Genomic DNA, 72,089 nt, shown 5'->3' on the forward strand with positions numbered 1-72,089 from the left:
ATCCTAAGCCTAACACAAACCCTAACCCTAACCCTAACCACAGCAAGAGCAAGCCTAACCCTAAGCCTCAGCACAGCAAAAGCAAGCCTAAGCCTAACACAAACCCTAACCCTAACCCTAACCACAGCAAGAGCAAGCCTAACCCTAAGCCTCAGCACAGCAAAAGCAAGCCTAAGCCTAACACAAACCCTAACCCTAACCCTAACCCTAACCACAGCAAGAGCAAGCCTAACCCTAAGCCTCAGCACAGCAAAAGCAAACCTAAGCCTAACACAAACCCTAACCCTAACCCTAACCACAGCAAGAGCATGCCTAACCCTAAGCCTCAGCACAGCAAAAGCAAGCCTAAGCCTAACACAAACCCTAACCCTAACCCTAACCCTAACCACAGCAAGAGCAAGCCTAACCCTAAGCCTCAGCACAGCAAAAGCAAGCCTAAGCCTAACACAAACCCTAACCCTAACCCTAACCACAGCAAGAGCAAGCCTAACCCTAAGCCTCAGCACAGCAAAAGCAAGCCTAAGCCTAACACAAACCCTAACCCTAACCCTAACCCTAACCACAGCAAGAGCAAGCCTAACCCTAAGCCTCAGCACAGCAAAAGCAAACCTAAGCCTAACACAAACCCTAACCCTAACCCTAACCACAGCAAGAGCATGCCTAACCCTAAGCCTCAGCACAGCAAAAGCAAGCCTAAGCCTAACACAAACCCTAACCCTAACCCTAACCCTAACCACAGCAAGAGCGAGCCTAACCCTAAGCCTCAGCACAGCAAAAGCAAGCCTAAGCCTAACACAAACCCTAACCCTAACCCTAACCACAGCAAGAGCAAGCCTAACCCTAAGCCTCAGCACAGCAAAAGCAAGCCTAAGCCTAACACAAACCCTAACCCTAACCCTAACCCTAACCACAGCAAGAGCATGCCTAACCCTAAGCCTCAGCACAGCAAAAGCAAGCCTAAGCCTAACACAAACCCTAACCCTAACCCTAACCACAGCAAGAGCAAGCCTAACCCCAAGCCTCAGCACAGCAAAAGCAAGCCTAAGCCTAACACAAACCCTAACCCTAACCCTAACCACAGCAAGAGCAAGCCTAACCCTAAGCCTCAGCACAGCAAAAGCAAGCCTAAGCCTAACACAAACCCTAACCCTAACCCTAACCACAGCAAGAGCATGCCTAACCCTAAGCCTCAGCACAGCAAAAGCAAGCCTAAGCCTAACACAAACCCTAACCCTAACCCTAACCACAGCAAGAGCAAGCCTAACCCTAAGCCTCAGCACAGCAAAAGCAAGCCTAAGCCTAACACAAACCCTAACCCTAACCCTAACCACAGCAAGAGCAAGCCTAACCCTAGGCCTCAGCACAGCAAAAGCAATCCTAAGCCTAACACAAACCCTAACCCTAACCCTAACCACAGCAAGAGCAAGCCTAACCCTAAGCCTCAGCACAGCAAAAGCAAGCCTAAGCCTAACACAAACCCTAACCCTAACCCTAACCACAGCAAGAGCAAGCCTAACCCTAAGCCTCAGCACAGCAAAAGCAAGCCTAAGCCTAACACAAACCCTAACCCTAACCCTAACCCTAACCACAGCAAGAGCAAGCCTAACCCTAAGCCTCAGCACAGCAAAAGCAAACCTAAGCCTAACACAAACCCTAACCCTAACCCTAACCACAGCAAGAGCATGCCTAACCCTAAGCCTCAGCACAGCAAAAGCAAGCCTAAGCCTAACACAAACCCTAACCCTAACCCTAACCCTAACCACAGCAAGAGCAAGCCTAACCCTAAGCCTCAGCACAGCAAAAGCAAGCCTAAGCCTAACACAAACCCTAACCCTAACCCTAACCACAGCAAGAGCAAGCCTAACCCTAAGCCTCAGCACAGCAAAAGCAAGCCTAAGCCTAACACAAACCCTAACCCTAACCCTAACCACAGCAAGAGCATGCCTAACCCTAAGCCTCAGCACAGCAAAAGCAAGCCTAAGCCTAACACAAACCCTAACCCTAACCCTAACCACAGCAAGAGCAAGCCTAACCCCAAGCCTCAGCACAGCAAAAGCAAGCCTAAGCCTAACACAAACCCTAACCCTAACCCTAACCACAGCAAGAGCAAGCCTAACCCTAAGCCTCAGCACAGCAAAAGCAAGCCTAAGCCTAACACAAACCCTAACCCTAACCCTAACCACAGCAAGAGCAAGCCTAACCCTAAGCCTCAGCACAGCAAAAGCAAGCCTAAGCCTAACACAAACCCTAACCCTAACCCTAACCACAGCAAGAGCAAGCCTAACCCTAGGCCTCAGCACAGCAAAAGCAATCCTAAGCCTAACACAAACCCTAACCCTAACCCTAACCACAGCAAGAGCAAGCCTAACCCTAAGCCTCAGCACAGCAAAAGCAAGCCTAAGCCTAACACAAACCCTAACCCTAACCCTAACCACAGCAAGAGCAAGCCTAACCCTAAGCCTCAGCACAGCAAAAGCAAGCCTAAGCCTAACACAAACCCTAACCCTAACCCTAACCCTAACCACAGCAAGAGCAAGCCTAACCCTAAGCCTCAGCACAGCAAAAGCAAGCCTAAGCCTAACACAAACCCTAACCCTAACCCTAACCACAGCAAGAGCAAGCCTAACCCTAAGCCTCAGCACAGCAAAAGCAAGCCTAAGCCTAACACAAACCCTAACCCTAACAAACTAACAAGTTTGCTATCAATTAGATAGCAAGCCACAGATTCAATTAGAATTATTCTCACTTATCAAAATTAAGATTTAATTTTGAGTTGATTTTATTCTTAATATAATTATTATTATTGGGAGTGCTTTTAACCCTTGTGAGCCAATTAATCGTGTGAAAAGTCAGATGTAATGACACCTTTGTAATAAGCCTTCATTTAAATCTTAATTAAAGTACTTGATCACAGTAGGGGAAGTGAAACTGCTACTTCACACAAAACTTGTTCTGTTAATTAATTGTATAACAAAGTTTCTGCTGTGCATATGACAAACTTATTCAAGCCTAATAAAAATAAATAAAACACAATTTTACAGTGTTTTATAAAAGACAAGTGAGTCCAAGTCTTCTCAGGGAACACTGAATTTCTTAAAATCATATTTTGTATATTTAATGAGTTTTTCAATGCAACCATAAGCCCAAATATGTCAAACGCTCCCAGCTTGCATGCTGAATACTGGAACAGTTTAAATGTGAGGAAAAGCCACCATCATAGAAAATTACACATATTTTATCTAAAATTATCCCGGAATCTGGGCAGGAAAACAAAACTAGGGTGACAATTTGTCAGCAGTAGGTGCGACATGTGGGACACACTCCAAAAGGTGGGCTTTTGAGACATTTGCTCCCTGTGGCATATGCCAGGATTACTGCTTCCACTGTCAACAAATGCTTTCCCTCCCTCGTTGTCTGCTTGCTTGGTGACTGAGTGGGTGGCTGAGCCGGATGTGAAGGTCGCACTATTGGCCTTCAAAAAAAAGAAGAAACTGACAGGCTAAATCATAACCCACCCATCCCAATTATTATGACTGTCAAAGCAGTATTTTTTTTTCTTTAATTAAAATCACCCCTGTAAAAGAACAGATGGGCCAAGCTCTTCATCCGCCATAATGTTCTTACTGTCACCACACATGCATCTTAATGGAGCCGTGATCTGCATTAATCACATGACTTAAAGTGGCAAACAGGTATCACTCCTTTGTTAGCCTGGCTTTGTTTGCCGTCAGACCTCTGGTGACCTTGTTGTGATGCACTGCTCGGGGAATAAACACTCTCGATGTAAGCTGCTGGTTTTAATCAGGATGCCGTTGCCCAAATGAAACTGTTAATTTAACACATAACATGTAATTGCACATTGCACAAATGAACCTTTTATATTGCACAATATAAAATATGTACTACAGGTAAACCGCTACTTGTCTTTTTTTTTTTTTGGGTGACTAGATTTAGCATTGCCATGGCACACTGCAAAAAATGACAAAACACACAAAAATGGTAACTGTGTCTCAGCTTTGGATGATGCAATATTTTCCGCCACAGTTTCCACCTGGCTGCAGAGATTCAGTATTTTCTGGCTTCCCCCACGTTTTTAAAATATGAATCACCTCTGGACACTGCAGTACTGTATTGAACTCCGCAGTCTCCATTTTGCTGCAATGGCCTGTTTTCCTTGCCGGGCTCAGTTTTGAAGCACATCAGAGGTGAGACAAAAAAAAAAAAAAGGTAAACATTGACTTACCCTCCTTGAATAAAATTTGAAACAATAAACCAAAACACACATGCTAATGTTGACTTTCCATGCTGTTTTGATTTCGCTCAGTATTTTCACCCAGGCTCCAAAGGGATGTTGTGGTCCATTTTCATGCCGCCCCCAGTATCCTATTTAATGAAATTCAAAATGCCAAAAAATAAACCCACATGCCAATGTTATCTTCAAATGTCTTAGCACTAAATACACTACACAAACTTCCGTTTATAGGATTAACAAAAATAAAGAATTACAATTCAGGGGGGGTCTTCTGATTGTTTTTAATCTACTGTACAGCTGCTGTTGTTTTGGCACCTTTGCCACATTGATTTGCACGTGAGACGTATGATCAGATTAAAATGTGAATCCTCTTACTGGCAAACAACTAATTTGGCTAATAATTCTGTATTAGCCACAGACTCATCATAGCCATCAAATCCTGGATTTTCAAGAAGCAGTCAACGTGGAGCTGTTGAACAGAAAAACTCCACGTGTCTGGTAACGAGACACAGGAGTAACTTACATGCTTTTTCTTTTACAGCTGTGGCTCCGGGTTGATACATTCATTCAGACCTCATTTAGAGAAAGAGGGAGGCTAATGTAAAATTAACTGAGATCGAAGAAAATGAGTAGGCATTAGGGATCATGTCATTTCCTGTGATGTGTACGTGCAAAGTCTTGAGTGGTGCGCTTAATAATGCCATTACCAACATAATCATGCAACTCTGCTTGATTTAAAACAACAATGTGCAGTAATATGACCTTCAGCTTTATGCTGCTTTGTAATAAGGAGAACGGCACAACCTAATTTAAGTGTAAAATATCAGTGGGTCAGCCCGGACACGTTTTGTCTTGCTGTCTTTGCCTTGTCGTCAAACACCAATTGTTGTTATTATTTTTTATTTAATACATTTATATTATGATGAATATTCATGTAGAGGCCTCAGTGCTAATGTAGAGGTGGCATTTTAGTGCTAATGAATGATAAACCAATCATCAAATTTCATTTAAATGTTCCAAAAGTATCTATATACAGTATTTATGGCTAATATCTTTATATTTTTGATACATTTTGTATGATGGGGTGCTAAATTTGGGCTGAACATTTTTCTTGAAATAAATAAATAACTAAATAAATAAAAAAATGAAGTCAAATATATTTTTTTAATTAATTAAATAAATAAATATAATGTCTTTGCTGTTGTAGTTGTTAGCAATACACATCATTCATGGTGTAATATTGTTAGCGCTAAAAAAAAAGCTTCTAAATGTTCTTTTTATGATTATAACATTGGTGGATTTTGTTATGGATGAAAAAAAAATCTAATTTGTTTCAGTGAATTCATGCCTTATCATAGTAAAAATGATTTACTTGAAGCATGCTGACTTCCATCCACCATTGATTGTTGTATTTAGTACCTTTCATTCTACCATTCAACAGCTGTTTTCCGTTGAAATGACATCGAAATAACAATAAAAGCAGTTTATAGTCAATACATCCACATCAGATCAGCGTCGTTTTTAAAAAGAGCAAGAATTGTGTCCTTTTTGCACATTATCTGAGAGAAGTAAATTAGATTTTCACAATCAGCTTGCATAGTACCCATCACCTGCATCTTCACCCTCTCTTAGCACCTCTCACCTCACTATCACAACCATCCCTGTGCCGTCTGTTTCTCCCCCTCTCTTTATTGTGTGCTTTTTAACACCTTGCTACCCCATCGGGGGCGGCTCAGACAGATTTAACGCAAACATTTGCAAAGGCGTCAAGGGCCCTTTGAAGGGCCGAGGATGCTTTTTAATCAGCGTGGGCTAATCACCCATATGCTTGACAAAAGTCTGCTTGACTCATGTTCTTTTGCACGTTCACGTGGGTATGTGTGTGTGTTGGCTTTTTATTCTCTTATCACCCTTCAAAAAAAAAACAAAAAAACACCCCAACCTGTTTTTGAGAACTATTGTTTGAATTAAATGTTGATTTATTAAATTGCAGATTAATTACAGGCCAATTAACGCGATGTGTACGGCGCAAACGACACTTTTGAGGGCTGAAGAGCTGCATTAATATTCCTCCCTTGCTATTCGAAAGAGGAAGACAAAGGCACATTCTTGCTCATCCTTTATATTACACTCACACTCTGTTTGCACAGAATGATATGAGTCGCAGAGAGGTTGAACTCTATGAATGTCAAGAAGTGGATTTCTTCTCGTGAGCATCAGCGATGATACAAAGCTGAATTTTAATGTGGAAACCTTAACTTTCCTCTTTAGTTAATCGCCTAACTAAGCTTTTTAAAGCCACTTTGCTTTTGATTCATGAGTACGCGTTGGATTATTGAAGTTTATTGATTACTTCTGAGGCTGTCGTTGGGGTTTAGTGGTGAGCACGCACTGCGTTGCTTGATGATATGCAGGAGGGCTGCTGAATTAATAGTTTTAAATAATGGAACACAGCAGAACGGTGCCAAATACTGTCAGCTTAGTAGTAAACATGAAGCCAAATCATCTTCTACTAAAATGATTACAGAAGATTCAATCAATAATTCAATGACTAATTAATATTTGCATGAGATATGATGAGAATTGCAAGAACCATACTTATTGGGTGGACTTTGAAAAGAGCTTTTAAGAGACGAGGGAAAAGATGGATGTGCTAACAGCCATCCATATACAAACAACTTGAGGTTAACTTTAAAGGTTCTACTCGATTTCTTTGGTTAGATTCTGGTTATAATGCGTCATACTGAGATGCTGGGCCCATTTGACCACCCACCCAATATGCTATCTGGCTCAACAAAGGTTTATAGCAGTCAAAAAGCTGTCATGCAGTTGTACTTTTACATCAGATAATTGTTGATTTGACCTGAAAGCTTCTTTGGCAGCCTCCGCTCCCTTTGGGTGGACCGCTGCCAGGCCATCAATGGATGGGTCAGTGCACATTTGCATAGCAGCCTATGAAAACACACACACATGCAAAACACTAACGGTGAGAGCATGTTTTCTGTTCATGTTCAACAGCATAATAGAATTTCAGTGGAATCTCTACATTTGCTGGACACCTGCAGATATAATGGAAAGCAGTAATCAATACTTTTGCATTCATGAAAGCTATTCATTTGACAACATGTTTATTGTTGTGTTGTTGTGATGTGGAATAACACTGCATTACACACAGATGTTTGTATTTCACTTCCCTTAATAAGGTAGATGAGAAGGTCAAATTATTAGAAACGGCTCTAGTGTGACTTATGGCTACAGGTTGCTGCACTAATACTTCTTTTTAAATTAGTACTTTGTACATCAGTAGAACAAAGTCTGAGGAAGAAAAATTGATGGTGGTAATAATGAAAAATAGTAAACAATTACAAGACTACTTTTGGAATGATAAGGTGGCAAAAGTTAAACATTTGCCTTTCAAATGGTAAGCAGCAGTTGGTCATAAGACAAAAGTGCCCCCTTTTGTTGGTGTGTGGTGACAGGCCATTGGTGGATGGGTCGGCTCATTTACATACGGCCCAGTTTATAGTCTGCCTGTAAGTGTGAAGCATGCACTTACACACAAAGCTGAGGTCTGCTCAGGTCATTTGTGATTTACATGAGTAGAACTTTTTTTGTTTTTTAACAAGATGGCAAGACTTGCTCACTGCTGCTTCGTGCTGGCTTTAATTATTTACAAGGTCCAGTGCACGACAACAAGATACTTCACCTACGAGGAGGACGCACCTGGGACAGAAATAGGCAACTTATCCCGAGACTTGAAAATCGACCCCGCCGAAGGCCATGACACGTCCTTTCGCTTCATGCAAGAAAACAACTTCTCGGTAGTGTACATGCGGGAGGCCGACGGGCTCTTGTGCGTGGCTGAGCTCATCGACCGCGAGCTGCTGTGTCCTCGCACCCCGCGGTGCTTTGTCACCTTTGACGTGGTGGCTCTCTCCAATGAAAAGTTTCAGCTCATCCACGTTGAGATTGAAGTGCGGGACATAAACGACCATGCTCCTGCATTTGCCCGCAATGAGAGCACTCTGGAAATCTTGGAGAATTTGCCCCTGGACTCTCGCTTCCCTTTGCCTATTGCTGTTGACCCGGATGTGGGTGAGAACTACATCCAGAGCTACAACATCTCCCCCAGCAGCCACTTTGCCGTGGAGGCGCATGAGCGGGAGGATGGTGTCAAGTTTGCCGAGCTGGTTCTGGTGAGGGAGCTGGACCGGGAGATGGAGGACTCCTACCTGGTGGAGGTAACCGCAACTGACGGAGGCGTGCCCAACAGATCAGGCTCCACGACGGTTCGCATCAAGGTGCTGGACTTCAATGACAACGGGCCCATTTTTGAGCATGGCTCACTGAAGGTGGAGCTTAATGAGGACGCTCCGGTGGGCCACCGTGTGGTGCGGGTGCACGCCTTCGACCCTGACGAGGGCGTCAACGGCGAGGTGATGTACGCCTTTGACGGGATCTCGGCAGAAGCCGCCCGCGTCTTCCACATCGACCCGCACACCGGCGACGTGACGCTGAGGGCTCGTGTGGACTTTGAGAGGCGTCGATCCTACGAGCTGCGTGTCAAGGCCTCTGATCTGGGCGCCGAGCCTGCGTCCTCCAGTTGCAAGGTGTCAATTGACGTGGTGGACGTGAACGACAACGCGCCTGAGATCAACATCAAGCCCATGACCGCCAGTGCAGACAACGTGGCGTACATCACAGAGGCTGCAGCCGCAGAGAGCTTTGTGGCCCTCATCAGCACCTCGGACCTGGACTCTGGCTCCAATGGCTACGTGCGAGTCAGCCTTCTCGGCCACGAAGACTTCACCTTGCAGCAAGCCTACGGGGAGACCTTCATGATAGTCACCACGGCCACTCTGGACCGGGAGAGGATCCCTGAGTATAACCTGACTATTGTTGCTGAAGATTTGGGCAGCCCTCCTTTTAAAACAGTGCGGCAGTACACCATCAGGGTCACCGATGAGAATGATAACGCACCTCTGTTCAGTAAGTCGGCGTATGAAGTCTCAATCATAGAAAACAACATTCCAGGCTCTTACGTCACCACCGTAGTGGCCCGTGATCTTGACCTGGGCAAAAATGCAAAAGTCTCCTACAAGCTTCTGGAGTCTGACGTGCAAGGCGGGTCGCTGGTTTCCACCTTCGTGTCTGTAGATTCCCAAACGGGCTCTTTGTACACAGCCAGGTCCTTCGACTATGAAAGCATCCATGAAGTCGAACTGGTCATCCAAGCGGAAGACAAAGGGTCCCCCTCACTTTCGAGCACGTCGACAATTAAAATCCGAGTGGTGGACCAGAATGACAACTACCCGTATTTCACCTTCCCCGTGTTGTTTAACGACTCCGCCGATATCCCGCTGCCCTTGAACGCCCCCGCTTCCTATCTGGCTCTGCGCCTCTCTGCCGAAGACACAGATGACGGCGTGAACGCCGAGCTGTCCTACCACATGTTACAAGGCGACCGCAAATTATTCAGTGTGGACAAGGACACCGGGGAGATCACCCTCAAACAATGGCTGAAGGCCCAAATCGGGGACATCCTGGAACTGGTCGTGGTTGTGAGCGACCGCGGCCGTTCGCCACTCTCCAGCAGCGCCACCGTGCGCTTCGTGGTCACTGACACGGATCCCGACGAGGACCGAGCCGTGGTGGTCTTGCGTTCAAGCGATGAAGAAGGCATCGTGGCGGGCTTGGATGGCTCGCTGGTGGTCATCATCTTGCTAAGCGGCGGGTGCGCTCTGCTGCTGGTGGCCATCGTGGCCGTGGTGGTCACGTGCAAAGTGGGCCGCGGCCGCTCAGGGCCGTCTAAAAGGGAAGGCCGCCACAATTTGTTTGACAGCAGGCCGCCCCCCGGGTCCACCCACGGTAACATATACACTGGCTCGAGAGGCTTCTTCCTGGAAAGGACCTCCTCGAGTTTGGATGACTCCTGCTCGTATGAGGAGAGAAGCAACGACTCAGAATCAAAGGTGTCTTTTTCACTTCTTTAACAAAATCTGTACTTTTCTTGTATCTAAAAGTAAAACTCAACTTTTTTTTTTTAGGTGTTTATTCCCTCGAAGCAATTCCAGCCGTCATCTATATGGCAAGCTGACAAATATTGTTTGCAAGTGAGGTAAGTGTCACCCAAAGTTGCAGGAACCACTTTGTTCTTGGTACATGGATCTCTCAAACAAACCATCCCGCTAGAAGGATTTATTTTGGCTCCGACGCACTAACCCAAAACTCCTTCTCCATGTGTGCAATTAGGTTATCGGAGGTTATATTAGGGAGGCATCAATAATCAAGCTAATGTGTTGCACTGATGGCTCATGGTGACCCTGTGCTGATTTGCAGTGGCACGACCAACACTGACCAGCTGAGCGTGAAGGACAGCGGCAAAGGGGACAGCGACTTCAATGACTCGGACTCGGACGTCAGCGGAGACGCTGGCAAGAGGAGTTTCAGCACTTTTCACCCAAGACTTAAAAGTAAGTCTTTTTTTTACCACTAAGTAATATTTGACAGAAGAGCTACGTATTTAGATATACGACAAGAAAAAATTCTCGCCTAGTGAACCACTCAATCAAGTTATTGTTATATGTATATAAGAAGTAAGTCAAAATTTGTATTACAGTGTTTTGCAGTCTGCATCAACTTTACTGCATCATACTAAGAACTGTTTCTAAAATTTCAACCCTCTTACATAGCTAAAATAGTAACAATTTAAAGCCAAGTGAGACAACTATGTAATCACACTTTAACAGCAATAACAGAGACCCAAGTCATTACAATACTACAAAGTACAATTGTAAGATGAATTAATCCTTGCAATTTTATACTGGTGTAATTAATATGGGCCAAGCATAGACACTTACTGGGAAATACAGTACAATTAATAGTCCTAAAAAGTAATCATTATTATCTCTTCAAAAGATTATTGGATCTCATTAGAGTAAGTGTCCCCAATGAACCGTTGGGTGAAACACACGCATGTAAGAGCCAAACGAATCCTTATTTCTTTCACTCGTCTTTAGGTTCATCCAGCACCGCTAACAGCTTAGCGGGGGATTGCCAAGGCACCTACTGTGCGATACCGCAGCAGTGCTTCAGGAACCCCAGAGACTTGGCGTATGCTGTCGGCTTCTCCCCGGAAATCCTCTTCAATGATCTGAATGGCTACACCCACTCCTGGAAGGAGTCTGGCTATGCGACCAATCCCAAGAAACCTCATAGTGGCGGTGTGCAGAACTACACGGGTAGAACGGGAACCCTTCCACCTTACCTGTCTCAGGTGCAGAATGACCCTAAACTCCACAAGCTAAATATTGTAACCGTGGCAACGGAGTCAGAGGTCGCGACTATGTTTTGAGTTTTAACCTCATGTGAACTGTGAATACTTGTAAAAATTTGCTCGGTGTTTATTAGCATTTGCTGATGTGTATTTGTATATATTTTTTAGTGCGGCTTTCCCAATAAATGTGTGATTGTAAAAAAAAACTCTTGGAGCTTCATTCATGTACTTGTAAATTCTCATTAGGAGTTACATCAGAATCAATATATGTTTAATGATGTGCTTTTACGATATGTCACATAGATCCAGTAGCTGTCCTTGTTTAATATGCTGAGACATGTTCCTCTGAGTCTTTCCTCCTAAAACTGCAAGCCAAAAATAAAAGTACTATTTTGAAAAAATGGCTTCTGAACATGGATACAGGGTGTTTGATGAGTTTCCAAACCATTTTAAATTCTATTATATGCTCTACAAAACCAATTTACAATTTACATGACCACCAATGTTTGGACAACACATTGCAATGCGTGTCCTCCTCCGCAGCACAGCTGGAGTTCTTTGTAAAGGTGTTGGTGATAAATTTCTTGAGATAATTTCTGCTTTCTATCATTCCTATCCTGATCCACTATCACCTTCAAAGGCCTCAAAAGATAAAAATCAAGTGGACTGAGATCACTCCACAGGACTTGCACCGACCAATCCAAAGATCTGGTAACTGCTCATCTTACCGTAAACACATATAAATACAATACATGTAAATAAAACAATAAACATATATAATATAAATATATCAAAGGCATGGTGCCCCATTTGCATTCTCATTTAGCACGGACTGCAAACAAGTCATTTCATATTGGCTTTAAAAAAATGATATAGTCCATATTCCTCCCCAAAAAAATACTATATAGTCCAATTATTCTGTCACTGCATATAATTCACTTGTTTCTTCACCTTTCTTTGTCATACTGTTCCATCATTACACAAGATCACAAACTGAAATGTGTTTGTTTTCAAAACGATGGTAGTCAAAAAATGCTTTTCATAAAACTGTGTTTATGAAAAATATCTTGATTGGAAATTCATAGGACAGCCTGTACAATATGAATAAACATTCACTCATGCCAGATTAATCTAACAATGGCAAGTTACAAATATGTAGAATAATTCAAATTAATCCTACCTCATATCAAATTCAAACTGAATCCTGAGTGATTGAAATGAATGAAAATGGCACTAATCTGTTCTAGACCACCCCCAACAAAAAACAAATGATAACGTTCATATAAAGAAAGAAGACCGTGACAATTAATTTGCTTTTATATGAGTCATTTTTCCAAGCAGATCAATAACATTTGCCTGTGATTACGGTTGTGTGCTGTCTGCTTGTGTTGCTGCACCATTTGTGTTAAATTGTTTAAAGGTTCGCAATATCTGTGGCACTTTTTGCTCCAAACCACAAACTAACTTGTGAAATTTATAATTTGGGGCAATTGGGGGTCAACGCATTTGCATCTCTGGAATTTTTCATAATTATTCTTTCCTGGTTGGCTACAAAATGTCCTTCTTATGCCTCATAATGAAGCACTCAGGGTCCAATTTAAATTCCGACTAAAGGTACCAAATATGGTTCCTTGCTTCATCAGAGATAATGATGGTTTATATTTGTCGGTCCCGCCTGCACAATGTCCTGCTCCGTTCACCAAATCATTAAGAAAAGAGTCGAATTGAATCAAGGAACCTCAATTACGTTTCACTTGTCAAACCCGAGCAAATTCCCTTTTTCAGATGAAACTCCTGCTGGAGTTTGCTAACATGCAGAACTCTTGTCCCAGTTGGATTTGACACGATCAAGACGGCAGTCAGTGATGATCAGATGGAAAATCTCATGCTGCTCCATTACCCGGGAGACGGCCTTTGAAGACTCCCAGGTTACTCGGCTGAGCGTCTTGCATGCAAACGAGGGCGGGGAAGCGCAAGAAGGAGCCATTATATGCCAGAGGTAAAAAAAAAAAAAAAGAAAAAGCTGCAGGCTGCTGTCACTCTTCCTTGCCATCTTTTATGTCATTTACATTTGTGTATACAACTAGGAGGCTGACGCCGCCATGGAGGGCAAAAGTGTAACGCAGAGCTGTGGGTGTGTTGACGTGGCTCTTTGATTTACGCAAGTGAGCAGCCAAGAATAACAACATATAACGTGCGTAAAAAGTGGCAGACTTTAATCGTAAGGAATCCTCAATCTTAATTTCCCACTTTATTTATTTTATAGATTTTATGTTGACTTTAACAAAAATCCGAACAATACGACATCGCTGTGTTAACGTTTGGACTTTTTTGCGTAAAATTCAAATTTTTCAAAACATTTTTGTAAATTATATCACAACTTGGTTCATTTAAGGTCAACTCCTATCAAAAGTGGGACTTCTCGAACATTTTTGTGTCAGTTTGAGACAGTCTTCAAATCTGCCTTTGAAAAAAAAAAATTGTGCAATAATCCGCAGAAATTTTTTTTTTCTTGTATAACTACAACTGTTACTCATGTAGGAATCGCTTTTTGTACTCATCTGTCGGCTGTCATTAGACTGCTCAGATGTACCTAATGTTACGTCTGGTGACTGCACGTATAGGCGATTTAAAGATGGCTTTGAAAACCCACAGAGTGTGTGAGCGTGTGCTGTCCTCATTATCTTTAAAGGTCACTTCCAAAAGCCGCCTGCAAGGATAACGAGCATCAGACAACCATCGTCACAAATGACATGATAGCTATCTGAGGGCCACTCCAGAGGAGATAATCATCCCCAAAAGTGCTGCCAAGGACCTAAAACTGACGACACATTCAACCATTTTGCTTCTTTGGATATGAGTAGGTGGGGGAGGATGGCGAGGAAGAGGGGAGGGGGGGGACTGAAATGGGCAGTGAGTTGCCTTTCATTGGTATAAGCATAAATAAGCAAGAAGAAGATGCTCTTCTATCTTTTGATAGCAGTGATAAAAGCTCGGATGGAGAGGATTAGTTGCCTTTTTTGGTGTGTGCATGAGGCTCTAAACAAAGCTCCCACGCATCAAGGCAATATGCTTCATGGAAATACATCTTCAGCGTATATATTTTACATCTCCTTCTGCGCTTCCAGCATGCAAAGTTGCTCAGTTATTAACTCATCCAGGCTTTGAAGGTGTATTCAGGGCACATTTATATGAAAAAAAAAAAAAGGCAGGCAATAAGAAAGGAGGTCAAATTTGTGCCCTCGGTGACGTGCGGTCATCTGACAGATAGCCGATTTAACACAGAGGGAAAAATGCATTTATCAATCAATACAACGCGCTAGCTTTCATTATACACTCCTTGTAGGTCAAATAGTAGCGCACTGACCTGTCAAAATGAGCCACGGGGTTGCGTTCATCAACACTTTTGCTATGAAATGTGTGTTTTTTTTTTTTTGTGTGTGTAACCAAGTGCACCTCGCATGAGACAGTTTGGGTACGAGTTGCCGTTTCACGTCGATAAAACTCCATTCATAACTAATTGTTGCCATTTTGTTGTCACAACAGATGCAGCCACTTAAAAACCTGGAGTCTTTATCTTTGTATGGAATGCCAAGGTTTTTATGCTCAGTGCTGTTGAAAATTAAAAAGACACCATTTGTTCCAATGCGACTTCTTTAGTGTAAGTGAATATAAAAATGATACTCTGTCTGCTTTACTCATTTTTTCTACTCGACAAAACACATTTGTCGGAATGTTGTCTCTTAGAATAAATTCCGATCAACATATGGCACAGTTGTGCGAACAAAATGGGTTAGGGTAACGCAGCTGTCTGATGGTGATTTTGCAAATATGCTCAATTTGTGCGCAAAGTACAAACGTTCCATGTATTAGTAAATGAGGCTCATTGTATGTAATGACTTTCCTCGACCCATGCACCACCTCTCGACAAAGTTTCTCAGAAACTGTTTAGTACTAATCAGCCGCTAACTGCATACATCCTACTGTTTACTGTTTTACATCAAAGACTGCAGTGGAAAAAAAGTCATTAAAACAAAAAAGTTCAAACTTTTCCACAGTACTGTATGCACGCTTGGTAGGAGTTAAGGAGCGTGCACAGCCTCCGCAGTGCTTAAACACGCACACTCTCGATCACCTGACCCGAGGCAATCATCCTTCCAAGGCAGAGCAAACGTCCTAAATGAAACAGCAAGTCATTATTTAGTGCTGTGTGGCTCAGCAGCTTTGCTAAGCCTCGTACACAGACTGCCAAGTGAGAGGGAAACAGGTATCTGGGCTCTCCACAGCGGCGTTGCCGGGCAACCGGCACACAGATACCACTGGTCAAGAGACACTCGTGTGGCATCACCTCTCTTAACGGCACACGGTGACATTTGTGCTCCTCACTTTTTATAACAAATTTGCCAAGCGGTGACTTGTGTCACAGTGACTTGATTGTTTGCCTGTATTGCGTTGTTCATTTTCACAGAGAAAAATAAATCTGAGCTAAATTTGCAGTGACAGAGCAAATATTTGCATTTCTCAAATGTCACTTGAAAAAATAATATTTTTATGCTTCTACTAAAATCCTGTTCAGTATCCATCCACCCATCCGTCCGTCCGTCCGTCCGTCCGTCCGTCCGTCCGTCCGTCCATCCATCCATCCATCCATCCATCCATCCATCCATCCATCCATCCATCCATCCGCTATTTAGTTATTGATCCAGATAGCTTGCTATTTAAGCTAACATTTCCAAATCAGCTGAATTTACAGCAGTTGCTTCACCTCACTACTATTGTTTTTTTTTTCATTAGCAGTTCAGAACTTTGATGTCACATAGCTTGGTGTCTAACACTTTGTGTCGTTTAGGTTTACAAACAATGCACTAAGCATACAGAGCATGACATCCAAAGCAGAATCCGCATCAAACATAATGCATTTAAAAAGTTAATAATACATACATAAATTACTACTAATGTGGTATTTTGGCATTTTACAATGGTGTAGAACCGGACGGCATTATAATAAACACTATATCAAAGATGTTGTCTTTATCATTTGCACACATGTATGTATCAAGTATGTAGGGAGAACATAAAATAATTACATCATGTATGGAATACTTTTATGTTTGCCATGTCCTTGCAGTCACATAATGACCAAAAGAATAAACTAGGAAGTGGAAAGAATACAAAACAAAATTACTTTTGATTATGAAACTGTCTATAATTAAAGCTTTCACAACGCACGATTGCAGCCATGGCACACAGCTATTCTTAAATAATTACTCGGAGCATTAGTGGATTTTATAAATGACTCAAACTGGGCCACAGAAGTGAAAATGTCAGCATTCATTAATTATGAATTCTCCAGGTGATTTAAAGGGAAGCTGTACGCAAAATAAATAAATAAAATACAAATTGTGCAAATATGCCCTTTGAAAAATCAATCTACATTCATGAACTTTTTAGACTTGGCTGCAGGATAGAAATGCTGTATACTGAACAAAGACTTTTATCACAGGTGAGAAAGCTTCAGCTCTTTTACCGCTAGGGGGCAACGTTTTGCTGTGAGTCCCCCTCCTCTTTCACCCACCCACCCCACACACACACTTGCACAGCAGAAAGAAAGCACCTCAACTCACACTTTCTGAATGCAATTTGAAGAATGTGATCAAAGAAACTAAATAGCAATTTATAGAGCATTTCATTATAGTTCATTAGAAAGAGGATATTTCTCTCTCTCTCCTGTAGAGAAGAGTCATTTCATGAGCTCTTGCTATTACGCAGGGTCACTTTATTTTTTTTAATGGAGTTCTGTTAAACGTCCCCCCCTGCGTTCCTACGTGCTTGCTATTTCAAACGAAGCTTGCAATTGTGCTGCAAGTTCTCCACACGACCTACCTCATCCTAAGTGCTAAAAGCGGCTGGATGGTAGAAACTAGGTTTCGATTTCGGAAAGCTTTTGGGATCTGTGGCACTCCTTGGGTGCCTTGCATTCATCTGTCCATCCTTGTTCTATAGTGCTTGTCCTCATTAGGGTTGCGGTTGAAGTAGAGCCTATCCCAGATGAATATGGGTTATAAAATGGATTGCCTTAAGGGGACATTTGTGTGCCATGAGAGATTGTCAAGCGAATCCAATTTTATTTAATTAGTCGAAAAATAATTTGTTGACTAAGAATAAATATCCTTATTTGATTATCTATGCCAGCAACCTATAATGACAGGCAAAACAATTAACGGTACACAATTAAAACTTTTTTTTTTTTATTCTGGGGAAACTTAACTTTTGGTCCACCGTAGTTTGTGTAGTTGGGTTTACCAAATGGAGCATAAATCTTTACACTACCCACAAAAAAATGAAGTACATGCTGCTTTCGCGGTTGTGCATCAAAGTTGGGCAAACCCCCAGTAGGGACCAGAACGGGGTGGCTTTGGTACATATTTACACAAGTGATTGTCAAAATCTGGGTTCACGCCTGCCGCATGAGAATGCTAAGAGCGCATGGCTCCTCTCTTTTCAATTTTCTTGGTGAGAAATTTTGTGTACACAACAGATGGTTTGTTAGTGTTGTGTGATTGTTTTTCTTATTTGTCTTTTTTTGTCCGTGCACAATGTAACAGCAATGTTGATAATTGGCATTTCTTTACGGTATTGTGCATCACTTTTGTGTTCATTTTTTTCTGCGACTGTCAAACTTGGGAGCCCACAAATCAAATATTTTGCTGTCAGACTCTACGTTTGCTTGTCTCTCAAGTGTACTTAAGTGACCAGGAGAATTCTGGTTCAGCGTAGTGGCACGGTTTCTGAAACCACATGATTGTTATTTCTTTTTCTTTCTAGGAAGCATAGCGCACAGAAATACTGTTTTGATGTCAGAAAACATCCACACTCTTCCATTTGTTGTCCACCACATGACCTTTCCCATAATGTGTTGTTGTTATTTGACGACAGATGACGCATTTGGGGTGCAACATCAACAAATTACGCAGACTTCTGCAGTGGATCTTTTTTTTTTTTTTTTAATGAAAAAATGTCTGAGAAGGAAGAAATATTACCCCAGCCCAAATTGCAAAGGCCTCATAGCTGGCCGTGACCAAAAGGGACTCCTAAACTGGTAGGGGCAAGAAGAGGGGAGCTGAGTGGAGCAGCTGCCGAACTAAAACTTAAATTTGTCACACGGACAATAATCACAGACATTTTTTTTTTTTACATTTGACCCGTTGCTGAAGAGCATGGCGTGCTGAGTGCCAAATGTGGAATCCATTGAGTGTTAATGGACAATAAGGTTTTGTCGTCTTAGTATTTGTACTCTGTGCAAAGACAATAAAGATGAGTCTAATCTAGAGTATGGGTGTATAATTTAGCGATTTTTTTTATTTCAGTTCATTTTGGAAATGTAGATAAGTACTAATACTTGCAGGCCCTTATCGCCGAGGATTATAAATATTTGGTCAAAATTTTTTTTGTCTTAATTCAAAGACAGAATGAACTGAAGTTGACTTGTTGAGTTGTTTAACTGAAGTCAACAACTGTTGCTGATGTTCAAAACAAATCAAAAGGACAACAATATTCCCCGTTTGTGAAATAGAAATGTTGATGATAAAAGTGAGACGAACATTTCGTAGACACAAAGCCTTTACAACTTGAAGAGTAAGTCCACTTGAACTGTTGAACCGTTGCACTCAAACTAGCAATGGTGTCCGCGCTTGTTATGCCTGAAGGTGATATCGTAGGCTTGAAGTGCTCGGGCGATAAGCAAAAGCCTTGTACCGCGAATTATGGGCACTCAGAGAAGTTCTTTGTCGCTTGCAGTGCACAAATAGAAAAGTGAGATTAAATGCGTTCTTTATTTTAAAACCCCTTTTCTTACGTGATTAATTAATCGACATTAACGTACGATAATTGGCCGCATGTACCCTTGCATTCCTTCCTTATCACCGACAAGCTAACCCAAGCTCACGGCCGAAGCAAATTAATATTTTCTCTTCCCATTTTTTTTTTTGTTGCTGTTGCAATTAATCATATTCATGAGGCGTGAGACACTGCCGCCGCCTAATACACATTACTATTGAGCTTATTTACAATGGTGGCCAGCAAAAGAAAAAAACAAAAAGGAAAAAAAAAAGGGGATAATTCAAGATGATCTGTTATTACGACATCAACAACAACACAGGACGTCTGCATGGGCGAGCGGGCGTGTCGCTTTTGAGCATTACATCAGCAGGAGCAAGGGAGACACGGAATAAAAAACCATAATAAATATAAATGACCCCGGCCCGTCCTCTGCTTTAAGAGTTCTTTGTTATTTGCCGTCTGCGTGAAGCAATGAATGCATCACTAATGAATTTAGTTCATCAGGGTGGTCTGCATCGTTTGACCCCTACCTCGTCTGTGACTTCACGCGGGAGCGTTTGGCTCCAGATGATGATCAATCGGGGCGAAGGGAAGAAGCCCGTTGTCTACCGATCTCCTTGGCGAAGGCGCCTGCCAAATGAAGCTGCGTCCTTATCCTATATATGGAAAGAGCAAATTAGAAAGGGAGGGCGAGACGGCGAGGCCAGCGAAAAGGCGAGCGCGGGATAATAAGTTGCATCAATCAGTCTAAATGGCTTGCTTATGTAATTAGCTAACAATGTTTTGTTTCTCCAGTTCCCCGAAGTTATTAGTGGATCACAGTTAACCTTGAAGTAATTGGAGAGGCCTGCGCCGATGTGGGCCCGCGCCGATCCGTTTGCCACTGACACGCCATTCCTCTTCTGTGGGTGACTTCCCTCCTCTTTCATGTCGCTACAGTATTTAGGAATTAGTTCCTGTCACTTTACTGTACAGCCTAATGCTAATTGCTGCTGAGATATGTGGGTTAGTCACATCCCACTAGGTGGCATCCCGTCGTCCTCGCTTCCTTCCTCCCTGGCATTAACATGACTGAGGATTGTCAAAGCTAATAACACGCTGTTGCCGTGGTAACGCGGGGAGGGAGGGTGCACAAATGACGCCCTCGATGGAAATGTCATTATCGTGGGTATCGCCGCGGCGACTGGCGTTTTGGAGTTCATGAATCATGTGCAATTACACATGCTGTGCATTTGCATTTGCTTGGTTTTTATTTAGTCCAGCTTTCACTCTGACGCACTTCTATTCATAGATGCGCAGGGGAGTCTCAAAAAGCTTTGCAAGTCAAAATTAGGGCAATTTTCCACGATTAAACCACACTTTGTCTGACTTACCAGAAAATTTGATTTTAGTGACATTTTATTTTTTTTTATTCTGTCAATCGTTTGCACCACTTTGTATTGTGAAATTCAAATAATGAATACATAGGGAGCAAAGTAGCTCATATTTTTTGTGTGTTGGGGCGGTGGAGTAATCGAAGCAGAATTTTTGGGGTTTAACTATTACTTCCTCAGAGGTCACTGATACATCAAATCTGCAATTTAGTCAAATAGTGGTGTACAAACTATGGCTCGAGGGACATTTGCGCCCCAATGTCCGATTTTTGTGGCCCGCAACATTTACTGAAATTAACTTTTGACAATTAAGGCATGCAAACATCAGTTATGTTGCAGTCATCACAGTGCATGCAGGATTGAAAAGAGTTTAGGTGACAAATGCTCTCTGTTAAAAGAAGGCTGTCTATTCATTGACTTAATGAGCAGAAAAGTTAAATAAAAAAATTAAATAAAGAAATAAAAATAAAAGCCCAATCTGTTCGGGGAACATCTTGAAGTGTTTGCTTTTCCGCAACGCTTCGCACCGTTTTGTCCCATTTTAATTTCACACGCCTCCCTAAAAACTGTTACGTGCTCTTTAATTTTCTGATAGTCCGTCGTCTGTTTGCCACTTTGCTGGATAAATATCTCGCTGAGAAGTTCATTTAAATGAATTTTCAGACGGATGATTGGAGCGTTGCCTACTGAATCACGTTTTCAGGCAGAGATAAGAAAGGATAAGGAAAGAAGTGAAAAATGTTCTGAGCTTTAATGTCACTTTTGCCATCTCAGTATCTAACCTTTGAGTAATTCAACACACATGAATGGACTACAGGGGTGTATTGAGGCAAGCTAAAGAAAACATTTACGCTTTTGTCTTTTAAAATAAAACGTTTTTATGATTTTTGTGATTTTTTTTTGTCTGGTAAAATTGTGTCATTTTTAAAAAGGATATTTCTTGTAAAATGACTATTATTTTATTGTCATTTGATCTCATATTGTATTTTGTAAGATTTTTTGTGAAACTGACTTTTTAAAAGATCTAAATATACAAAATAGTCTGATGTTCTTGTTATTAAAATCTTAATTTTAAAACTTCTTATAAATTTTCCTTATGATAATTGGACATTTTAATTACAAATTAAAACTTTAAGTTTGAATCAAAAGTTTAAGATGGACTTTCCAATATTACAATTTTGTCCCCCTCTGGACAGAAAGACAAATCTCAGTCACAAAAAGTATGAATGTTGAAATAATGATACACTTTAATCAATCCACTCACAAATGTACAAAGTACGTATATTGTGAAATGTGGGCCTGTTTAATTGAACACCAAGATGATGTGCTCACAGGACTCATAACTTATTGTAATTATTGTTTATTGTACCTTCGGCCTTCTCATGAAAAAGTATTTCACGACTGTACTTGTTGGCCTCGTTGGAATAGAGAAATAAAGTGAGTGAAATCGAATTCGAAATCAAATGAGGTGAATGATTTTACCGCAGCAACCCTGACGATCTCTCACACAACATATACAGTGCTATGACTATACTGAGCAGTCCCCCACGCCCCCCAAAGTGCTTCGTTTGTTGTTTTCTTGGTGTGGTCAGGGGGCACAAAAGCTTTGTTGACTGGCAGAGGATCAGAGGCTGGGGGTCACATTAGACATGTTGACTCCTTCTGTCAGAGGATGAAGTTGTAAATTTGAGCTTGCAGGAAATGAAAGGTGTGGCGGCGTGCTGAGAGCAGACGGCGGAGCGATGTCACCTTGAGTGAGCGCTGCTCTCGTCTAGACTGGCAGCTGATATCGGAGGATAAACTCCATTTTGACCTTGCGTCACAACAAAAACAGGGCGGGGGGAAGAGCTTGAACAAAACAGAGGGCAAGAGAGGGGAAAAAAAATGCATTTCAAATATTATTGCTCCAGTCAGCTGATAACGCCTCACCGATAACTGCACTGCACTTCATTGAGTCTGGGGAATAATGGATGGCCCCGTCGTGATATGAGCACCGTTATTAAAAAACGGACTTAAACGTGTCGTCATTAACATTCAGAAAGTAACGTGCGCAAATGTGATTGATTCCCGGTTGTTTTGGTGGCTAGCACAGGAGCATCAGACAACATGACCTCCATTATTTCCACCTTTGAAATTGCATTCACTTTGCTCTCCCCCGCCTGCATTCATTTCTCCTGGGAGGAGCTTTTATTTTATTTTATTTTTTTTTCCCCTTCCATCTCTTCACTATCAGTCGTGTGACTGTCCAACTCTATGTGGGACAAGAAAAGCACCCCTCCGTGAAACAAAATGGCACACATGATATTTACATTATATATATTTCTTTATTTTCCCACCGATAAACTCTTTATATGAAAGGGTTTAAACGTTTATGTAGAGGTGGAATTTTGTGCTAAATTTGTGAGCTTGCTATTGTTCCTACTTATTCTGTGCTAAATTTGTGAGCTTGCTATTGTTCCTACTTATTCAAGAAATTAGAGAATTGCCTTTTTGGTTTGGATGTGGAAAACCATTAGCCGCCTACAACTCTAAGTACACTCACAGAATCTAATGAGATCACAAGCAAAATAATTTGCCTTATCATAATACTGTTTTGATTGATATTGTCAGAGAGGTTTTTTTTTTAAATAATAATAATGTTTATTATTGCCGTCCCTAATATTCTGCTTATTTAGCAAAAGATGTTGGTTTCAATGTGATGCAGAGTCCGTTTATAGTTAGATAGCTTATTTTGTATCGGTGACCATTGTGAGTTTTCTGATGATAAAATGTCAAACCAAATTATGATATAATGTCCTATAAATTTCATTAGTACACATGAATTATACTCACAGAATGACACAATGTATTTTGGCAGTTTGGAATTATATGAAATGTTTAGAATGACCCCATGGTTCAAACCACATTGCAGCAATTTTACAAGAAAAAACACTTCTATGCAACTTTGTAGCTCACCACCATTTACAATAAAAATCACATCCATTTAATCTTTAGTGAACCTGACATGCATGTTTTTAAAATGTGGTTGGATCCAGAAAAGAAAAATCATCCGACTTTGAGGCAGACATGCAAACCACCAGTTCACTATGCTGTCCTATATCAAAGCTATTAAAAAAACAGTTTCAGAACAATTTTAGATTTGGGAACTAATTATACTGCTCCTTTTTGTATCAAATGCTCCAAAATCCTCTTGAGAGCAGACATAAGGCTGTCAAGATGTATTAAACGCCCACACAGGCACTAAAGCGTAGCATCAGCTTTTTCCTCGTATAGCCGGGAGAACTCATGGCTGTGAAACAATCTTACTTCCCCAATAGAAGTTCTCAGCGTGGGTCCTCCTTATGAGATGGACATTTGCCGCTTGTCGTTGTGAAGCAGAAGAATGCAACTTTGTCTGCAGCTTGACTTTGTCCAAGGGAGTTGCTCACTAAATTGCATCCTTCACTTTTTTTTCCTTTTCTCCTCCAGCCGTTCACCGACTTCGGGTCAATGACTTTGACAACTTCCAAGTCGATGCCATGATTGCTTTTGTCTCCTGTTTTGTGTCCCTGCCATCTCATCAATGCACTCCCCCCCCACGACACACACATCCTCGCAGCTCCTCACACACAGCTGATGCACATGCTCACCTCTGAAAGTGACAAGCCTCGGTGGGAAACATGAATCAAAAGCTCATCTGAATGAGATTGTCATTATTTATAAACATGTGTTGCAAAAAGTGGGTGTGAAATGTTAACGGCAGTCTGTTGGCCAAGCTAGGTGACAGGCTGATGAGCACTAGAGTCTAACAGGCCGAGACATGAGGTCATTACCGAGATGAATAATCAATGAAACTCTCGGAGGGTGAGTCTTCCTTACGGCTGCAGAAACGCGGTGTTTCCAGCTCAGGCCATTTACAATTATATGACTAATTTGCAATAGAGGCGCCAGCTTCTTTAATAAAACCCACTCTGTTGGTAAATAGTATGGATCTATAGCTGTGCGGGCCTGATTCCTCTGACAACAGCTCTCATTTGTAACTTCTCTGATAAAAAAAAAAAAAAAAAAAGCACCGATAGTTGAGTTGGCTTGCTTGTAATGTGTGTCAATCTGTCTCGTTTCTGTTAACAACCAAAGTGCATTCATGTGTTGAGGTCAGTGTAAAGATTGCCTCTTTCATTTCATTAAACCAATCAAGCCCAAACAGAAATGTTTTGTCGTTTAGAGTGTAGCGACTCTATGATTGTATACGCAATAAGACTAGCGTGATTGAGAGTCTGGCTCGTTGGTAGGACGGAGTGTGTTGTCACCTCGGCTGTGTATGCAATCTGGCTAGGATGCAAAAGAAGCTTGGTCATGCTCGGTGTGCAGTTTTGAGGACAACAGATTGTGGCTCAAATGCAGGTTGCGCGATGCCTTTCTCGGAATTTTTTTTATCAATTAGTGGCAGGAATGGGATGGGGAGATTGCCATCTGGGGTGGGGTGATAGAAACCGGAGATGGGCGACGCGCTATGATCGTCGGAATTGGGCACTTGTGTTGTCACTTTTTTTTTAAACCAACAAGGCCACTGTCCACATATTTCGATTTAACAGCTCAAAAATGGGTTGAGGGCACTCGCCCTCAGAGCGAGCTGGCAGTCGTATATATATATATATATATATATATATATATATATATATATATATATATATATATATATATATAAATAAATAACCTAATTGACTTTTATCCAAGATATCTGCAGTTGCCCTTTTCAGTATCTATTAGCGCCAGTTTGACACTGACCTTATTCAAACCTTCAAACGTGTTCAAATCTGTGTTGTTGGAGTTAATTCTCGAAAATTGTACGACAAATTGTGTTAGAAGTGGACATTCAATTTTTCCCTCCCAAAATCACTTTGTCGTTTCTGTTAAAACTGCAAGTATGACCTAAGAGTGGTTTGGTATGGTTGTTAAAAATAACAAAAATGCCCATCCCTCATCTGCCCTCAATTGGGCATATATATCTGGTATCAATATTGAATCGGGACACCACTAATTGGGCATAAGACTTGGAAGCAGAGGCAGAACTAAGGCAGCTAAGAAAATTGAGAAGATTCAGAAACAATGTAGGATTATCCAAATGTTTGATTGACAGGTATCACCTCTTCTAAATTTAAATAGCTGCATTGGGTCTGCATTCTCACATATGCCATCAGGAATGGCCATGTTTGATATTGAAGTTTATCCTAGTGAGGGGCGTGGCTTTGTCAGCGAGTCCGTGTTGGAAGGATTATAGTGAATTGAGGCTACATTCAAATCTAAGTATGTTTGATAAGATTGACCTTCAAAATTCTGTTGGGTGTCCCTTTTTAGATGTCACAATTTACATTGATTTTCTTAACGGATCATAGCTCAGTATTAAAAAGAACAAGCCTTTTGATTTTGATTGCTATCAGACACAAGATGTCTGAAGTAGATGAGATTGAAAGTCAAGCCGGTTTTGGTGATGGGATTATCAGCATAGATTCTCCTTAGAAAACTCATGGCTTAGTGCACCCTATTGGTTTTAAATGTCACATGACCACCCGTGTTCTCGTCAGTGCTCAACCACCCGCCACAATTTTCCGACCAATCTTCCTAAAACATTGCGCTATTATCATTTGATGGCAGGCCAAGAATCGCATTGCTTTTTTTTTTTTTCTCTGTGTGTTTTCAAGTACGACCCCCCCCTGCAATTTTCAGCATATTTTCCTCGGCGCCTTGACGACACACAATGCGCCACGATACTTTTGTTCCATTCTTCAGTTAAACATAGCAAATTCAAAAATGTCTTTTGCTAACCTTGAACATCAGATTGCATGCAACATTCCCAAGATTGCCTCTCACCAGCAGTGTTTGATGTGATGTGATGTGAATAGCATGTGAACAGTAGAGATGATGCAAGCAGACTGTTGAGCATGTACCTTGGTGTGAATTTGCATAACTCATTTATAGGGCACCTCCTTAACAGAGAGTGACACTAGTTATGTACTCAAAAATGTAAATTAGGCAGATGCGCATTGTTCAATTTTACCCAAAAAAACAACACTGAGATTCCTCTTAAAACAATCACACAGAGAAACATCAAATCTCTTCCGCTTGTATTGTTGCGAGTGTGAAATTTGGACTTGGAATTGAAACGTTTGAAAAATGGCGTTTTGACCCTTGAGGATTGGAATTTGCATGCAAATCCACAGCTGGTCGCTAACAAAAATAATTTATTCTACACGTCTCCTGATAACAAGGCTTATGAGATGCATGAGGCCTCTTTTGTTAGACGCACCGTCGGGCCCGCAGCTCTGTCTGCGGATGTGCTCGAGCGACATGACAAGTGTTCACCTCCGAGAATGCACCAAGCAACGGCTGCTGGTGAAACGCCAAAATCTGGTCCGGAGGGTGTCACCAGAAATGTCAGGAGAAAGTACATCTTCGTCCAATATGCAATATCCTTCTTCCGACAAGCAGCGAAATATTTAAATAGACAAAAAAACAAAAAGACAATCCGGCTCATTAGTCTTTAAAGTCTATGAATAGAATCCTCATAACAAAAAATTGGAGGCGGACGATTTCAAGGTTCTTCAAGGTTGCGGGATATTAATTTTAAAATGCTCGGCTCGTATCGATCTATCCATTAAATAGTTTCCAGATGGGAAGTAAAACAAACAAAACTATAAGAAGCCAGCCGATCGCATGACAAAAATATATAGTAATAATAAATAAATCATATCAGATAACAAATCAATAATAAATGAATAATATAAATAAATAATATTCAAACTCACGTTCACTTTACAATTTAGAATCTTCATGAATCTTTCCTGCGTGTTTACTCGAGAGTGGGAGGGAGCCCAAATTCAGCCGCGACAGGCTCTTGCTCCTCGGCTACGCTAATGAGGACAAGCGCGATGGAAAATGGATGGATGGATGAGTGAAATTCTGTCGAAACTGCCGTGGTGGCAAACATCGTCCCGCGACGCTCTTTCGGGGGGGCTCTCGTTGTTTGCAAGCAATCAATTCTGCTTTTTGGGCCCGTTTCAAGCAGGCTTTCGATCACTTTAATCTCTTTAAAGAACTCTGACCGGTTGTGTACAGTTTGAAGTTGGCCAAGATGGATCTGCAAGATTACATAGCCTCTTTCTGCTCGACCCATCTGACCTCTCAAGGATAGATAGCTACAACTGGGCTGGAGAGGGAGTACAATCGTTCACTTTCTCCTTTTGCCAGTCAAATCGCAACATTGAAACTCCTGTTCCGAATCTCAATGCATGCAATTGCCTCAGAGAGAGGATTGCTGTCACCCGGATGAGAAGGAGAAATGATTTGGGAACAATCTCATACATCATACCTTGCAGATCCTAAGACATGTTTCTGCTGCTCAATGTGGTTCTGGCTGCAGGATGTGGACAAGACATGGAAATAGTGTGATGTTGCAGCAGCACTACGGAGTCCAAATCGCCAATGAATCAAACAGACAAGATAAATGCGACACTGTACAGTGATGTGGGCCGACATTTTCTATAGACAAAAAAAGCAAACAGATCGAGGCTGTATTCAGCTATTGTGTTTGCGAAGGCTTTTAGGTATTGTGTGAAGCATATTCAAGTTGCCTCGTCTCTGAAATGTGCTATATAAACACATTTGCCTTGCCTTGTTTTTAAATCTGTTTTGCCTTGCTTTGCGTACCATTAGGTTTAATTTTAGAAGAGTTTAAAAAAACGACTACTGGCGTAATACTTGACAGAAATCGACCAGTCACCATGCAAAAATGCCCATGAGAGGCTGCGATCGAGCATCAGAGCAATTTCAGTGGACATTTTGTATACGCTTTCAGGCAACGCCATTGTTCTAGCAGAAAAAATTCCAATCTCTTGAAATTGTTTGATTCATCGTCAAGAGCTTCTGTGTTCAAACGTCAGCTAAAGCTTTCCTGTGTGGCGTTTGCATGTTTTCCCCGTGCTTGGAGGGATTTTCTCTGGCTTCCTCTCACATTCCAAAAACATGGATGGTAGGTTAATTAAGGACTCTAAATGGTCCGGAGGAGTGAAGGTCGAGTGCGAATACGTGGCTCGCAATTCAGAACGTACCCCCCCCCCAACTCTCACCCAAAGTCATCTCCCTATAATGAGAATAAGCCGCAAAGTCTTCAGCCTCACAAATCCTCACATTACATTTTTTCACATTTCATCTCACTCACAATTACGTTGTTCTTGTAATCGTTCAGTTTTGTTTGTCTGACCTGATATTGTGGTATTTGTCTTCTCTTCAGTGTGGCACTATATTGTCAACTGGAGCTAATCCTGCTTGCTCATTCTGGCAGTTGATCTCAATTTAACATAGAAAATCCCATTTGACATGATCAGAGCTTGACTGTATTGGTCTGGATGTTTTAATCCTGTTGGTAAGATCCAATAGTCTTTGACTGATGTCAAATGCCATGTATTATTATTATTATTATTGGTGTTGTTATTATTGCTCTTGCTATTATTATTATTATTGTTGTTATTATTGTTATTATTAAATCTGTTGAGAACAACTTGTTACTCGATACATCGGTTTACCGGGCTGCGTCGCTCCTCCTTCCTGTCGACAGCCATCAGTATTCCACTGTTGACTGCGCGACCAGTGGTGGGAGCAAAACCCGAATGACAAACAAGTTAATCTCACCTGCAATCAGGCCCCGGCTGAGCGCAAAGTGAATCAAGGGAAAGATGAGCCGAGATGTTAGTCAACTCCACTACGACGGAGTCCATTACAACAAGTATGACGTTACACACAGCGGGAATAATGTCTTTTTCTGTGAAATTCAATTTGTTGTGAAACAAGCGGAGCGTCCCAGTGTTTTACCGGCAACAGCCCGCAATTCATTTGAGGGCGGCGGCCTCATTACAGAGTTCGCTTTAAGACAAGCACAACAGCCAAAGCCTGGCATTGAGACATGGGTTATTTATTATGAATATGAAGCTGAGTTTGGAGTTCAGATCCTATTAAATAGTTAGCCTGTGTCAGAGCAGACACCGCTGTTGATAGCCGCCCTTTGCTGGGGTTTTAACATACACCCAATGATAATTAGCTTCTCTTTCTGCCCTTATCTCTTACCTGCAGAAATGGACATTTTATACAGTCTGCAACCCAGCCAGGCAAAGTTGATGCTCCCAAGAGGAGCGCCGTAGCCATGTTGCAGACAATGGAAATGAACTCAGAGACAAAGCAGTGGGTTGATTTAGATGGCGGCCAACACAGAATTAAATGAAGATCCGGGCCAGACGGGGCTCGCTCTTTGGCCCCGCAGACGACGGACCGCGGGCTCGGCTCGCAATGATACTCGCGGGGAGCGCCTAGCGCCACATTCGATGGAGTGGTAGAAGGGAGGAGGATAAAAAAAAAAAAAAAAGAAATGCAAATGTCATATTGTTGAAACGCTGAGAGCTAAATGTCAGTCCATCTTTTCAATGTTGGATATGAGCTTGATATGTGCATGTGAGAGGGCGGGAGTATTGATGTTTGATAGAGGCAAAAGGCAGGTTATGCTAACATGTATGATATTTGAGTAGAGAATGAAGCATTTGGAAATGTCCTCCAGCTGAGAGCATCCTGCCTTGCAAACCTTTTACTGTAGCGTCTAAAAGGACATGTGCATAATGAATACACTGTCTGGACACTCCATTAGGTACACCTGAATGAGCAAATCAAATGTAAAAGAAAGTCTTGTCTTTACAAAAAAATGATGTAGTTTCATTTTTGAAGCACTAAAGTGCGGAAACAGAGTCAAGCACATTAGTTATTCTGCCACAGATTTTTTTTTTTTTTTTTAAGTGAGCAAAGCGGCACTATCACTTGAGGATTGGGGGGGGAGTGTCTCAAATGCTCTATTGCGCTTTTCACTGCTAACACTCGCAAAATATTGCAAAGATTTAAAGGTGACATCATGGGTGGAAAAACAGTGGTGTCATCAGTTTTACTAAAAGCAAAGGTCCCGACAGATTGTTCTGATGTCATCCATTTCACATTTTGGGCAGTAACTCTAGCTGACGTGTGAATATTTGTTTTAGAGGAGCTTCATTTTATTTCCGAATGTGTTGCTGTCCACAGCCGTTGTGATTACTTTATTTTTCTGCACTTTACTGTCACATTTTGTCCCTGCAAAGAATGTGTGGATAAGTATGGCAAACTGGCATTTAGTTTATTCTTTGAAAGCTTTCCGAGTGGCTTTATACCAACTAATTCCCGAGAGGAGATTGGAGAAGGACACTTCTAAAAATAACTTTTTAACAGCATTTGAAAAATTGCAACTCGATTATGGCATAACTGCAACTTCTTCCTTGATTTTCAGAATTCATTCTCAGTCTTTTTTATGTGGTAATATTTTGATTATTTTATTATCTCACAAAGTGAGTAAATGTTCTTATAAGATTAGTTTAATTGTTTAGTTATCATTATTATATTATTTATGATATTATAATTATATTATATCACTGTTTGATTAGTTACCATGTTTCTTTTTAAATTTTTGCATGAGTTGTTTCTCATTAAAACCCATTTTTTACTCTATGTATTTTGATATAAACTACTGATCTTTTTCATGCAATTACTACCTTTTTTACATGTAACAATTTTATTCTTATAATTATCTGACCATACACTATTTGTCCTTTTTTTATGTGGTCCAATACGCCCCCGTAACAGAATGTGTACACGTAAGGTCAACCAAGAGTCATCTGGCTGCGATCCAGGTTGCACATTCTGGCAGCGTCTTCAATATACCGCGGAAAATCCAATTTGACATGATCACAAGCTTTATGTGTATACGTCTGAATATTTTAAGCCTTGGTGGAGGGCTTTGAGTGTCAGTCATCTTTGATGCAGCGCTTATATTGGATCACATTGCACATGTGTATTTATATTAAAAAGAAAATCTAGATTGTAGTTGTGTCTTATGCAATTTAAACACATCATACTGTAACTGAGGTGAGGGGCAGAACATGTCCGAAAAGAAAAACAGAAGGCACAAGTGTGTGCACTTACCAGTCTTGTAGTGTGTGGTGTACTGGAGATGATCAAAACAGCAATGACGATCACAATAATCCGCTCAACCAATTGTGAGTTATCTCCCCAATTTTAGTTGTAGTACGAACACCAGCCTGTGAGAGGCAGCACAGGGCCATCTGGGGGAACAATCAAAGAAGAAATAATTACTTCAGACACATCATAAAAACACCTAACATAGGTTTCTCCTCTATTTGTGTCTGGAAACTGCAAATGTCAGGTTGTTTTCTAATTTCTCTTTTAAGTCACCACACCATCATGGTTGACCACACCACATGATAATCATATCAACTTTTGCACCAGTCAACCAATGTGCATTGCCACATCAGGTGTGGCACAGAAAATTAAATCACTATAATTATTATTTACGGCAGATCGTTATTTATACAGTATCTATGCCGCCGAGACATATTGAGAGGCAGAATAATTATTGTTCTTTTATTAGATGGCAGAAGTAGTTACAATGAATCTGTGTATCCACCTGTTGCCATTCACACAACACAATAATAGCTTTGTGTTCAATTATAGGTTCCCCACACAGAAGGTAAATCTGTGAGAAACTAGAGACAAGATCATCATGATTGGACTCTACTGTTTATACTTTGTGACATTTTTGTTTGGTTGTGTGCCTTGAGATTGTAATGCAAATTGTGTCCTTGGGTTGGGAAATGATTTTATTTAGTTTGTTTTATCATCTGAAAAACTGGCCTTTGCTGAGTTTGCTCGCATGTAGGAGAAAACTGTATTTTTCAGTACCCACGCATGATGACAGTAAAAAAAAAAAAAAGGATGTAAATAGATAGAGATGAGACTGTGTTTGATTGATTGAGAGCTTGGGGACTTAGGGGCAGCAGCGACATGTTAATGACCATGACGCATTGCAACACATTTGGAGAAGCAAGGTGTTCCCCATCCAGTGGCCTTATTTAAGAGAAGTGTTTGATGGAGTCGGCTATAAGAATGATTTGAGGCGGATGCGTAGTGTCTTGCATCAGCCTAACAACAACCAGCTGCTGGCTTTCAGAAATTCTCCATCTCATCTAAGAAATTATAGATGGTTTATTTTTCAGTTGTTTTATGTCAGTCAGTTCATAACATTGTTTGACAGATTCAACAGTAAAGTTAGAATTGCTAAGTGCTGCTCTTGTGGTTTTAATGAACATACGACAAATGAACATCTGAATGTTTGATAGCATAAATGGTGAAATAAGGTTAGTTTACTTTAGATTTTTTTTTCTCTCTGGTGTATATTTCATTCATAAAGTCAGGAGAGATTGAAAATGAAAGAGGTGTGCCAAGATGTGCATCACCTGAGCTGGAGTAGAGGGGATGATGCCTTGCTCAAGTGCACCTCAACCCTGAGCCAGTAAGCTAAGAGCCATCTCGCCAAAACCTAATTGCTATCATAAAACTATCGATCGGTCAAACTACTTTTACGAGGATGTTATTGAAATTCGACTTCAGGACCGGATGTGGGTACTTTTATCACCCTTGGCCACATCAAGTCAATACCAACAGGTGAAACTCCATGTTCAGACGATTAGGTACACCTACTGATCACATATCAGAAATCCAGACCAAACTTTGTCTCTGTCAGTCAGTCTACTTGTGAATTTAGTTGACTGCATTGCATCCTGTCATCCAGACATATGCTTTGAAAAGGGTGGGTGGATTTAACGTGATCCATTTTAATTTCACATCTTATCCTGGCTCTTCACTGGAGTGACCACATGTAGCGTTCATTGATCCACTCTTAATCCTCCCCTAGTTCACATCTGTGTGTTTGGAGTAACACTCACTACCACGGGCACCCCCCCCCCCCCCCCCTTTTTTTTTTTTTGGTATTCCATCCCCACCGATACTGCGCGCACATCAGTAAATGAATCACGTAGCACTAGTACAGCCTTTCTTCAAGCCATCCATGTGCTCCACCTTAGACGGCGAGATCTGTCACCGCTCACTCACCGGAGCTGCGAAGGGAGCACTAAAGTGCGCGCACGGAAGGCGCGTGAGTGTGCGGCAAAGAGGAGGGAGGCAGAAAGAAAGAAAGACGCAAGAGGAGGAGGGGAGCAGCTTTCAACAGTTGAGGAGGAGACGCGACTCATTCTGATTATCTTCAATCATATCGCACCTTATTTTCCTCTCTCTCGCTTACCGACTCGCTCTCGTCTTCCTCCGCCGTGCAACAGATAAGCGTGGCGGCTGATGGATGCAAACAGGAGCGCCTTCGAATCAGACTGGATTACGGGATTAGCGGACTGATTAGTGGACGACAAAAAAAGGGAAAGGGGGGAAAGAAAAAGTGGCCGTTGTGAGTGTTCCTTTGCGAAAGGAGCACACAAAAGGTTGCGCCGGAGGAAGGGGAGGGCGAAGCGAGCGGCTGCAGCCCCGCTCTTTTGCTCCGTGCACTTTACTGGAGGAGGCACACACAGTCAGGCAGGCAGGCAGCCCCCCTATGCAACAGTGTGCCGCACCGGAGACTAAAGTCACAATGCACCGGCGGTGGTAGCGCGGAGCGATGGTGCATTTTGGAGCTTTGCAGAGAGCAGATGTCGCATGAGGGCAATGCGCCTTTCTGTCTTTTTTTCTTCTCCTCCTCCTTTTTTCTTCTTCCTATTGAAAGAGAAGCTCTAACCTTCACCATGCTTTAACCTTGGACGCAGAGGGGAATATTAATACTTTATTCTCATCGATTATTCATTGTGGGAGCCCCCGCTGAGAGGGGAAACAAAGCATTCCAATGTTGAATTTGATCTTTAATTCATGCACCGGGTGTCGTCGGGCGGTCATCTTTGTTTACAGAAAGAGTTCATCATCGCGGAGCGGCATGTGAGAGAGCTAATGCCCATTAAAAGGGGTTCACAAATCGATTTGATATCCAATTAGCCCGGCAGCAACATGCCAGCTTTGGATATAGTCCACTAAAGGTTTGGCGGAATAATCAACAGGTTGAAAGTCAAGGTTTTTTTTTTTCTTTTCTCTTCCTCCTGTGTGCCAGTACCGCATATCCAACAGAAGGGATGCATCTCTCTGTTCCCATCTTCCTTCTGCTGTGGGTTAAAGCCCTGACATTGAAAAACCTGAGTTATTCCGTCCCAGAGGAGCAAGGACCCGGCACTGTCATAGGTAATATCGCGAAAGACGGCGGATATGGGACCCTGGAGAGAGGGAAAAAATCCAACTTCAGAGTGCTGGAGAATTCCGCACCACACCTGGTGGACGTCGACCCGGAGAGTGGACTTATTTTCACCAAACAAAGGATTGACAGGGAGACGTTATGCAGGCGGAACCCAAAGTGCCAGCTCTCCATGGAGGTGTTCGCCAATGATAAGGAAATATGCATGATCAAGATCGACATACAGGACATCAATGACAACTTGCCCAGTTTCCCCTCAGATCACATTAACATCGACATCTCGGAGAATGCAGCGGCGGGAACACGCTTCCCTCTGACTATTGCACATGACTTGGATACCGGGGAGAACGGGATCAAGACTTATCAGGTCACCAGAGATGATTACAATACATTCTCGCTGGATTTAAAAGTAAGAGGGGACGGGACTATTTATCCAGAGCTGGTGGTTCAGCGACCTCTGGATCGGGAAGACCAGAGCCATCACACCCTCCTCCTCACCGCCATCGATGGGGGGGAGTATCCGAGATCAGGCTCCATGCAAATCAATGTCAGGGTGACTGATTCGAATGACAATAGCCCCGTTTTTGAGAAATCCTCCTATGTGCTGGAACTGCCGGAGAATTCCCCGCCTGGAAAAATACTTATAGATTTGAACGCCACCGACCATGATGAGGGAAGCAACGGACAGGTGGTTTACTCTTTCACAGGATATGCATCTGAGCGAATACAAGATTTGTTCTCGATAGATCCCAATAGCGGAGTCATAAAAGTCCAGGGGGAAATTGATTTTGAGGAGAATCCCATCATAGAATTTGATGTGCAAGCCAAGGATCTCGGGCCGAACCCCATACCGGGCCATGCGAAAATTAGTGTCAAAGTGCTTGACAAAAATGACAACTCACCAATAATCAGTTTTGTTTCTGTGAGGCAGGGTGCCATCAGTGAGGCGGCACCCTCTGAATCTGTCATCGCGCTTGTCAGAGTGACGGATAAAGATTCCGGACGAAATGGCCAGCTCCAGTGCCGCGTGCTGGGGAACGTTCCTTTCCGACTACAGGAGAACAACGACAATTTTTACACGCTGCTCACCGACAGACCTTTGGACCGGGAGACCAAGGACGAATATAACGTCACGATCATGGCCAGAGACAACGGAATCCCCTCTTTGAACTACACCAAGTCGTTCACCGTGAAAATCTTGGACGAGAACGACAATGCGCCTCGCTTCACAAAAGTCGTTTATGTGCTACAGGTGCCCGAGAACAACATTCCGGGCGAGTATCTGGGCTCCGTGCTGGCCCATGACCCGGACGTAGGCCGCAACGGCACTGTAACCTACTCCATCATGCCCTCGCATATCGGCGAGGTGTCCGTTTATACGTACGTTTCCGTTAACCCCACAAATGGAGCCATATACGCATCACGCTCTTTTAACTATGAGCAAACCAAATCATTTGAGTTCAAAGTTCAGGCTAAAGACGGAGGCTCCCCTCACATGGAGAGCACCGCCACCGTCAGGGTCAACATCCTTGACGTCAACGACAATCTCCCAGTGATCATTTTACCGCTCCTTCAAAATGACACGGCGGAAATCCCAGTGCCTCGGAACGTGGGTATCGGCTACATTGTGGCTACGGTGAAAGCGGTGGACCACGATCACGGAGACAGTGGACACTTGACGTACGAGATCACAGAGGGGAATGATGACCACCTGTTTGACATGGATCCTATAAGAGGCGAAGTTAGGACAACCCACGCCCTGTGGGAAGAAGTCTCTCCCACGGTTGAGCTGGTGGTTAAGGTAACCGACCACGGCAAGCCGCCCTTATCCGCTGTGGCTAAGCTGGTCATCAAGGCCAATACGGAAGCGGCATCAGGTGGCGGCGGCGGCTCTGGAGTGAGCGGCGAGCAGCAGCACTGGGATGTATCCCTGCCTCTCATCGTTACCCTCTGCATTATCTCTGTCATGCTCTTAGCCGTCATGACGGCCATCGCCGTCAAGTCCAAGCATCAAGATAAAGAGAGCGGGAATTATAACTGCCGCATGCCCGAGTACTCCAATCCTCCGGTGGGGAAGGGCAAGAAGAAGCGGATCAACAAGAGTGACATCATGCTGGTGCAAAGCGAGATGGAGGAGAGAGATTCGGCAAGCCGCATGAATGTGGTGAGCAGCCCCTCGCTCATAACTTCGCCTATATGCTTCGACTACCAGAGCCCCCTGCCGCTCACGCTGCCCAGATCTGAGGTCATGTATCTGAAGACAACACCGAACAGCCTGACGGTACCGAGGGCAGGTTGCCACTCCAGCTTTGCCGGGCTAAGCACAGACACGCCGGCAAACAGGATGTCAGTGATACAGGTAAGATGCTGCTGATCTGTGCTCTCTGTTTAGCTGCAAAACCATTATCACTTCAGCTTGCTCGCTTAAGGCAAACACTTTGTAAATGAAGCATGATATGACAACTTTGTTTTAGTTGGCATTTTACTAATAAGGTTAATGTTTTATCCACATTTGTTCTCTCGCAAAGTGCTCGCCTGCAGGCCACGTAATGAGGAAACGCTCGCTCGCGCACGCGCTCATTCCGTGCGGGGATAGGCAAACAGTGGGAGTCTTGAACAAGGCCACTGTGACCCCCAGCAGATCCTGGGCTGTGGAGAGAAAACAAAACCCAGCCTGAGATGCTGGAGCAGACAGGTGTTTGAGCAGCTTGTCCGATCGCATTACCCAACCCGTGTGCGCCAGACAGTGAGATGCACACGGCGTAACCCCAACAATCGCATTTTTCCATCCCAAATATGGGTCAGATCTGCCAAGCCTCATCCGGAGTTGGCACGAAGCGGCCCTATATGACAGGCTTTTCCGAGCCTCGCCAGCTAACATGCTAATTGGCCAGCACGGTCTTGTTGAATTGTGTGCCCGTACACGATGTAAATATCTGGGTCAGTCTCACATTTGGAGACGGTAGCACAGATGACAAGGCCTGGCGCTGTCACCAGTCGCTGTGCTACGTGGGTGTGATCAACACAAACACATTATTCTCAAGATGATGGGAAAAGGGCACTAATGAAAGCACTTGTGCTTTCCTTTCTATGTCTTGCCAAAGACGCACATATGGTCACAACGGCGTCCCGTTCTAATCGTGTCCTCGTCACTGCCAGGTGATGCAATAAAAAAGAAAACCCACTTGATAACAACATCATGCAAAATAACCACAGCCTGCTAGCATCCAGTACCCAACCCATACCAGAGGCAACAGGACAGGGGCTGTAAAGTTTGACAGCTGACACTCACGCTTCCCGTCGTGTTGTTTTGAAAACAATGTGTATGTCCAACAAGTGTTCTCGCAGAAGAAGCCGGGGCTGACTTCAGTCATTGAACCGTTTGATGGCAGGATGCCGTATCGGTGTGTGAAAGTGCTGTAATATCCCGCTTCACTGGGTTCTGTGTAAAAAGCAAAAGCAGCTTAATGTCAAATTTTCTGTTATGGCTCTGGTTGTAGGCTTTCATATAACTGGCGTATAACTGATATCACCATGTGTCACTAGAGATGTCTTTACCTCAACATAGAGTTTGCAGAGTAGAAACGGCATCTGTAAAGCTGAAGGTTAACGTGATTTGTATAGAATAATGCTGCTGGAGAAAAAAAGTTAATGCACATGTCAACATTGAAAGAAAGTGTTCTAACCTTCAGTGACTGACATGGAAATAAAACTAACTTTCAGTGAGTAAGTCATTTTTTTCAATCGTTCGTATCTTGGAAGAAAACCATGTCCAATGTGTTACGATTTATCAGTAATTGACGAAGGCGTTACCTAGCGAAAGGAATGAAAGAAATGAAATAATTGAGTTGCTCAGAACTGAAGCTTATAAATATCAGTACTAGTTGACGTAGGCAAAACTTACAAAAAGAAAGAAATTAATTACTTGAGTCACTCATATAAATGTCAGATGAAAGCCCGTTTCAGGCGGGCATCAGTTTATTACTGTCGCGACATAGAAAGTTTCAAGGTGACGGCGCAAGATACGCTCAGTTACTGCCTTACGTACTGATTTTATTTGATTGTTTTATATTCAAAGCCTAGCTGAAGAAGTGTCTTTTGTGCACTGTAAGCATGATTTTACTATTGCGTAGATTACATAGAATAGATTACAAGTCGACTACGGTAAATTACGATTTATATACGGATTTGTCAAAGCCGAAACTTATTCATGAACCAAGGACCACCTAAGACGGTTACAAGATTAAAAGAAACTCAAAAATCAATATTGAATTCCGTTACACAATACAAGTATTACGATGTCCGTATTTCCTCCCCACCCCGAACAATGCTGCTGAATAAGAAACAAGGTTAACACCAGAGAGTTTGGTGTGGCCTTTATACTGCAAAAAAAAAAAAGATGTCCGTGAGGTTTTAAAAGGATGTTTGGGAAATGATCCCAAACTTATGCATGTGTATTTTGAATGTCCAAACACACCAGACAGGGAGGCAAAAGTGAGCGCCAGTACTGAAACTCCCTCAAAAGCCATTTAGTGGCGTTTTCACAGAACGGCGACCCGCAAAAAAGGCAGCTTAATCGCAGTTTGAACAGGCTGTGTCAAAGAGGCTCCACAGATCATTTCAATCCACGCCTGTGTCTAATGTCATCAGTGAACAGTGTGAAGCTCTTTTATTTATTTTTTTTGGGGAGGAATAAAAACACAATTTTCATTGTCATTTCCAGACAGAAAACTTCCCCTCCGAGCCCAATTATGCTGGCAGCAGGCAGCCGTTTGTTCAAAGGTAAGAGCTCACATGCAGACACTTCCTGACCGCGTCTTTTGCGCTCCTTCATCCCTGTATCAAGCTCGCCTGGCAATCAAACAGCAGTCCTCACACAGTAAGAATGGAAAGTTATATGCCGCCCCTCCTCTGTCCTTTTCCTGCCGCAGTTCTACATTTAAGGATGCAGAACGAGCAAGCCTCCGAGACAGTGGCCATGGTGATAGTGACCAGGCTGATAGTGACCAGGATACTAATCGAGGCTCCCAGTGTGACACGTCTGGCAGGGAGGCCCTCAAGATGAAAGCCACATCAGTTAATGGGCAGCCTTTCGAGCAGGGTGAGTGGACTCGACGTCGTCAAGATGCCTGGGCGCTCTCCCGCGGCGCACCGTTGTTTATATTTTATGCGCAGACACTCGTTTAAGCGCCGCTCCGCCTGCCGTTGGGTACCGCCGAGGTAGACAAACGTTTAACATGCAGGTGGTAAATCTACAATGTTTTTTTTTTGGGGGGGGGGTGGGGTTGAGATTGCGGCTGCTGCTGGGTTTACATGGCAGGCGCCTTGAGCTGGTGTCGCAGAGTGCCAGGTAAAAGCGAGCTTTAAAGGGGATACTTTGAAAGGATAAAAGGGTCCAATGTGTGAAGGTGGAATGTTCAAACATCCCGCGTCTGATTTTGGCATCAAACAAACTCATATGCATGGCAAAGTGTTCGTCTGCCTGCGTCTCTTTTGATCAGGCCTCCATTTGAACACGCTTCACGCATGCCTTGACTTAACATGACAGCGTGACAGACGCTCACAGGTATTTGTGGCAGCTGTGCTTCCACCTTTCGCCCCCCAAAAGTGCTTCTAAGTTATTATTGGTGGGCTTTACGACTAAAAATAGGAATATTAAAGTTTAATTATGACTGAAATGACTGCCAAGAGTGCAATCGCAGATGATTGCCAAGCTGCTGCGACCCACCCGACCTGCTCGGGATTGATATATTTAGCGGGAGTGGAGACAAACAGCAAATATGAGAGCCAGCCTCGCAGGTGAGATAAAGGCTAACGGCGGGCTGGAGCGAGGAGGCGATGGCTTTCATTTGCTGCTATGAGCCTTGGAGGAGAACGGCTCTGGTCATCTGCTCCCTATGCGCTACTTTCCACACCATTTACATTGCTATGAACCGCCTGTACGCGGGCAGGCTCGGGAGGGCACGGACAGAAACACTCTGGTGGTTGCCAGAGGGAGAGAAAAGAGAGCCAGCGAGATTGTGAAACACCCCCCCCCACCGTCCCCCTCCCTCCCTTGTACGAGCACTGTGGGGAATTATGGCAGACCACACTTGTCTCCGTAGGAGGTGTAAATTCAATCACAATTTTTGCAGCACATTTCTTAAACGCGATTCAGTGCCGAGTTCTAAGGCCAATCACACACACAGATATTGAAAGAGATGTCTCGCGCGTTGGCGCCGACGGAATATTTACATGCACTACGGCACCGCCCGAGGAATTTCATATATACGGCTGTATATGAAAGATAAGGGCAACGCAAAGAGGTGGTGCATCGTGTTGCGTTTATTAATGGAGGGCCTTGATCCCGCTTTTCCTTTTTGGAGGTTCAAAAGGTAAACATTGATCAGATTATAGATGCCTAAGTGTAAGAATTTACCGTAGTTTTCAGGCCAAACTTCAGTCAAACAAAATCTGATTAGTCTGAGTTTTGAAATCCTGTAAATAAAAATAGAACTCCATCCTTCCATTCATCCGAAATTCAAGTTTTGGCTGACACAACTGTTAGGCTGAGGTGCTAAAAAGTATTTTACAAATAGATGGCATCGGGTGAAATTGATTAGCAATCGGATCGATATGTATGTAATACAGATAACGGAATCAAAATTCCTAAATGCATCATTGTATCGTGCGTGCTGTCATATTATTGTCAATGAATAAGTTACCAAAACAAAAACCTTCATTATAACTGTCATATACAACTTCCTGCAAAATTGCAATGTGTTGATTGGTTGACACCTGATGATGTCATTCATTCATGTCAAAGATGCATATTAACTGGGATGGCTAGCAGTGAATGAAATTTATAAAGTGTGTCATTTTTGACTTGGAAAATGTTCTCCCGAAAAAACAAAGACAAGTTTTTGGGTTTTTTTTTGCTCGGGCACAAAAAGCTTGCGGTGTTAAGTAGTATTGCTTTTATATCTTTACCTTTGCCATCCCTCCAGTCTCCTGGCTGCTTTGATACAGGTAATATATGCACCTGTGAAGCTCCTGCTATCATGCGCCCAGAATATTTATTACTTCTCGCAGATGCCAGATGCAGTGTGGGTGTTGCTAGGCGTTTTCTCAGTCTCTTTCTAATGGGCGTCCACGTTCGTTGGTTGTCCGCTATTAGCCAATCAGATCTAAAAGATTGAAATGCTTACTTCATGTGAGCATGAAAGTGAATGTACAATTTTGCCACTCGATGTTCAAATTTTTTCGTATTTTATTCAGGGATGAATTAAAGAATGAGTAAAGAAGCTAATGGCAGAAACGATAGATGAAAGCGTCCTGGCTTCATCGTGACCTTCCTACTTTTAATCAAAGGCGTTATAAATCTGAGCTGTGATTTATGTGCCAAAATGCAGTTGATTATTTATTAATGTAGTGCGTGCCCATAAAAAAAAAAAATAACATGATTAATTTAGGAGGGATAAAAAATAAACATGTCCCCGCTTTTGTTGTTCCAAAAAAAAAGAATTATGTGACACAATGAGTTACACGAGTCCAAGTCGAAGAGAACAATGGCAATACCTCCGTGTGATTTCCTGGAGCTTCCAAAACAGGCACATCTCTTCATCAGTATAATCTGCAAGCTTCTTTTCAGTGCTGATGGCTGCTATGGAAATAAGCGCGGCATCTTCCTGTCTCGCTTATCATTCTGCCCTCATGTATCTACACAAAAAAGAAATAAGATAATCATTCCATCTCTGTGGAAGAGGAATGGAGAAACAAATAGCACAGAAGCATAATCAGACAGTGTGGATGCTTCAAAGCCGAGCACTCAAAATATCTACAAGTGTGGCTTTGCCAAATCAAAGCAATGTTTTAGTCTGTCCTTTTGATGTAAAATGCATTTTGAGCTCACATGAATTTTCTCTTGATCTCAGTCACATAATATGTAATGTGGCAGGTAGGGGGAATCAAAGACTGGTCATTTTAGTGTCGATGGAGCTTCGGGTTAGTTTTGTAACAGAACGGGGGGGGGAGGGTGTCTCTTACAAATTGTGTCTCTTACAATTTGTAGGAGTCACTCAAAACTGAGATTAGTAACCAAAGAATTTAAATTACACTTGACCACAATGTGGCCTGGGAAGCAAAGTTAACCGTGGTAAAAAGAAGTTATCAGGTTTTAGTGTACAGCTAATTCCCAAATCTAAGTATTTATGGCAGTCTGGCAAAAAAAAAAAAAAAAAGAATTGGGTGACGCCATTTATTTCTGTTTGTGGTGAAGAAAAAGTTCCAAATAAACACTTAAGTGTTACGACTAAATTAAAAGAAAACATATATTTCATGAAGGGACAAATATTGGGCTTGTCGATAATACTTTTTTTATTCATGTCAGCTTTTGATGTGAGTGCAGGCCGGGAGTAACAACTTTGTTGTGCAGGGCAATAATTGCCTACTTGACACGTGAACAAGCAAGTATAGAGAAGCACTTTGTGGCTTAAAATTTCCAAAAGAAGTCAAAAATAACAGAGGGGATAATTATAGCAATTGTTCACGCCATCTGTTGGTCATTGCGAGCTCGAGGCTGATGTTTTTTGATTACCGCATTTAAATCAAAGTGATGTAGGACTCAACAATCACATGGACATGTTTGGCTAATTTCGACAAAAAACTGAAGTGGACTATAAAGGTCATAAATGCTCAATACTTAGTGAGTCAAGCTTTTACTTCCCAACACACAAATGCATTAGGAACATTCCACATTCTCCACTACATAAAAACATCAAGTTAAAATGATCAATTGTGTCTTTTTTTTTTTTTTTTTTATAAAGAAGGAAGAAAGGAGACTATCGAGCTGTTCCAAAATAATACTAGTGTTATTCTTTACAAACTCAAATCTTTGCTGGGTAAACAAAACAATGCTTGAATATTTTGCACCGAATAAAAAGCTGAAAATAATCATTTGTTAAATTTTGACGTTTCTAAGTAGACGATACAAAACATCATTTGTATGATAACTTGGAACACGGTGTGCACACTGCCATTTGAAATGTTAAAAACTAGTCAAAACTAATTAGGAACCAAAAGTGATGCCAAAAACAACACGAACAAACAAAGCTGGGCTTCTGAAATTCTGAGAATGGGCCAACATAAGTATCGCGCAGTACACTGCACATCCAATCAGATTTGAAATCAGCCCTCAATTAAGAGCAGTGATTTAAAACAATTCAGACAGACAATTAAAACAGGAAGAGGATAGCTGTGCTTTTATTTTAAACACTTTGAAACCTAATTTCAAAGGTTTGCAACACTTGTTGCAACCTCGAAGTGCACTTTTTAGTCAAGACGCTGTCTTGTAAGCAGCCCCTGAGGCTTGAGAATTCCGCGTATTTCGCTGTCCCTGGACCGACAACTGCTTGCATTCCTGAAAGGGAGCTCGGCACTTGAAGCTTCACATCTTGCTGTCAGGCGTGTGGATTCTTTTTGTTTGTGGGCGCTTCCCATCCCGGCAAACTGGAGGTTGGAAGTTTCCTTTTGATAAGAAAAGCTCAAGCGGAGGCTTCCACATCAGGGTCTCGGTTTCATTCATTATACTTCAAGTGTCTCCATTCATAGTTGGAGGAGAGCCTTTATGAGTAAACGACATAATTTCCAGCAATTAATTGATCATTACGGCCATATTAAAGCAGGCAGGCGAGCAGCAGGAAGAATAACTTTGTGCTTTCTAGTCGGAATGAGTCGCTTCATTTTTACGTTATGGACCCCAAACAAACACAACTGATATGGAATGCTTGTTTTGGCAAGACATTTGCGCAAACATTTGTAACACGTTGCCTCAAACCACTAATACTTATTGCAGCAGCGTCAAATAAATGTTGATTGCGGCGTAATTGCTGCAATAACAAGTGGCTCATTCCCGTGCGCTTAGTTGGTTCGCCATCCAGCACTAGAAGAGTCACGTGTGAGGAATACGAACGAAGTACGACATCAATTTTCAACGTTAGATTAGATCAGTGGGCTTTTTGCTTGCAGACACATAAGCATTCATTCATTATTCATTCATTATCTATAGCTTGGCGCTGTTACTTTTCAACCGGAATCTTTGTGGGGGTCTTCGGTCAATCGCAAGGCTGACATATCGAGACAGACAACGAGTCACACTTCAGCCTGCAGGCAAACTGCAATCGGCAATTAACCTGACATGTTTTTTTTTTCGGGCCATGGAAAAGAGATACACGCAAACACTCAAAGGCTGTTGGAGGCAACACGTGGGGGGGAAAAAAAAAGCAATATCCACCATTAAATATGAAATTCATGCCGCAAGTTGATATGTTTTGAAGGTAATTGTTTTTCACTTAGTGCTAATTTCCACCAGTAACTATTCGGCTACCGAATTAAATAATTGTTTTTTTTCCCAGCATTTCATGTTTCCATGCATGCAAATGAGGTCATTTAGTGGCAAGGACGGGTCATTATCTACGACACGTCTAATAAGGAGTGAAATGAAAAATGGCCAGGAAATGCAAATAAGGAGCTGATTATGATGCAATAAACTCTTAAGGGGAAAAAAAGGTTATGCTAATGGTGCCACAAATGGTAATGCCAAACTCCAATTTGTCCTTGACTCTCATTTTGAAAGAATTTCAAATGACTTGACACAAATTTCTTTAATGCTCCTCATGAGAATGGCATGATAAATCTATCCATTCATTCATCCGTCATCATCCATCCATCATCCATATGTCATCCATCTGTAATCCATCCATCCACCCGTCATCCACCCGTCATCCACCCGTCATCCACCCGTCATCCATCCATCCATCCATCCATCCATCCATCCATCCATCCATCCATCCATCCATCCATCCATCCATCCATCCATCCATCCATCCATCCATCCATCCATCCATCCATCCACAAGAATTAGATGGAACCTCTTTTTACTCTTCGTCAAAATGTGACATGTCAGGCACGTCTTTGATGTGACTTGCATTTTTCTCCTCAATATTTTATTCGTTTTCCATCTACATATTAACGGTGGTTCAATCAATAGGCACACATTACTTATTCTCTGCTTGATTAAGAGGGTTGAGATGAAAAATGATGCAATAACCTCTAAGGTTAGGTTAACGATTGTACCACAAATGGTAATTCCAAGCTGTCCTTGAATCTGTTTTAATGAATTAACTGAAATTGATGTTGACACATTTTTGAGAGGAGGTTATGCATGCGAGTCTTTGCTGATGCAACTCACACAGTTACCGTACTTGTTTTTGCTGCTTCTGCATCAGAAAAAAAAATGCTTCCCCTGCACCACAAGCACATTTTCCAGGAAACACCTACGCAGGTTGTGATGGGGAGGGGGAAAAAAGACCTTCATGAATTCTATGAATCACTCTCAACTGTTGCATTGACCCGCAGTGGGAAGAAAAAATAAATAATAAATACGATGCTCATGTGTTTTATTGCATATCATCATTTTGATGTGGTATCATGCGGGAGACTGAAATGCAAAATTTCCAAGCTCCAATTCGGTAGCTGTACCGTAAAAAGCAATTTAATTTTGAACATTTCCAGGAATGTGCTGTATACATTTGCATGTTGTATTTTGATTCACTGAAACTAAAAGATATAATAATTTACATTTTGTCCCCTTTTGTTTCAATGTGGCATCATGAAAGGGTGAGGCGGTGGAGGGTGGAGGTCATTGACCCACAAGGAGAAAAATATAAAGGTCTTAAGTAGCTTAATGAGGAAAAATTTCACCAAGATTCATAATCTCTTCACTCTACACATTTTATTTAGCTCATTTTGAGTAACGTATAGTAGATATTCTACTGTATAGTTTGTTATGTCCTGATTTTTTTCCCCCTGAATGCTTTTAGTATTGATAGTCATCCCTCGCCAAGTGCTGGTAGTCTCGATGGAACCCGGCGGGACCAAGTAACAAATGTTAAACTGTTTTTGCAGAACAAGACAAATCAGTCCACTGCACCGATGAGTGTCGTGCACTGGGACACTCTGACAGATGCTGGATGCCAAAGTTACGGATCGGAAGCCAAGCAGACAGCGGCGATAATCGCACCAACCTTTTCATCCCCGTGGGAATGGATGCCATGGTAGAGACAGAGATTTATGGCACCATCAGCCGCGGCAGTCGCAAAACCCTCAGTACCTTCGGGAAGGAGCAGCGGGACGGCACCGTCCTCGTGGCCAACGTCAAGCCCTACTTAAAGTCGCAGCGCGCGCCTTGCCTGCCCCTGCAGGAGAGTCCGCCGGCGCCCGGAAGCCCCACCAAGAGCGGGCCGGCCCTGGACTCGGCCGAGCGAGAGGTGAAGGAGGAGCGGGAGGGGGGCTCAGACAGCAGTGCCTACGGCCCGCCGGACGGCCAGTGCTCCCCGCTGCACACCACGCTGGAGGAGCCCTCCTACCTGACCCGCGAGCTCCGCCCCAAGGCGCTGTCCAGCAGCCTCATTCACAGCGCCGTCATCAGCCAGGAGTGCGGCGTGTCCGAGTACGAGCAGCGGGACTCGGGGAACTGACGCGGCCGGCCAACGCCCGCAAGTGTGTGATTGGGGCCCATTTGGGGTTTTTTCTTGTTTGTTTATTTGGGGTCCAAACATTGTATAACCAAAAATCATCTGCTTTGTGTCTTTCTTTGTTTGTTTTTTTTACTCGATGACTTGTAGGGATGGGCAACTGAGTGCTTTTCCTTGATTGATGATGGAGAAAAATAATGATCAATTAATCGATTAATCGTTTTTTTTTTAATAGAATCTCTTTCTGAATGTTCTGGACTACTGTTGCCATGCCAGTGTTCTAGGGGAGAATTTGGGCCATGCAAAGACGTAGCCAACGTCACATGGTACTTCTTGAGGCATTTAATGGGAGCAGCTCAAGGAATCAGAATATTGTTGAAAAGTTCATTATTGTAGATCATAAAGTTACAGGGTGACAGTAGCAGAAAGCTAAAGTAAATCCAAAACTCAACATCTCAAGAAATTAAAACGCAGTATTATTGCTTGAGGTCTGCTGAAAATAAATATAATTTAGGGGTCCTGATCATGAATACCCAAAAGGTAGACCTGTTTCGACACAAAATTGGGTGGATATATCTCACAACAGGACACTCTCAAGAACTCGTGCACAAAATTGAACAGGAAGTGACTAACTTTGGTTTGACCGAGCAATTTTGGTCAACTTCCAGCACAAACCCCCGTTACGGGATCTGCCCAAATGAGCTCCAGTCCGAAGCAAGTCACGTTTTGAGTAAGGCCCCGTTCGTTGCTGATTATTCTTTATGAAAATTTCTTGATTTGCTGAATGTAGAATTTTCTTTAGCTCTAAGCTATAATCCTCCAAATTCTAATTAAAAAATATCATGAAATATAATATTTCAACCTGTGTGTAGTGAGTCTATACATCACATGATTTGCGTGTTTTGAATGAACCTACTGAAATACTGTTCCACAATATTCCAATTGATTGAGATGCACCTGAAATCAAGCCAGAGTCAACAGCTGCTTGCGGAAGTTTACGCCAAGCAGTTTTGCCGCAACCGCTTCAATCGATCGATTGCACTCAATAGACCGCGCCGATTAATTAATCGATGAATTGATTACCGGCCCATCCCAAGTGACTCGTTGTGTTTCGGTGAAAATCGTGTCCTTGACTCTTTGCTGTGAAGGTTTGCGGGCCAATCAGTGCTCACCTGACTTCAAGTGTTTCCATGGTGTACTGTACTTGTCAATTAGATGTCTGTATTTTACACATTTCAAGCGCCAATTTTGTGTGGCTGTTGGAACAAACTTGCTACTGTTAAGCTATTGAGTCCTGTCTGCTTTTGTACGGTGAAGCTCTCTGTCTCCATTAAGTGTTTGAAGGAACGTCACTTTGAAAACTTAAAGGCCGACCGCATACATATCAGTGGCGTTACAAAAGTGAAGTGTCTTATGAACTGTGACGGTGGTGCAACAGGGGACGCCCCTTTTCATGAAACCATTCGGAGGTTCCGATGAAACAATTTTTTAAGAATGTATTTGTAATTTGATCGTCGTCCTCTCTGCTGTTTGTGTGAAAATAAGCTGGGCTTACACGTGAATGTGGGCTACTGTACTGTACTTGTGTATTTTATTAAATTTGTATACACTGTGTGCATGGAAGGACGTTGTTTTTCCAACCAATGATGACTTCCGAAGCTGTCGTGTTCATATACGAGAGATGTTAAAGCAACAGTATGATTTTTTGTTTCTTTGTGTGATGGTAAAACATCTGCTCTTGGGCTCTCCCTTCAGGTGCAGAATGTAATTTTGCTTTGACTGTTATGAATACAAATCAACAGTGAAAATGGTTGATTTTCTGATTCAAAAAAGTTATCAAAAACTTACAATACAAAATACATTTAAAATGTAAAAATGATGGAAAAGTCCACAGTCTAATCGTTTGAGCAGCAAATTTAGCTTTTTAGGTAACCTTTTAAGTGATGCGGCTGAAACCAACCGAACTGTAACGCAGCATGCGGGGTTCAGCAACTACTTTTCACGGCCGACGGTCGGCAATAGGTTTTGCTCTGATTCAAAATGTAAATCTCCGGTTCATGTCACAGATGTAGCCGCCAGTCATAAATGTACCAGGATTCACAAAAAAAAAAAAAGAAAAAGAAATGTACAAACAAAAGTATGGCCAATCCACATCTCCCAAACAAGTCTTGTAGTATGTGTTCAACAAAAAGCAGTAAAATTGCAACTCCACAAAGACATGATAATATTTCATTGAACATCTTTTACAAGCTTCTATTTTAAAGTACAAATACGGCATAGTGTTGCTTTAACAACAACATGAATAACCCTGCAACTGTTCCAATAATAGCAATGCACTGTGGCAGCAGATGTATTTTGGAGGGATCGAATCTCAAACCTTGTTGGAGGAGCTCAGTGTGCCCCCCCCTTCCCATTATTTTTTGTCACTGCTCTCTATATTTTTAACTACAAAAAAAAAACAAAAAAAACATGCACTGTACATTAGTGCATCCCATCACAAGGTGAGTTGACTCACTCTCTGATGCGTCCCGCCAAATGGCGTCACGTAGTGTCGGCGTTGCTAATTCAAAGACAGCGGAGCTTGAGGCGTCGGTATATTTTCTGTTACATTATTTATTTTAAACATCTCAAACAGACATGTGAGTGTGATAAAAATATAAATAAATAAATAACACTCAACTGCTATGAGACTTTTCTTCCCTCTCTTCCTCCTAGAGAAGAACTCTGAGACCGTGGAGCAAATTAAATTTTAATAATCCCCGTGGGGGGTAAAATGGGTCATTGCAGCGGCAAACAACCGAACAAATAATGCATTAAGTGTTAACACTTGTAAATACAAAATTGAGATAATTTGATTAGTGGGGGGGGGACATCCGCAATGGCTTCCTATTCACGAGCCCCCCGTGGCACTAAATATGTAAAATTTTACCGACGGGAACAATATGTCCATCAATTGCTCCAAAATGATCATTAAAAAAAAGAAGCAAATTGCACGACATGGTTCAAGGAAGACAATTTGTGCCACGGATAGCAACTCGGCATCATGTATAAAGATAGCCGCACAATATTAGCATTTGGGTTAATGAGCTATCAAGAGAAAAGTATTATTTAAAAGGCAACAAGTACGTTGCTTAACTGTTGATTTGCTTGACGGATTCAAGTAACAGTACCGACCGGCTGCTTAATTCTTATCTGTTCAAAATAATAAATAAATCATTGTGAATGTTCTCCATACATGTGTAACCATGATTAGTCTTTGAGGAGGAAAAGGTACTATTTGAATCTGATTCTTGGTCGGTTTGGATGTACCTCATTAATACAAGGCTCACGTTGCCGATTGATGCCATGTACGCACACACCTGCACAGTGCGCACACACACATGGAAAAAAAGACCACTGAATATGCTCTGAATATTTCATGTTACCAAACAAGAACGATTGCAGATGAATGCCAGTTGAGTAGTGTCGAGGTTTCTTGCAGTTATTATGTGCAAGAAGAAAAGCATATAACATTTAACGTTTGTATTACAAACGGGCAGTACAAAGACCCTCTTGTGATTGCTGTTATTGTGATTTTTTTTTTTTTTTGGTATGTGCAGGTGAATTGTGTTCTTGTTACCAACTGACACACCCAAAGCATTTGAAAGTACGGATTTTTCACGATCTGAGCACCTCATTTCATGCACTTGCCTTTTTTATTTATTTATTTATTCAGATTTGGCTTCTCTGTGGCGAGCCAAATTCACGGGGTCTTTAATTATTTATTATTATGATTCATTTTGTGTTGCCTCTGCCCGTTGTTAACACCTGCTTGGTTTTCCGTGTGCACTCGAGGGGGGCATGTGGGTCATTTGGAGACTTATCGCTTAAGGATAACTGGGAAAATACATGTGAATGGAATTTAGGCATCCAGACACGCAGTGAAGATGCAGCCTTGGATGTGACTTTCAGCAAAATGGAGAATGAAAGAGTGGGCGCGTGTGACAAAAGGCCTTGGTCGGCATACATAAAACATTTAGTCCATCCATCCGTTGGTTGATTCCCGTTTTGGAGATAACCTGCTTTGCGAAGGAGGTTGCAGACGAACGACATGGGACATAAACATCGGCAGGAGTGGGGGAATTCTGCTCTAAAATTCTGGACCAGAACCAATTCATTTGCTTTACAGAGCCTATGAAGAGCGACTAAGTCCAAGCGTGGCTGCATGTTTACACAGATGGATCGGGCAAATCTAGCAGTGATTTCCACTTTTTATCTTAACATTGAAAGCTCTTGTTTCTTGGTGTGGATTCTGGAAATTTTTGTCGCTCACTTTCAACGGTCAGCACTTTGAGAACGTGTATTTGCATCCATGTTTGCGCGCAAGCTGGCGGAAAACCGAATCCTGTCATCTACTGAGCACAGACTCTAAGTGCGACTCTCGCTTTCCTCCTCGGGTAAAACACATTAATTTGGATTTTGATTTGCATTTGTTTTGCTGCCGCTATTGACACAATTCCAGACCTAGATGTCTCATCTCAGCAGGCAAGCTCTGATGAGCTCATCTGCATAAGTTGAAATAGTCTCGGAGAGGGAGATTGCGTGGGTCACGGCAACTCATCCCATTGAAATACAAACACGGCATCATTTCGTGTGGATCAGTCCCGAGGTTTGAGATCACGGGGGAATGTCGGCAGACAGGTGAGAGGAATGTCAAGTAGACGAGGGCTCAACAATTTTCCTTTTTTCGTGTGTGTGCGCCACACTTAGCCCTCACGTTGTCTTAAACTCCATCTCACTGAGGCAGTTTGAACCTCCACTTCTGCCATAATTAAGAAGAATTGGCTTTGGAATAAACCTTTTTCCCTTGATTACACAGAGCTCTGGTACAGAAAAGTGCTCCAGCATGGAGCAGAATGCAGATTAGAGACTAGTGCGCTGCGTTTGGATGAATGCGACTTGTCTCTCAGATTGATGACAGTCGCGGTGAAAAGGAATTACAGACAATGAAAGTGATCGGCGTAATACCCCCCATTCTTCCACATTTTACATACACAAGCCATCTTTTCAGATGGAAATGAAACAAGGCGAGCGCCATTTCATTTGTGCCAAATTGACATGCTCACCCCGCTCACTTAAGCTTTTAATTCAATAATTCAACAACACGGCCGATTAAGAGCTCGTTTTCCACCTTTCGCCGACGCTCGGCACATCAACGCAACGATATGGAGAGGGTCATTTTCATTTGGACTGAGGGATGTCATTGAACGCGGCGGCGTGCCTGCCCTCAGGGGGTCGAATATTAAAATGACAGAATCTTTTTATGTTTTGGATCTCAAAGCAAACAAAGAGCTTGTTTATGCCCATGGTTCTTAAACCCTCCAGGGGTTGGCGAGCCGTGATCTCTGATATATTCCCGCTTTCACACTGCCTGTAAAAGCTGGCATTTTGCCGACACTGTCTCTATTTGGAATAAACCACAACAAACTGTGTTGAAGTGGAAGCAGCGATTTTCCAGCGTAGGAAGTAACATCAGAGCCGTAACGGCCGTAACTGCTTACTGTTGTTTTGAAAGCAGTTGTTGCTGTCTGATGAATATTTTATACGTCACACTAGATGTTGGTGAATACAGTGCCGAGTACTGCGTTAGTTTCTGGAAGCACATATAACTGCAACAATATATCACTTTTGCTGGGTTCTACCAAAAAGGCACCACACATAAAACCATTGATACACCAAACATGTTTTGTTTCAGCAAGACCACGATTGTGGTGGCCATCGGGAATTTCGTGAGAGTCCAGTTTTTGAGCATGACAGTTGGTGTTTAGATGTTTGGACTTAGAGCACAACCTTTTTTGTTGTTTTTCTAATCCCAGTATGTGTCTTTTAGTGAACTGATTGACTGGTGCTATTGAATGGGATCCAACTTTTGAAACTGAAAATAATCGTCTGACAGTTGTGCTACGAACGTGATCCAGTATGATTCGGCTTCAAATTTATTAGATTTGACAAAATGCCCAAATCTGGGTGAAACCACAATTTCTGCAAAACCAAGGATCTAGAAGAAGTAATCATTGGCGTATAAATCACCAAGATATAAATCCCCTAGATTTTACTGCAGCCATAAAACCTTAAATCGCGCTCCGGTAAAATGACAAAAATTGAGTTATCCCAGTCTTCACACTTAATTCTGATGGGACTTCAGCTTTTGCAGGTTCCAGGTCATATTAATGTCTTAACATGTACTTAACAACATTGAAAAATTGTTCTTTAAAAAAGATGATAGATTCGGCACTTGGTGTATTGTTTCTTTATGGATCTCTATCCTCGTAGGAAAACTGCTCCAATACACATTGCAGTGTTTTAAAATCCATTTTCAAATAATGGAGATTATAAACTGTGATTGTGGCCTAAAGTCAGATGGGACAGGCTGCAGCTCACCCGGGACATTAATGAGGATGAGTTCTGCAGAAAACGTATGTACGGATTGCAAATTAACCCCAATTAATTGAGTTGATTAATGAGTTCCTTTTACGTATATTTGAACAACCTGTTAGAAAAACACATTAGAAAAAGCCGTTGCCTCTTTTGACACTAACCGACAAAACACCGTTGAATGACAAAGGTGTCTGAATCACAACATGATGTTAATGGGTATTTCATGAAAGGAATTAGCTGTCATTTAATTACTTCAGCCCAAGGGAGGTTTGAGTTTGATGTTCGGGGAAAGTACACAAGGAAGGAACTGATAGTATTGTGTCGTCTGTGTGATATGAAATGACAGCCAGAGGGCGGTTAGTACATATTTGATCAACAAAGAAGGTGGGGGTGGGGGGGGAGCATACGAATATGTGACATCAGCTGTCAAGCCACCACTACAAGTGCACTCAAGAGGACAGACCGCAGCCAAGGCCAGTGGCTTGGATAAAACCGCCTCAAAATCCACCATGTTAATAGATATTAGCCCAAATATGCCCGATCTTGTGTCTCTTAAAGGTCAACTTCATCTTTCGTTAGAAATAACCCTCCCCACGATCTGCTCTGTGCTTTGGATCTGTTCCACAATGCGACAGCTTCTTTCTCGCTCTGATAAATGTAAGTAAAAGGGGCCTCGGGAGGTGTAATGTGATTCTGTTGACAGACAGCGGTGATACCGACGCCGACATAAGCCCAATAACCACTTGTGTTATGTTTCATGCAAATAGGCAGCTCGATTTAACATAAAGGAGCACCAGTGGTGATCCAGTTCAGCCTCAGGCAGCGATGCAACAAACATTAGCCAGCCAGCGATCATTATGACCAATGTGAAAACTTCGAGTCAGTTCTCCAGCAACAATACTTTTTTTCCACCGGGTAGGCCACCGACATTGTTCAATCTGGGAGCTGTACTTTGTAGGTAACAGCATAACAAAGTTGTTCAAATGACCTTGAAGTTGATGCTATTTCTAATAATCATTTTCATTTACACTGATTATGTTATCGAGTTCTCACTGTGATTATCAAGAATGATTTTTTAAGGTCAGAAAATGGCTCAATTTACATTTTTGAACATTTTTGTAATCTTTAGAGATGATGCCATTGTGAATAAAGATAATGCTAATCAGATGTATGTTGTTAAAAAATGTCTGTATTGATTTTCACATCTGATATAAAATAATACCTGACAAAATACTATTATATAAAACTGTAGAATCTTCGAAATCATGAATAGACTTTGACGTCATGCTCCAATTGAAAAGGCTAAGAAAAAATCCTACTTTCAAATGGGGCTATTTTGGGCTAGTAAGGTTTTGTCAAAATACAAGGCATGAAATTTGCCCAAAAACTAAAATGTTGAATTTTGACATGTGACCCAATTCTGTGTCAATCAGTCAAACTGATGTTCAGGGCAATTTTGTCTGGTCAAGGGTCACTACTTGAAGCATTAGGAACCAATCAAACACATTTTAAACAGACTTGAAGAATTGATGAGTTTTCTAGCACATTGAGGAAAAAAATAAAAGTTATTAGTGGGAAGAAGAGTAATTCCAAAACGGCCATCATGCTCAGATCCTAATTATGAAGTATTTCTGCAAATAAATTGTTCAACTGTATTTCCACAAGGATTAGTAGATGTAGCGAAAACCCCATTAAAAGTAAATTTAGCATCAAATCATGAAGCCGCCACTCCAGATTGTAACGACAACTGCTCTCGAGATTTTTGGCACACGCCTTTATACAAACATACAAACAACATTGACGGAGGTGGTGAGAATACTTATTAGAATTCAGAAAGACACTCTTCGATTGTGAACAGCTGGTGTTCTTTGCCCATGATTTATACACACCTCACACACACACACACACACACACACACACATTGAACTTGCAGTCAGAGCGAGATGGTTCTGATGGTAATTTTTCTTTCTCGTTTTTTTTCCAAAGGTGTACCTGGAAAGCAAATCACAAAGAAATACAATCTTCTCTTTTAGACCAAAATTGACCCTTTCTGACATAATGGGAAAAGCCATTTTGATAATGAGACAGGTTTAGGGTGTAACGTCAAGCTAACAATCATGTGGGGATATGTAATTTCCCTCAAATGAGCTCACCATGCATGTCTTCTCGATGGTTTTATTACCGGCTACAGTATATGGACATTTTCACCCCATCACCGATCAGCTAAATGCATAACATACTAAAAAATCACCAGCTCAAAATGCATGCAGATGTAACATGTGACCTGCTTTTGTTTAATTGTTTATCGGTGTCACTTTGCAAAAAAAGCAAATAAGCCCTGTGATTAGTATAGTAGGAGTTGTAGGATAAAATGTTAATCAGAAGTGAGAGGATGCCATCATCATATTGCGATGCTTCCACATTTGCATTATAATATCGACCCTACAATTCTCATGGTGTTCCTTCAACGCTGAACTATTTAAATGACTAAAATGTGACAACTCTTTTTTACGCTGGCCTTGCCTTTACACGTCGACTAATGGTGGCTTGCTACTTTCATTTGGTTAGACTTTTATTGCCATGTAGAAGAGTACATACTGTAATATCGCATTACTGAGGATTGATAAAATTGATAACTTAGCTTATTAGCTTTTGCATTAGCGAACAGCTAGTTACTATTTGCATTTGTGACAGCGTCGCTCTGGCATTATGGGGTACATGAGCATGCCTTTAATTACTATTGCTGTGATACGTAGCAATCAGGGCAAGAGTGCATGTACCATGTGTTCACATTAAATGGTATAAATGAGCAGCTTTTTTTTTTCCGTGACAATATATGAATATTCATTCAATCGCTAGGTGAATAAAATAACATCGTGAAGTGCATTCAGTCAGTGTCAACTCGGAGAATCTGCTCACACGCTTTCGCACTCAAGGCTATGCAGAACAGACACAACAAAGACCACTTTAAAGTCCAAGGTCAGAGGCTGGCTGTGTAAAACGTCTAGAATCTACCATGTGGCGGGAGTGCCATGTATAAGGTCCAGAATCTACCATGTGGCGAGATAAATCTGCCACAAAAAAAAAAAGAGTTCCTACTTTAGATGCTCACTTGGCTCCAGCAAAATTCTTGCTCATTTTATCAATTTCTTTCTTTCATTATTTCGACATAACTCAGAAGCAAGTTAAAATTGGAAGCTCGCCGTTTGAATACACCGCGCTCGTTTCCAACCCGGCAAGTCAAACTTACCAAATGATTTCAATGTCACGTTTTTGAGGCAACCACTCCGATTTAATTATTTAAATCTTCTAAGCTAAAGTTAAGATGTGTCCATTTTCCTTAAATCCATTTACATGCAGTGCACAAAATGTGACCCTTGCCTTTAATTCATCACAGTTGTGATCACAGCAAGCAAACACCATTAGTGACACGGTGGAACGGTGGGCGGCTTTCCAGCTCCCGGCCAACATTCTCACTAGCTTCTATCTGTCTATTACGTTCAATTGTTAGCAGAGTTTCACAAAGCTAATTGTAAGAGATGCAGAATAGAGATTGCTGTTGAACTGAATTAACAAACTCAGTGACATGGAGACAATGTATTTCTATTTGATAATGTGCAGTTTGGATTCAAAGCTGCTGGGGAGTATAATGCTTTTTTTAACCGACCTCACTTCATTTGATACACCTGTCTAATGAAAACCAATGTAATAGCTGCCAATTTAACTCAGAGGCACTCCGTAGTAGTACTTGACCAAAGTGTCAAAAAACTAATCTTGATAGACAAGTTTATTTTTTTAAATAGAGCTTGTATTGTTTAATTTGCATTGTATTGTATATAATATGATAAAATGAATGTAAAGAAATAAACTGATCTTATAAAGTCGGATTACTGTATACCTGGACAAGCAGGAAATCACAGTGTCTAAATTGTGTGCCTTTTAAGGGGCGTGGCCTAATGACGGACATCAGCAACATGGCCATTGTCAGCATTTGGAAGTATGTCTTGGTCTACTGCAGCGAGTTTTTTCATTTTGTACTTTTAACTGTGTACTGTTAACACAGCTGAATGTGTATCTGCAACTGTTACTCATCTGTTTTTTATTAAGGTTCAGTCAAAAAGTGGCAAGTGTAATTGCACAACCACTACAGTAGGTGGCAATATTTTTTATTTTGGAAAATTTGGTTTGTAAATTGTAATTCACATCTTTTCTATGATGGACTAAAACATTTTGAATAAAGTTGTTTGTTGTAAGTTGGTGTACATGTATTTTATTTTTTTGTTGTCTTTAGCAAAGCCATAATTTTATAGACAAATGACACCATCAACAAAAAATAAACAGGAAGCACTCATTTGAACACAGTCAAACCTATGTACTAGAACTGGTCAATTTATTCTATTTGCAATATAATTGTGACATGACAAAATTTGCTAATGGAAACGCTGTAATTTGTCTAGTCATTGGGAGCAGATTGCAAGGCTGCCGAGCAGGTTGTGCTAAAAGCCTGCTGCACAGTGCCGTGCTGGGTGCGTGTAATTTTCAGTGATTGTTCTGTCTCACTAGACCTTGAGGTGATTATGTAACGTTCTTTTTCATCTCACGTAGTAAAAAAAATATAGTCGCCGTGTGCTACTTGAGTAGTGAACAATTAAAATGCATCCTTGGGTCAAATGATTTGGAAAAGTTGTCAGCGGTCACGTAGTAAGAGGATAGATTTGTTTGTATGTGGTTAGATATTGCGTCATTTGATTTCACGAATGAAACTGAATTAAGATTCATTAATTCCTTGCATTTGTTAAACTAGGAAAGGGACATTGGGAACAAAGCATATTAAATGACAATATTGAGGGGAAAAATGTAAGGTTATTGTTAGAATTTTTTAAATCTTTAATTTACCTAATAAGCATACTTTTGGAATGGGAGAGGAAGCTGCAAACAAGATAAATTCATCTGACAAAAGTTGTGAAACGTGGAGCGAGATATTTTGTTTGTCTGTTAGTTCTCAGACAACTGGCTCTTGGAAAACGACATAAGTAATAGTCACACGCCTCTACCATTTGTTGTGAAAAAAGTAAATACATTCTTGTTACCAAAGGGATGTTGTTGCAAAAATCTAATGCAGCGCACAAGGTCTCCTGACTAAGACAGCAGCTGCTCATTATATGTAGTTATGTACTTGGAACACAGCGTTGGGCAATAAGCCACATGCCTCTTCGCTAAAGATAAAAATCAGTATTCAAGCATATGTAGCAGTATTTTCAGGTAAATTAACCCTGGAAAGTCTTCTTGTTTGCTATTTGCCGACCAATTTTTCGGCATATATGAACTTTCCCCAATGAAAATCTCCAGTGAAATTGAGTAATCCTGCTAACTGACTAGCAGGATTCAAAGCCTTACTTAGTGTTTTTCGGTTTTAACCCTCGCTCTGAATCAACTGTCAAAAAGTCATTTTCATAACATGAATGAAATGACTTAAGAGTGTCAATCAAAAGTGGCCACGATTGTCTTTGTTACAGCGACGTTTGTGATGGCGCTCCGGGTGGCCGCTAAGCGTATTTTCACTTTGAACACTCTGACAGGCCAGACAGTTTGATTCAATTTTTTTCACATTGTCCTGCAACTATTCTTGGTGGAGTCTGACACTCGGTCGTCACTCTAAACCCTCGGCAGTTAACAATCCTTTTATTGACTCCCGTCGAACAAAAAGCTCCCTAACTACACACACATTTTATTTAGATTTCTCGTTCAAAAGTGGCTCTCCTCTGGGAGGGGTTCAGATGCATGCCAATCTGTCGATCATGAATAATGTTTACAGCGTTGAAGGGGGCCGAGGCGGCAGGACTTCACACAAGTTTCATCCGCTTTTTTATCATGTGCTACTGGGTCATGACACACTTTCCTTGCCTTTGAATTGGGCAAAAATAGTCCACCGCTTGCCTATTTCCCTCAGACAAAGTGGGCCATTAGATGCATAAAGCGGAGACGCAAAGACATTCTGTCATGTTTAAATATCTCGGGTCTCCAAAAGTGTCACCTTTTAAGCGCTTTGTCTCCGTGTCACAAACAAGCTGGAAAACTTATGGGGCGAGAAAGAGAGAGAGGAAAGTTTGCAACTCAAGGTTAAAACGCAAAAAATAACCGGTGCAGTTTTGGATGATTTAAACATTTGGCAAAAGAACGTTTGGCGAAAATTTACGACCTTGGACAAACCCTGACCAAATCTGAACGTGCATTTTTTTTTTTTTTTACCAGCAGTAGAAAATGTTTACCCCTCAGTGGGGAAGGGGCTTCAAAAATTCCAATTCAATATAACGCATGTTTGCTTATATCATGCTTGATTGTCCGGATAAATATTAAAGTTATCAACAAATTTGGTGTTAATTAGCACCGCTTTATTGGGTAATTGCTTGCTAGTCTGTTCAGCAAACCTTGCTAATGTTTACACTCTTGAGAAGAGACTGACATGGGTTTATGGTGACATTTTTGTACGAGTGAAAAATTCTCACACACATACAAACACACACAGACATTGTTTACAAAGCCTTTCAACTGATTGAGACCAGAGGAAGCAAACTATTGATATAAAAGCACTTGGTGAATCACTTTTGAAGTGTCAGACAAGCTCTTCTAAAGACATTCATCATATATGTAAGAATGCCCTCAAAGTGTTGTTTCCATTCCTTGGGAAGTGTGCGTCCATCTCAATTCATTGCCCGCATCAACATTTTGGGGGGAACAAATGGTGCAGCACTGCGGTGATGAGAGAAAAAAAAAAAAAAAAAACCTCTCGGCTGGTCAATTATTAAAGAGCATTGTTTCTCTGAGCGATGTTGTCAGAGACTGAAGCCCAAAAGAAAACACCATGCTATTTATTTTTTAGTTAAGTTCTGCAGCACGGTTCCCCAGCAGTAAAGCGAGCATAAATGATGCATGCGTGCATAGCTGCTCTCGTGTCTTTCGGCTGATTAAAACATCTCCTTAATGATTGCTTACGTGGGGGATGTCACAGCAGCCCCACCGCATGAGGGGGACCGCTAATAATAAAAACGACAGGTGTTGACGTGTCATTTGTGTTATCACTGCAAACGGTAATTGTTATTTTAAGTGAACATCAAACAATTCCGCTCTGTCGTTATCCAAACCACTTTTCTTTTGTTGACAAGAATTTATTTAATTCATCTTTTTAAATGCCTTTATAGATTGTTTATTTTGTTGTTATTGTTGTTCTTCTTTTGTGCAGCCACTTTACTGCCTGTAAAAAAAGAGAATATAAATGGGCACCACTAGCTCAGTCCATTAATTAATTATTATTTAGGAGGATGCATTTTTAACGAAGTTTGACCGAGAAAGCTGTCCTTGATATACGGTTACCGGCCAGTTCATTAGGTACACTTGCAGCAGCTAAACGGCATCCAGTACCAAAGCTCTATCCTTTGGCATCAGCCATTAAAATGATCATATTTGTACAAAGATTTTTGAAATTATTATTATGTATTTATTGTAAACATTACGAAAAGTGATGAAGTAAATGTTATATTTATTGCCAAATAAAAAAAAAGAAGTAAATGTTAAATTCATTGCCAAATAATAAAAATATAATAGCGCAAAAGAAAACTAACATTTATAAAGGATATTATCATTAGTGGTGTTCGCTGTTAGCATGTATGATATCTATAAAGTTGCCTAAGTGAGCACTGGGCAATATTCTATTTTGCATTGGATCTAATAGGGACGACCTAAAACTGTGACCATGGAGACCACACACCTTCATAAGTGTAATAATTTCAGGTTAGCAAGATTATTTGAGACTTTGATGAAGCTCAAGCAGCTCTAAATAAAGCATTAGAGAATCTCCGTATCCACCTATGGTGTTTGAGCCACATTCAAAGAACACTCAGTTGGCATAAAAGTATGAGGAGCAGCTGCCAGCTACTGGCTCCCCCTCTTTTGAATAAGAGAAAGTAGGTTAACCATAACGCAATGCACGTTGGGTAAATATCCCAGCACGCCTCTTCACCTTGCCTCGAGTGTACGCGTCTATACGTTTGATTATAGAACAGCTCCAAATGACAGACGCACAAAGGCACACGCTGGCAAAAGAGCTAATTCGCCGGTTCGTCGATGGAGGTAAACGCGTGCTAATTGCTTTTGATTCACAGTCTCAGCTTGTTCTCGTGAGAATTCAGTTGGCCTTCTTAGCATTAAACCAAAACAAGACATTTTTGTGTGTGTTACTTGAAAAAGTTATATTATGAACATCCGCATCACGATTCTAAAGTTCTGGGTTTGGTAAAGATCCTAAATTGTCAATTAGTGTAAATGGTTTATTGACAACAGAAGATTGAAGACTAGACTAGAAGACTTCACCTCAATAAAGTGATGCTGTGCAAAAAAGGGCCCGGGATGTTTCCACTCACTGCAGAAACTCAAGAGTTCCACGTCGATAAATCGCTCATGCTCAAAGCTCTTTTTTGAAGTCTTACATTGGGTGGAAAAAATAAAAACTTTTCTTTCATTTGTTAGTATAGCCATACCAGCAAAAAGGCCAGAAACTCTCTTTTAAAAAAATATGGTAAAAATGTGCAGGAAAATCCACAGTGTACAGCGGACAGGTTAGAAGGAAGGTCAAAGGCATTTTTTTTGTCTGACAGCACCTCTGCCCTTTAGAGGGAGCGCACATTTTTGCCTTAGAGCTACCCTACTGGGAGTGATAGGTCGGAAAATCCTTCATCCAAAATATTTCTTCTAAAAGAAGGTAAACGAGAGAAGTCGGGACATGAGTCACTTGACAGGCACTAGTTGTAAATCTAAGATTAAGACACCATCAGAGACACCGATATATACGTATACTGTCACTGTTCATCCCTGCTTCCGATTGCTTTGCTTTACGCTGGACCAGTGAAGCACTGACAAAGAAGAAAGAAAATCACATTATTCATAAGTCCTTCTCTGCTTTTTTTCAAATTTCCCATGAAAGAACACGTCGAGACATTAACTGATGCATGCTGACGTTGGAGCATGGCGGACGTGTTGCCGGGTTGCAAATGAGAGCATACAAAGAGCTGCTCTTTGCCTCACAAACACACACATAAACACACACATGAACATGAACACGCACAATCACAAAGAGAGAAAAAGGGAAGAATCTGACTCATTCTTAAGACCTAGTTAAGGTGCAAATTGGGATCCAGAACACTGTGTAATGTTTGAAGAAGGACTTGCCACCTTTAATAGTCTTGGAAGCTGCGGAATTGCATGTAAATAGCGTGACCTTACAGCGGGCTAAAAATATCATTTGTTTAAAGAAGTGCATGAAAAGGTGCCATGGTACTTGAATGGATTAGCACAACCCCCCCTGGGAAATCACCCCGTTTCTGCTCATGCATGGTTTGGAATATAATTGCACGCAATGTTAGAATATCTCTCTTCTCAATCTGTCTTTGTCTGAAATGAGAAATATACAGTATGTCTTCTTCTTTCCTGATAAACTCATTCATGCACTTGAAATCTTTCTTATTATTTACAACTGTGGTCTTTGCGTTTACGCTCGGCTGTTCATTCACGGCTCTGCGATTGCGATCTTTATATTCCTCTTCTATAAGCATGGAAAAATGTTTTATTTAAACCAGGCGGGTGAAAGAAAAAAACACTCTGAGGGTCAATTTAGCAAAGAATTATCGACCTCTGTGGTCATTGTGCAATGATAATAAGAGCCCATAATTAAAGTGAGAATTCTCAGTGCATGCCGGCTGCTGCGGCAGTGTTGATGAGAAGTTTTGCAAAGGTCTCAAGGTGGAGATGAATATTAATTCAATGTCAGCAGGGGCGCTGTAGCAAAGTGACAAAACGCGTTTAAATAAAGTGATAGACAAGGCTTGTTACTGGGATCTAAGGTTCTCGTTTATGATCTCCGGGTGCACGGCGGAGTGTACGAGTGAAATTTGGCTCTGTTAATATGCGTTTTATATTCAACACAGAGCAGTAGCCTAATGGCCCCTTTGCATGACATCACATCTATTGCGGCATAATAGCTCAGCCAGTTCCGGTTTTGGGGAGTATGACATTTGCGGATTTATCATCTCGAGTCACTAGCCGAGTATGACTCTTTTCCAAAAGCAACAAGTGCATGAAAACGTTCAGTTCCAAGGGAAATTCAACTTGTTTCAGAAAGCAATTTAGAAAATGAAAATTAACTCTATCATTTTTTTTCTAAAGTTTTGCCAGATCTGATAACTAACTTTGATTCTATCAATCAAGGTGGGGAAAAAAATTAGCTTAACGTCAAAAAGTGATGTAGTACATTAAAACTCTGAGTTTCTTTGCGCTCCTAAAGGATAAAGTCAACAAAAATTCCCATCTGTCTTTATTTGAGAGTAATAATGCAAGTAGTACTAGAATTTTAAAATTCATCCAGTGCCAGAAATTTTCAGACCCTCCTTTACCATATCACCAGAAAATATATAGTTCTCAATATACAGGCTAAACACAGACCTGGGATTGAATGTCTGGCTTCCTAAAAGACTCGAATTGAATAAAAACATGAACTAAAATACAAAGAACACAATGTTCGTTATTTTCTGCTTTTTGGAAGAATATTGATTTTCCTTCATAACGGTGGGTGTGAGAAGAGGCATACCGTACATCTGAAAACCTTTCTCCAATCTGTTGCTCGATGCTTTGGGGGAGGACATAGAAAGATGATGTACATTTGTAAAAGTTAGTTGAAGCAAGTCCCGTAAACAATGAAGGAAAACTGAAATCACATCATCAAACACAAATTTCACAGTTATAATGATAATTGTGTGTCAATTTAGTTCCAAATTGAATTCCTCAGACTAAAATCTACTTAAGATAATGGCACAGATTTTTTTTTATGACTTATTGTGTGTCTGTCTAAATTTCAAACTGTAGTGGGCCTGGTTTGTATGTGACAATTTTTTCTTGTTTTTCCATATTGCTGTTCCTGCCATCAGACCTGTTTGACAATCAGCTTGTATTTGCCAATTTTCCATCAGTCTATTTGGCACAAACGATTACAAATTCTGCCTAGCAACAAGTGGCTCATGTAAAACATCCATCTAAGCTTGACTATCTCTGAGCCACTCCGCATTGCTGCATCTTAGGAACAATTTGTTTGTCATTGTTGAAACGTTGTAGTAAATTGTAGATGCTATGTATAACGTAGACCATAAAAGAGGAAATTGAATTAGAAAAGAAAAATCATTGCGATGATTATTTTCCCCTATAAAAACGCCATTGCTAGTGGATGGGGATCTGTGTTCCCTCAGGCAATAAGTGAAAATACATTTGGATGAGTAAACGTTTCGATCAGCTGGGGATCAAAACTGTTTGACTTCAACTTGAGACACTATTTGCAATATTGACCGCCGCGCCGCAAGCGCGGCTCACTTTGCGCCACCCCCTCTACCCTGAACAAACACGGAAACATTATGAACAAAAGCCAAACACAATCTTATAATCTTTGGGAATATTCACATGTGCTGCAGGGGCTCCCTGTAAATGTCTCAACCAATTCCATTGACTGCAGATGCAAATTAGGTCTGGTTCCATGAGCACTTAAAGGAGAAAAAATAAAGTCTTCACTCGTATTAAATGATGCAATCCTTCCTGTCATTTCAGCTCTCAAAGGACACAACATGTAACCCAAAAAACACATTATAAGTGGAATCAGTCAGGATATTATATGCTAGCAAATGAGATAAGATTAGTACTTCCCCAGGGTCAATTATTTTACACTTGATTTTTAAAGATTTTAATAGATCTTCTGTAAAGAGAAAAATCTGTGTGTGCGTGCGTGTGTGTGTGTGCGTGTGTGTGCGTGTGTGTGTTCCTGTGCTTCCTGCTCGTCTTTCTCTGATGCAAAAGCTAAAAATTGCGCACGCATGTGAAAAATGGCATGCTTTAATTGAGATATAAAATTATATATATATATATAATTTTATATATACATATATTATATTATATATATATAATATACTACATATAATACATAATATACATATAGATTTTGTCTGAATGATGTGACATGGTACCATTGCTGATGATACCGCCCATCATGCAACATCTGAGCGATCTATCCAGCTGATCCAAACAAACAAATCAAGGCGCTGATTATGCCCAAATCAAACCAAATGAATATACAATTATCTTTATCATCTCATTTAACACGATTAAACCATGACGACTGTCAAGATGGAGGCAAATGATGACAGACGTGGCAGGAAAGCTGCAAATCGGGAGTTGCGTTTGATTGTTTGGAGCTCGATGTGCACCAAGAGGTAGGACACACCAGAAGTCAGACTCGCTTAGAGGCGCCCGTGAACAAATCGAATGTTTGCACCGAGTTTCCTTTGGGGATTTGGTTCTTGCACTAGAGGATGGACTGATTGCTCGGGCTCTCGTCATCTTTCCTCGCCAATCCCTTATAATGACTCCTCTGTCGCGTCTGATACTTCCCTTGGTCTCCTCAAGTAAAGCTGATTAGAGCCGCATTTGAATAGTTGAATTTTTTTTTTCTCCCTTTGATACCACTTTCTTACTGCAAAAATATAATAACACTTGTGGTCAAGAAAATCTACAGCGAAGAAATGGTGAGCAGAAGGGACATGAACTACTGCACTTCCAGTGGCCTTTTAACATACGCGGCCTTTTCTGTCCCCAAAAAGACTTTACTTAGTGTATTTTTAAAAACGCTTATCGTGAAAAATTTTCATTTTTAATTAATGTTAAGTTGGTTCATGAGAAAATATTACGCTCTATGCTTATGCTTGATTTCATGTGGCGTATGACAGAAGAAGCTGCACAAGCCATATTGTTTTTGTTCTACCAGAAGGAAAAAAACTTTTACCACACAAAAAGGAATTTTATTTTCGGTGGGGTGTTGTGATTTTCAAAGTTGTGGTGAGCCCAATTACAGCGACTTGTGCTGTGCACAACGGTAGATCCTCTTTCTCTCTATAAGTGCTATTCGTTTTCTTTGGTCAGCTACCACCATTGATATGTAAAAGGCGACAGGGGGAACAGAAAAATGACATTTGCAGAATGTGATACCTGAATGGAGTATCATCATTTTGAATAAAACTCTGGTGGAGGGTTCATGCAGGGACAGCAATATATGCTTCTACCTTGGCTGAGGGGAAATAAAATGCAACGCTGAAGGACATTATATACTACGATTGTTGTACCATTGGATTGTGTGCGGCAACACTGCATACAATCACACACACACGGTTTAAGACCATTATCTCAAGGCACTTTTGCATAAAATGCACGTGTTAGCACTTGCGCAAACAAGTCCTCGTCTGCTGGCCAGAGCTTCCACAGCACATTGATGCCTGCGGGGTGTCTTTTATGACCTTTGTGGAAAGCAGTTACACGATAAGAGTTTCTCTTTCCTGTATTCCCCATCAAATTTATAGCCTCGCCTCTCGCTGCCTCGTCATGGGATGATCCCTTTTAACAAGAGGAGAAGACAGCCGCCTTTGTCGGCCCCAAACAACCACCGCAGCCTCAGATAAGTACGCCTAAAAACTGAGCTGGCCATCCGTGACCTGTGATTACCCCTCACTTTTCTACAGCTGAAAATACTGTGGGTTCATGCTGTCTGATTTCGTGGTACATTTTGTATGAAAAATGCATAGCGGTTTCCGGAGAATAGCCTTAAGTCTGCCTTGCCTGATAGGAAAACACCTCACGCAACGGTATCGTCAAATAATTGAGAGAGCGACGCATTGGTTAAAAATTGTGACGTCTTATGTCCAAACTTCAATTAGAAGTTTTGGTGACTAGCAAGCTTGTTCCTCACGTGTTGCATTTAACGGGGTAATAAAACAATAGTGGACTCATCAGTTTAGCCTACACAAATAAAATAAATGTATTAACTAAATCAAATGCACCCAAACTCAAGACTCAAGGTGCTAAGAAAGCGTGATCTTGATATTCCTAGTTATTTCAATAAGTTTTGTGACATTTTGATTTAATGGTGCGTACTAACATTTTTATAATTAAAAAAAAAAAGTGCCATGGCTTAATCAATGCTGGGAAACATTTAAAACTAATAAGCGCCAACAACCGGCCCTCACATAGCGTGGTCCTTAGGCAAGGTTTTAGCTGTTAAATCAATTAATTATTTCAAAATAGTTTTAGGGCGTCACGTGGTGGGCAGCACAGCGGGGTTTGTGCAGAGCATGTCAGCCTCACAGTTGAATCTCAACTTGAACACCCCTTGTGTGGAGTTAGCATGTTCTGCGTGTGCTTACGTCCGTTTTACAGTCCATGTAATTGACTGCCGACCAGTTCAGCGTGTATATTGTCTAGGTTCATTGAAGACAACACATTGTCTTTTATTGTCCATTGTGTGCATCTGAGTGTAAATGTCTATAGCTCGTGCGCCTTGCCTCTTGGCCAAGGTCAGCTGTGATAGGCTCCAACTCGGCCGTTATCCTCACGAGGACAATCGCTGCAGAAAATATGCTAGCAAGATAGAAAAAGAAGGTTGTTGTGTCATAAACTCAAGGAGTCAGACAGTCTTTGGCATGTCCGCTATGTTTGTTCTGTTGAGAGCAAAATGTTCATGTCACATTGAGAAAAGAAGTGCAGGCCTACAATGTTTCATCTCATCTGAGTTTTTTTTTTTTTGGGTGATGTGTGCCTGCCGTGGAGCAACGCCAGCCAAGAAAGACCATCTTGACTGTCAGTGGCAAGCAAGGAAAAATAAAACAATGCCAGAGGCTATAGTGACTGACATGGTATGAGGCAGTGCCAATGCCCTTGAGCAAAGGTCACCTAGTAAAATGTGTCAAGGAACACAAAAAATTCACAGCAACTAATGCTCACTTCAGTAAATATAAAACAGGTTTGATGTTTGCTGCCATTATGAATGTTGTACTTATCTTGCATTTTCTAAGAATGCTACTGAGCACACAACAGAGGAAAATCCATCAAAGGCTTTGAAAACGAGAATAAATATATCTTGTAAGTATGGCACATCACAGAGGAGTGTTGTTATGAATCCTGCCAAATTGGAATAAAGCGCACCTTCAATGAATGGTCCATTTTAAAACTTTGTCCTTATATAAGGCGCACCGGACTATAAGGCGCACCATTAATGCATCATGTCAGATTTTTAAATCCAAATCAAATCATTCTCCATTTTATCTTTTTTATTTCAACTTCAGATGCAACAAATTACTTTATAATCACAAAATAATGATCCATAGTCTTTTTGATTCGTGATTCATAGTCTTCAGCGGGCCACTTTTGATTGATTTCATGGCACAATGCTTCGGGCCAGTTTAAATTTAGGAGTTTGGTCCATATATAAGGCGCACCGGACTATAAGGCGCACTGCCGGCTTTTGATAAAATTTTAGGTTTATAGGTGCGCCTTATAGTCCGGAAAATACGGTCGTTAACGTAATTCTGCGTTTTAACCATGTCCCAAAATGTAGGGAAGCTTTCTTATTTATCTCCACAGAAATCTCAGAATTCATTTAATAAGATCTTTAAATACTGGTAGACCACACCGTTAATAGGGTGCAATTTTAGACATTTTCCCTATCTTCTCATTGAATAATGCAACATTCTTAATGGGGCAGCTTGCTGAAGTTGTAATTAGTACATCTGTTTCACAGTCCAGATGTTCTGTGTTTGATTCTCAGCTCAGGTGCTCCTGTTCTTGCATATTCCCACCACGCTTGTGTGGTGTCGTTTGCCCACATTCCAAAAACATGCACGGTTCATTAAAAATACATGGGTGCGAATGTGAGTGTAAATGATTGTTTGCCTAAACACTTTGTGCCCTGTGAATGACGTTTGTTTGTCTTTCAAATTTAACACACTGTTTTTTAGTTAAATACAAAAATACAAATTTGAATATTTTCTCATTTACAGCAAGGTAGAAAAACTATGGCTTGAAATTTTTTTGTGGGTGTGATTTTCGCCTCTATGCACAGCCACAAATGATTTCAAATGAAACAATCAAGATGCAACTAGTGTCAACTTACAGCTTCAACATGGACGCTTTCTACAAATAATGCCATTTATTTAGTATTCACACAGTAGCCATTCAACATGTATTTCTATCTTCTTTCTCTAAACAAATGAGACCCTTTGGGAAATCCACATTCTTTTATCATCGACATGGGCTGCAATTCCTCAATCATTATTTGCTGTTCTGGTTGCACTCAATTGTATTCATTGGCCAGTGACTACACACTGCATGGGGAAATCAAGGATGTTCTTATCACAATATGTATTATATTATTTAATACAGAGTATGGATTGAAATGCAAAATTAATGTGTATTGGTAAAAATTTTAAAAATCCTTGATGCGTGTTTAACAGGCATGGCCATTGTGTTGCTTGATTGTTTTAATTGGTTTATAAATGTAGTATAATGGAAATGGCTGCTACATTAATCAAGTAATGTCTTTCAATTTGATGACACATTAGCCCAAGGTTAATTTTAGATGCTTGTTGAAGATAAGTGCATTATGCTCATGCAATACAGAAGAGTGGCCCCTTGACTCACGAGCGAACGTGCGGGTTATTCGAGATAGAAGCTGTCACTCGGCCGGCTTTTTGCCCAGTTACTCGATTTAATACACGTTTAATTGAAAACCGGTAAGTAAAGCGGTAACTGAGTATATCGTGTGTCATGTGGGCAAATATTGGTACACACTTCAAATTAATCGTGTGTCGGGAATGTCGCAAACCGACATTTCTTTAGTTTCTGCCTGACTGGAAGTGAGCATGGCATACGCATAATTTACCTGCACTTGACTTATGTTTGAGCTCTGTGATTTGTCGAGCAACAATTGCCCATGGCAACATAACTGGGAAAAAAAATTAAAGAATGAGCAATTCAGTTGATGGACATTGCACGCATTTGCAAGATAGTTAAAATGTTATTGCAGTTGTTAAGTTTTATAGTGAATCACAAATTATTTGTGTTGTCTGTATGATTCATTATGCCGCTGTCAGAAGAGGAATTCCAATTAAAAAAACAAAAAGACAGCAAGCGGCAGTCCTGTGTCCTGTTTTTATCTATAAAAAGATTTTGGCGATTCCACCCCCTTGTCAGAGTCCACGCGTTCCACATGGCTTCAACGGCAGGAGATGCACATGGCCGTGAAAATGATGACATCAAATTCTTCACGGAAATATATTGTTTGTAGCACGAACGACGTCGACCAAGCTTTATCATGCTTGAATTGAGTGTTTTATATATTTGCTTTGACAGTGAGTAATGAACGCCTGTAACATAACGTATCCATCAGCTGTTGTTTTCTGGACGATTTCATGCGCTCGGGAAATGATTATGTTCACGACAGCCCCCTAAATAAATAAAAAAATTAAAAAAGCGATTCAGGGGTCCACTTGAGAGAGCAGCCGCTGTCCGTCACCGAACATTTTTTAGTCGTACAATAAGCAGCAGTCCCGAAGAATCACGATCACAATGTGACCTTCAGAATAATCATTCCTGACAAACGTGATATGACATTTTGAACGTGGCGGGGTTGATTGCGCAAACGAGGGGTTCAATCGCGGCATCATTAATGGCTTTGGAGGGAGGCCAGTCATTCATGACATTGCACTTTAAGGCTTTGCCAAGAAATCTAGCAGCCGAAATGAGAAGGTTGTAGATATTTTCCATGAGGCTCTTTTGTGACCGGAGGGTGCCTTTGATTAATGGCTTTCTCCCCGGTGTGTCGCCTTCCAGAAAATCCCTGAGAGAAAGTCTTCTCTTGTCTTTGAAAGTGAGCAGGTTGACCATGACTAAGTGTCAGCAGCGAGAACTATTTCAATTTGGGCTCCCTGTTTGCTCATTTACGAAACACGGCGAGTCTAAGCGTTATATAAACGAATAGATCCAGTGAGGGTATTTTGCATGATTGTATTTATCGAGTTATATCCACGACGCATCCAGAAGAAAAGACGCTTCGTGGGGCTATTGATCGCACTGAGGCGTTGTGTTATTAGTCAGGTTTTTACCAGTAAACCATTGCATTTATTCGGGTAAACCCCCGAGCTCACTTACTTGTTCTCAAAGGAATTTAGTAACGCTTTCCCGAGTGGATTAGTCAAAACCAACTCTTTTTATATCCAACTAAGAAAACACCATCTGGCGTGTCACTTTACTTATTGTCTGGTGTTTCTATTCAAATCCATCTCAAGGCTGCTGCCAGGTTTTCTGTAAAGAATGCTGTATATAAAAG

General features: G+C 41.4%; 2 protein-coding genes and 1 long non-coding RNA gene across 4 annotated transcripts; 2 read left to right on the forward strand and 1 right to left on the reverse strand.

Moving 5' to 3' along the window:
- Positions 1–3,133: 3,133 nt before the first annotated feature.
- LOC148394300 (uncharacterized) lies at positions 3,134–34,249 on the reverse strand. Of its 2 annotated transcripts, none has more exons than XR_015859708.1 (5): positions 33,942–34,249; positions 31,766–31,905; positions 19,898–20,023; positions 7,116–7,204; positions 3,134–4,383 (listed from the first exon to the last, which is right to left on the reverse strand). It is a non-coding gene; the product is annotated as an uncharacterized LOC148394300 (long non-coding RNA). The 2 variants fall into 2 exon arrangements; XR_015859707.1 differs by having other exon boundaries at positions 33,918–34,249.
- On the forward strand, positions 7,821–11,808 carry pcdh8.1 (protocadherin 8, tandem duplication 1). The gene is made up of 4 exons (XM_088383199.1): positions 7,821–10,224; positions 10,300–10,370; positions 10,592–10,725; positions 11,272–11,808. The coding sequence occupies exons 1-4, from the start codon at positions 7,879–7,881 to the stop codon at positions 11,604–11,606; spliced, it is 2,886 nt and encodes a 961-aa protein (XP_088239325.1). The 5' UTR covers positions 7,821–7,878; the 3' UTR covers positions 11,607–11,808.
- LOC148394302 (protocadherin-17-like) lies at positions 33,792–50,117 on the forward strand. Its single transcript, XM_088382116.1, has 4 exons — positions 33,792–37,281; positions 39,646–39,704; positions 39,854–40,023; positions 46,866–50,117. The coding sequence occupies exons 1-4, from the start codon at positions 34,807–34,809 to the stop codon at positions 47,435–47,437; spliced, it is 3,276 nt and encodes a 1,091-aa protein (XP_088238242.1). The 5' UTR covers positions 33,792–34,806; the 3' UTR covers positions 47,438–50,117.
- The last annotated feature ends 21,972 nt before the right edge of the window (positions 50,118–72,089 follow it).

The sequence above is a fragment of the Syngnathus floridae genome, chromosome 8, assembly GCF_059516105.1.
Source record: "Syngnathus floridae isolate MCC-2025c chromosome 8, RoL_Sflo_1.0, whole genome shotgun sequence".
Lineage (NCBI taxonomy): Eukaryota > Metazoa > Chordata > Actinopteri > Syngnathiformes > Syngnathidae > Syngnathus > Syngnathus floridae.

Bases quoted from the DNA above. Each gene is read 5' to 3' on its own strand.
- LOC148394302 (XM_088382116.1), top strand. From the start codon at position 34,807: ATGCATCTCTCTGTTCCCATCTTCCTTCTGCTGTGGGTTAAAGCCCTG. The intron at 37,282-39,645 runs GTAAGATGCTGC...TGTCATTTCCAG, and splicing joins ACAGGATGTCAGTGATACAG to ACAGAAAACTTCCCCTCCGA. The intron at 39,705-39,853 runs GTAAGAGCTCAC...TTCCTGCCGCAG, and splicing joins AGGCAGCCGTTTGTTCAAAG to TTCTACATTTAAGGATGCAG.
- pcdh8.1 (XM_088383199.1), top strand. From the start codon at position 7,879: ATGGCAAGACTTGCTCACTGCTGCTTCGTGCTGGCTTTAATTATTTAC. The intron at 10,225-10,299 runs GTGTCTTTTTCA...TTTTTTTTTTAG, and splicing joins GCAACGACTCAGAATCAAAG to GTGTTTATTCCCTCGAAGCA. The intron at 10,371-10,591 runs GTAAGTGTCACC...GCTGATTTGCAG, and splicing joins AAATATTGTTTGCAAGTGAG to TGGCACGACCAACACTGACC.